We start from the raw sequence: 72,089 nt of genomic DNA on the forward strand, positions 1-72,089 counted from the left end.
TAGGTTCTCAGTACCGAGGTCATTCCAGCCAGATAAGACTACCCTTACCACGTTGCACTCATAATGTATGTATGAAAGATGTTAAGAAAAGGTAACATGCATGATATCCGCCTTCAGAGGCTAGCTATACAGGTAATCTCCATATCTCCTGTTTCCTTACTTCTTTATGATGTTATTATTCATGCCTTACATACTCAGTACATTTCTCATACTGACGTCCTTTCCTTTATGGAAGTTGTGTTCATGCCCGCAGGTAGACAGGGAGATGACATAGACGCCTAGGAGCTTTATCAGCAGCTATACAAGAGCACTCCACTACTCCGGAGTTGCTGTTTATTGGTATATTCTTTGGTGTACATATTGGGGCATGGCGGGGTCTTGTCCCGCCCTTATGATTTTAGTACTCCAGTTAGAGGCTCGTAGATACTCATGTATGGGTAGTAGATGTTGTGTGGCCTCTTCAGTGTATATTTTGCATATCATTTTGTAGCCTCGTGGGCTTTAATATATATATATATAAATATATATATATATACACGCATATTCTTGGGAGATGTGTAGTAATCATTTCATAGTAAGTTTTACTTTGAGAAGTTATATTTGGTCAGGTTGAGTATGATAATTAAGCATCGCAAGTGGTGCTCGATTTCCAGCTCCGGGTACCCGTCATGGCCCTCTAGTTGGGTCGTGACAATAACTCCTATCTCAGCCTTGCTACCCAAACTCTGACTAGCAAGCTATCTCCAAGACGTATACTCCTACTTTAAGTTATAATGTTTTGTATCTACTTTTTATGTGTCTAAATAAGCTGATAAAGATACACTTTGATAGCACAAATCGAAAAGACGATTTCTAGACTTGTGAACTGGAGAACATTAGACAGTAAAACATTTCATTCAATCCTTCTTCTTGCACTAGAGACGCAATTCCGGATTCTTGAATATAATTTCTTCGCTCAATATTCTGAATTCTCTCTTTGGGGTGCATAAACTACTTCTTGGAAAGACCTAGATATATATAACCCTTGATGCTCTACAAGTCGGTTAACTAAAAACCCTGTCCTAGTTGGTCAATGACATGTAATCGTGTTTGTGTGGTATTTGGATTCTTGCTTTGTTGAGTCTGCTTCTAATACGTATTGAAGGCTTACTAATCCCTAAATATATGGCAAGGAATATTTCATACTTGACCGCCAAGTTCTTTCCATAATTCTGTAAATCCTAGTTATAGGACTTGCCCTGGAATATGTTCACAAACCTGTTTCATCCACCAGGTTTGTTTGCCTCTGAATCTCTGCACCATGTGTGAGAGAACATGTTCTTGTTCCTGTTTCATCATCCCTTTCTCATTCATACTTCTGACTTCTTCTTGAGTCTGCTTTTTGTATGGATGATGGAACATGTTCACAGACCTGTTTCATTGATCTATGCTGCTCTGTGTCTGTCTTCTTCACACACATTTATTCATTGCTAGAATAAATCATGTGTTCAACCTTGACTCACTCTTTGACTTCTGATTTTGTTCTTGCCCTGTGATGGAACTTGTTTGTAGACCTGGTTCATTTGGTAATCAGATTCACGTGCTTTGTCCGCAAACTCTTCTATTGAACAATTTCTTTCATTGTCTTCAGAGTCTAAGGCACTTCACCTTTTCTTCTCATGATCTGCTCATGTCTAGGTCATTCATCCACTGCACTTGATGACCTGTGCTCATCCTTTTTCTGCATATGATGACTCTTTGGTATGGAACTTGTTTTGCATTCTTGTTCTATTTCTTCAATGAGGTGCTTCTTTCACCGAGTCATCTTCTCTCCCTTTGCTGCCTTGTTCAGTTATCTTATTAATATACCATTTATGCTATACATTGAACATCTCTGTGTTTATCTTCTTCTTTGCTCTACATATGCCTTTGTGATATAGCGTCTATGTGGACCATTCATTGTCTCTCTGATCTGCATTCCACCTGCCTTCGTACTGACACACATCTATATATATATATATATATATATATATATATATATATATAGCCTGTTTGTTTATGTGTGTGCATCTGTCCCTGCTACTTTGTTGTAATGGAACACGTCCTTGGACCTGTTCTTACCTTCATGCGCAGATTACTTCTTCAGGCAGTTTATATTGTCCGAACATTCTATTTCATTATGCCTTTAAGCTTGTTTACATAGTCATGTCCTTGCTTTGTCAACCATTACCATATATGGCTAAACCTGGTTTATTCACTGTGCTTTTTTACTTGTCTTAGTTCTTTAGTTTGTCAATCATCAAAACTTCACGTATGTGTTATATCCCGTGTTTTCACACGTTTGGAAAAACTTGGAAATATTGGATTTTTGGAGATATAATGTCAAATTTGATATTTTGTTGAACATAGGAGTTATGCATGAAAGAATAGAATCATGAAAGCGTGGGACAAGGCTAAGGGTAATTTTGGAATTTTGGAAATTAGTTTCGGGAATTACAAAATACGATCCACACCTTATTGGGCTTGCAAAATGTGAAACAAATTGAAGCCCAAAGAGACAAGGGTGGCCGGCCATAGTAGGCCTTGGCCCAAGCCCAAATTAATTATGTCATGTGCATGGCATGTGACAACTTTATATAAGAAGACAAAGTCTTCATGTGTATCCATTAGAAGCAAGCAAGAGCAAAAAAAAAATAGAAGAGGAGAGAAAGTGAGGTTCTCGGGTTTGAGGGGCAAAAATAGCCCTCAAAAATCTTGTCCCAAAAATTCAAATCTTGTTGATTTCCTACTAATTCAAGGTTTCTTTGCATCTTGGTATAGTTGGTTTGGAGTGGGGAGCTCTAGAATCTCCAAGTTGAACACAAGTCCAAGTGAAGAAAACTTGAAGAAAAGGTAAGAATTTCTACCTTTTATTTGTGTTATGAAGTTTTGATTGTGTTGTAGTTTATGAAAATGTGTTGATTGTATGAAGAAATAGAAGTTTGCAAAGTGGGTGTGTGTGTGAGTGTGTGGCCGTGGGTATATACTACATATATAGCCTCTATGTGTTGAATTTATGTTATAATCTAGTCATGATTGTAATGAAATGCATATGGGAATTGAAAGTTGGATGAATTTAGTTGATGTTGCAAAATGAGCATATGGCCGTGTGGTGTAATGGTCTTGGAATAAATATGAATCAAGTTGTGTAATGTGTTGGAGTGTTGGTATTGTGATGTTTGTAATGTGAATTAAGCTAGAATGATATAAGTTTGTGTTGAATTGGAATGTGAACACTTATGTCATTTTAGTATGATTTTCCGACATTAAGGAAATGAAGTGTTTGGTTGTGAATTATGATGTTCATTGATGAATTTGGAAGTTGGAAACTTGTTATGAAATTATATGCCAAAGATTTGATGTTTTGCATAAGTTATGCTTTTGGCGGAAAAGTGTATATCATGTATATCAAGTGTATATCCTAAGGGAAATGGTATGAGATGTCTTTAGATTTATATGGTGATGATCATGATGGTTGTTGAATATGAAATTATTGATCTTAGTTGAAAGTTGGGTTGAATTGAAGATTATGTCAACTTGTGAGAAAAATGACTAGTTGAAGGATATTTGTGTTTTTAATGTTCATTGTTGATATTGTTGTTGTCGTTTGGGTTGTTGTTGATGATTTATAGCCGAGTTGAATTCTCGGGGTGTCATATGTATAGGGGAAGTGCTGTCGAAATTTCGGTAGCCAAATATGCTTAAAGTTGAAATAATGACATTAATAATTCACAATTGGTAAACTTGACCAATTGCAGTTTTTCGACGAAACGGGAAGTGAGATTGGAAAGGCTTAAGGAGCGTGAAAGGTATGTAAAGCTACCCCGATCCTTCTTTTGGCATGTCTAAGTGTTTTAGGATCGGATTCGGGCCTCAAAAGACCTCTTGGCCCTCGGAATCCGCAAGACAAAATTTCAGTTTTTCCTTCAGTAGAATTGAACCATTTTGATACGCTTTTTCTGAAATTATGCAATTGTGCTCTAAATTACTCAGAAAGTCATAGGATGTTTGTATAACCTTCGTAGATGATATTATATGTTTAGAGGGCACACTTTGAGCCCGCCTCCTTATTTGTTCTGAGGCGGGCCCACTATTTACGTTTTTGCTCCTAATGTGTTAAAGCTTCCTTTTTAAGCGATTTTTGAAAGAAATGTTTTAATTACCCTACTAATCGCTTAACGAATATTATTTTAAATATTCTGTTAAATATTATAAATTATTTTGACACCCGGAATGACTTCGGGAAAGTTAGACTTCTGTAATTTATTATGATATCTGGAATACATTTATTATGATTCCGTCCGACTCCATTTGATTTGTTTGTCTTTGCTACGCCTCATCGAGTCTTTGAAAATACTTATGATATTTTTAAATTGCATTAGTCTCTCACTACTCCATTCGTGGATGTCCCAATGTTTCCCACACTGAGCCCGGGCCAGGATATGTTGTCAAGCGTAATTCTCTGCATTGTTCGCCGCGCCCCGATGTGAGGGGGCAGGTATACGCGTACATGGGTCTGTGGAGTATGATGTGCCATGTCCGCCTATTCTGATCTGATCTGTTATGGCCATTCTCATATGGCATTTTATGATACGGGGCCACGCCCCCTTTTCTGATTCCTCTGTATTGTGGCACCAGTGTCGGGAGGGTGACCACGTTCTGTCTGCTGAGTCCCGTGGCAGGGATCGGATATGATATGACATATGTTTCTGTACACATTCTGTCTGACTTGGAAATATGCATTTGACACTCTGGATTTTGTACCCATTTTCTGTAATCATTATGATTTGACTTCTGTGATTCCGCTTTACATATTCAGTACATATTTCGTACTGACCCCCTTTCTTCGGGGGCTGCGTTTTCATGCCGCGCAGGTACGGACGACAGGTTTGCTGATCCGCACGTTTAGGATCCCATTTCTGCTATTTTGGGGCGCTCTCTTCTACAGAGCCCATCTTTTGGTACAGTCTGTCACTGCTATCTGGATATGTACTTTGTTCAGGGTATGACGGGGCCCTGTCCCGTCTTATGATTATGATATGTTCTGTAGAGGTCTGTGGATACATCTGTGTGGGTTCTGTACATATGTTTGGGATACTTTGTTCAATGATGGCCTTATCGGCCTATGTGTGCCAAGTCTGCTTTTTCTGATAAATTCTGTGGCATCCACTAATATTATTATAATATTATTCTGATAATATGCTAATTTGGGTATCGGGTACGTATAGGTGCCCAGCTAGGGCACTGGTCGCGGCCCACGGGGTTGGGTCCTGACAATATGGCTTTATGCTAATAAATTTCCCCTTTTTGATGATGACAAACACCAACTGTGTAACTTGTTTTGTTCTACCTCTTCTATTCTATCCATCTTATATTCTGCATTTTGTCAAGTAAACCAGGTTAGCAATTTAGTCAAAAAGCATCACACACAGAGTTAAGTATTTCCCCCTTTATGGCATCATCAAAAACATAGTCTCAAAAACAGTTTAAGCAATTTTCAATATTAAACTCAATGCCACTGAGGCAGTCACAGATGCACAAAATAACAGAATTGGATATTCAAAATTGCAAGCATTCGTATCGCAGAATTGACGCACAAATTTGAAATAAAAAATTTCATTAAATTTCACAAGTACATTTTCATTCCCTTGGTTGCGACCATACACAATAGATCATTTTACTAGACTTGAAACCTAGATACAAAGGCTATTACATGGATAAAATTAGAGAGAACCTGGTCATTTTCCTAGTGAATGTGACCAATATGAGTGTTCTACTCTAAACTAAATTTTATAGACTTCTATCTAGGAGGTGTAGATGGGAATCTTTTGCTATAAGGGAAGTAATTTTTTTTTTGTGTCTTCCCTTAATCACAGTCTAAACCAACCCCCGTCTCTTGGATAGATCTCCGTCTTCATCTACCTTTTTCCCCCCAGGAAGACCCACCATCTTTTTCTATTATTTTTCCCATGAGGGTAACAATCCGGATCGCTCTTCTTTCCTAGATAGTTAAGGCTTCTCCTTTCTTATATCAAGACCCCTTATGCCTTCATTGTTCATATTTTCAACTAGACACAGAGCATTACTTTGAGATGAACTTGCAATGTCAAGAAACTCATTTTCTTGAGTAGATGTTGCTTCACTGATTTCCCTATTACTCACCTCTGTTTTGAGAATTTTTAAGTATTCCCCCTCTCTATATGCACTATTTCTTTTCCTTTTTCCCTCTCCCCTTTCAGTTGGTGTATACATTCAAATCACTGGGAACATAGGATTTATGAGAGTATAGTAGAGAGTATAGTCGGAGTTATTTGAATCAAGAGAGTGTATAGTAGAGACTGAATTATACGAACCAAAAGAAGAATCAACCATTTTTTTTTTGAAATGGTTCTGTGGTAAAGGAGGGTAATGTGGATGATTTTGAGGGCTTGGTGGTGAGCATAAGTAGCTGGAAATAAAGATTCAAGTGGACTAAATGGGGAAAGGCAAGAGTTTTTTTGAGAAGAGAGTAATTTATATTAGAGGCTATTTTAAAAAATGGTCTTCATGACCTTACTTTTCCTCTTCTCAACACTCTTAATGGCGGCTAGGATTTGACTAAAGCTATACAACAGGGTTGTTTAAAATGTTCTATGATCTGCATGTGTAGTTATTTCTTAAGGAAATAATACATACCTGAAGTGTCAATGACTGACCCTATGCCGTGCAAACCAATTTCTGTGATTGTCATAATAGTTTTTCCTTTTAAGGGATCATGAAACTGTTATGGCATAGGACATACAATTAAATGCACGCGACTAAGTAAAATATTTTAATTGCTTTTCGAGTCGCACAGTCTGAGTTAGCCTTTTTAGCCAATTTTAAGAGATTTTGTGTGCCACTTTTATCATCCTCTCTACTAGCATTCGTACTTAGCATAATGTAGATGTCTAACCAATTCTGTTTTCTCTTTCCAAAGGACATACTTGTCGAAATCCATTGATTTCCTTCTTCATTGGATCATTCAGCAATAATCAAATCATTTTTATGCTCTGCTGGACCATATTGAACTACTTGTTTTGGTCGACTGTCTTCATTAATCCTGAAGAACACGTTTCTCAACCTGTTTCAGGTCACATGGATATTACCCTTTTGATGATTTTTCCAATTTCACGTGCCAAACCCTGAGCTTGACCTTGTACTGGTTGCATTTTATGTTCCCTCTATTTCTGTACAGAATATTTATTTTAGTCACAAACCAAGTTCGTCTACCCGTTTCACCTAGATTCCCCCTATCTAACAGCCTTTTTATCTAAATCAACTGAATGATCTTACTTTTCCAGCATTCTACTTTTTCTTTGTTATGAGAGTGAGCAGAACTATCGTGGTACATCTTTTTTATGTATTGAGCAAGTACAATTCATCTATCATTCTAGCTTGCTCTTCTGCGTCTCTGACTTTTATGTGGTCCTCAGTGTCTGAACCTGATTGATCAACAATCATGAGAGCGGTGTGGTCTGCTTTATCTTCGGAGTCTTCATTAGATCCCCAGGTTGCTACCATAGTCTTGGTGGTTTCCTTGCTTCTGTTTGTCTTTTTTTTTCCCACTCTATTTCTCATAGTGGACATTCCTTTTAAAAGTCTTGCAGTCGGTATCATCATACTTGACTCTTTCTTCCTTACCTTTGTTCCATCCTCTCCTATCATTGTGAGATATTTAGGTCCCTTAATGATCCTGCTCTATAATTCGTTGTCTTCTGCCTGTAGGTGGTCCTTTATGCGAGCATTCCACCATTAATAGTATTGCCCACTCAATAATGGAGACCGTCTAGTTGATTGTCCCTTACCATGTCTAGTAGTTGGTGCATCATTTGTCATGATCTTTTCTCAAGGTGTTAACCTTCACGAGGAGAACCTGTTCTGATACCACTTGTTAGCTTTGCACGGCCTACTTCCTATTCTATGTTGTATCTAATTACTCTACCCCTTCTATACTAACGTTTGGCGAAATTTAATCAACAGGTAAGTAAACGACAAACGATATTTACGTGGAAACCACCTAGATCAAAAGGTGATAAAAACCATGACCTACAGACTTGTAGGACTTTCCCAACTTCACTACAACAATGAGCCAACTACAAGTTACAATTACAACCTCTGTAATATAACTCCTATCCCAACCTTGCTATCCAAACTCTGACTAGCAAGCTATCTCTAAGTTAAACTGCTACTTGAAGTTACAATGTTTTATATCTACTTTTTATGCATCTAAATAAGCTGATAAAGATAAACTTTATGGCACAAACTTAAAACAAGATTTCTAGACTTGTGAACTGGAGAACATTATACAGTGAAACATTTCCTTTAATCCTTCTTCTTGCACTAGGGACGCAACCCCGGATTCTTGAATATAACTTATTCTCTCAATATTCTGAATTCTCTCTTTGTGGTGTATAAACCTCTTCTTGGAAAGACCTAGATATATATATCCCTTGATGCTCTACAGGTCGGTTAGCCCAAAACCCTGTCCTAGTTGGTCAATGACATGTAATAGTGTTTGTGTAGTAGTTGGATTCTTGCCTTGTTGAGTTTGCTTCTAATACGTGTTGAATGCTTACTAGTCCCTAAATATATGGCAAGGAATCTTTCATACTTGACCGCCAAGTTCTTTCCATAGTTCTACAAATCCTAGTCGTAGGACTTGCCCTGGAATATGTTCATGAACCTGTTTCATCAACCAGGTTCGTCTGCCTCTGAATCTCTGCACCGTGTGAGATAGAACATGTTCTTGTACCTATTTCATCATCCCTTTCTCATTCATATTTCTAACTTCTTCTTGAGTCTGCTTTTGGTATGGATGATTCATTGATCTATGCTGCTCTGTGTCTGTCTTCCTCACACACATTTATTCATTTCTAGAATAAATCATGTGTTCAACCTGACACACTCTTTGACTTCTGATTTTGTTCTTGCTCTGTGATAGAACTTATTTGCAGACCTGGTTCATCTAGTAATCTGATTAACGTGCTTTGTCTGCAAACTCTTCTATTGTACAATTTCTTTCATTATCTTCAGAGTCTATGTCACTTCACCTTTTCTTCTCATGATCTCCTCATGTCTAGGCCATTCATCCACTACACCTAATGACCTGTGCTCATCCTTTTTCTTCATATGATGACTCTTTGGTATAGAACTTGTTTTGCATTCTTGTTCTATTTCTTCAGAGCTGCTTCTTTCACCGAGTCATCCTCTCTCCCTTGGTTGCCTTGTTCAGTTGTTTTATTAATATACAATTTATGCTATACAATGAACATCTCCTTCTTTGCTCTTCATGCGCCTTTATGATAGAGCCTCTATGTTGACCATTCATTGTCTCTCTGATCTGCATTCCACCTGCCTTCGTACTGACACACATCTATATATATCTGTAGCCTGTTTGTTTATGTGTGTGCATCTGTATGTACTGCTTTTTTATAATGGAACAAGTCCTTGGACATGTTCTTCCCATCATGTGCTGATTGCTTCTTCAGACATTTTATATTATCTGAACCTTCTATTTCACTATACCTTTATGTTAGTTTACATGTTTATGTCCTTGCTTTGCCAACCATTAGCACATGTGGCTAGACCTGGTTTATTCACTGTGCTTTCTTACTTGTCGTAGGTCATTACTTTGTCAATTATTAAAACTTCACATATGGCTTTATGCTAACAAGAAGGAGAGGAAGCAAGTACAGAAATGCACCTACATGATACCAATAAAAAACAACAAATGAATAGTAATAATGAAGTTGGCTTCGCTGCTGAGGACAAACAAGAATGAAGGGATCAAAGCCAGGAGATGGAAAGAGGAAAGGGAGGATCATGATAAACAAAATCAAGAATACACAAAAGACAACATTCTCCACCTTCTAGAATGAGACCCCCTATACCAAGAATAAGAAGAAAAAATAAAAAAAAGGTTCAGTTCAACATTCCAACTGAACAAGAGGCATTGAAACAAACTCAGGAGGATCTAGAACACATTAAGGAAATTGAAAAAACTTCTGAGATACAAGGGAGAAAGAATAAGGAGAAAGGAATACAAACTGCTAACAAATATGATGTTTTAGTTAATATTCTTCCTTTAGATGCAGGAGATGAAAATAACATAGATGACCCTAATGGGGATAACCACATGGAGGACAACATCAATGACATCTCAGAGTTTAGAATAGCCTCAGATAGCATGGATATCATAGCTGTTGATCAGGACAACTCCACTCATAGTGACAATGAGATTGCCTCTGATAAAGAGGGCAATCTGACTGTGCGGAGAAAGTTAAATTTTGACAATGACCCTGTAAGGATCACAGAGTTAACTAACTCTAACAACATGTCACCTAGAGGAAGACAAATCCTCCAAAGGCATAAAACTGGGACCCCTAGGGGAACCAAAATCACACCCACTAAAATCAATTAATGTTTAGCTTCCTCTCTTAGAATACAAGGAGCATTAAAACTATAGGTGCTTGGGAGAGGCTAGGAAGCCTCACAATCCAACACCAGCTCCCCTTTGTTTGCAATCAAGAACCAAAAGGAAAGCCAAACAGGTGACCAAGTACATGATGAAGCGTGGTTCAACCAACCTCATAACAACCTTAATAACAAAATTTGGCTCTTCTAGGAGTCAAACCTCTCTAATCAACAAAATACTGTGCATATTATCTATCCAAATAGCTATACAAACATTTACTTAACCTGTGTTTATACTGAGTGCACCATTCAACTTAGAAAACCCTTATGGGAAGAACTTCAAAGTTTGTCCAACAAATTAAAGGGACCATGGGGGGGGGGGGGGGGGGGGGATAGGAGATTTTAATTTAATCTCATGTCCAGAGGAGAAATATGGTGGCACTCCTTATAACATGCACAGGAGTCTAGATTTTCTAGAGTGCCTCACTGATTGTGGTTTGATTGATGCAGGCTTGTCCGATGCTCAGTACATATGCTGCAATAATCGGGGTCATCCAGGAACTATTTGGAAAAGGCTAGATAGACTTCTGTATAATGAACAAAGGATGGAAAATTACAATGACACAAGAGTGACTCACCTCTCTAGGACTATTTCAGACCAGGCCTCCTTGCTAGTGACTGTAGAAAAAGAAAAGATTAAAACTAAGAAATATTTCAAGTTTTTGAATGTGTGGTGTGGTCATAAGGACTTCTTAAAAACAGTGAAGGAAATGTGAAAATGAAAGCAGTTGCTACAAAACTTAGCTCCTGGTCCAGAGAAGTTTATGGTGATATCTTTAAAGATGTAAAGGAGGCACAGAAAAACATTAATGAATTGGAAAGAAAATACATAGAGGATAACAATGAGGAAAATAGGAGTGTTGTGAATAAAGCAAGGGATGAGCATACAAAATTGTTAAAGAATCAGGATGAAATTTATAGATAAAGGGCTAAAGCAAGGTGGCTTCAAGATCCGGAAAAAACACAGCATATTTCCACAAAGTTATCAAGGATAGGAAAAGAAAGATGAACATCCACAACATCCAAGACCAAGATGGCCATAGAATACAAGGGCATTAGAACATTGTCAGAGCAGTAATCCAACATTTTGAAGATTTGTTCAGTTACCAAGAATGCAAAGGAAGTTACAGAATACTAGACCAGATCCCACAATTGATCACAGATGACATTACCAGGATGCTCACAGCCAAACCTACTAAGCATGAGGTGAGAATTGCAGTAAAAACCATTGATCCAGATAGTGCTCCAGGTCCAAATGTATTTGGAGCAAAATTCTACCAGGTTTGCATAGATTTAATCAAACCAGAACTTCATAATGCAATTATAGAGGTCTTTGAAGGTGCTCATATTCCAAGGTATGTCACTCACACCTGCTTAGTAATTCTGCATGAATGCCCCAACCCTCAAACATTTTATGAGATTAGACCTATAAGCTTGTGTAACATTTTCAGTAAGATAATTGCTAAAATCCGATCCAACAGAATTAGTCAAGTCCTTCCCCGCATTATTTCCCCCAACCAGAGTGTCTTTATTCAGGGAAGATCAATTACTGATAACATCTTACTTGCTCAGGAATTAGTTCAAGATATATCAAAACTAATATATGTGATAATATTGTGCTTAAATTAGACATGGCTAATTCATATGATAGAATTTCTTGGCCCTATCTATGTAGAATTATGAGGAAACTGGGTTCAATGGGATCAGAAATGGTTTCTTTAAATCTAATAGGGGCCACAGGCAAGGAGACCATTTGTCCCCAGTTATGTTTGTTATTATTGCTGAACTGCTTTCTATAATGCTTAACAACCTTTCTTTAGATGAGAATTACTCAGGTTACTACAGTCCAACCAGAGGACCAAGCATCACTCATCTTGCATTTGAAGATGATGTGATACTTTTCCCTTCTGGTAAGCCATCTGATATTTGAAAAGTCTTGAAAGTTTTAACTGTTTATGAGAATGTTACAGGACAGCTAATAAACAAACACAAGAGTTGTGTGGCACAACCACATAGAGCTCAAACACAGAGTGGTTCAACTAACTGGAATGCACATACAGGACTGGCCAATAAAGTACCTTGGTTGCCCTTTATTTGTTAGGCGAATGAAAATTGTATACTTCCCAGAAATGGTGCACTCAATAACCAAAAGAATTCACACATGGCATGCAAATTTTCTTTCAATAGGAGGCTGGATTATTCTCATAAAACATATACTTCTAGCAATGCCTGTACATCTCCTAGCAGCCATGAAACCACCTAAAGGGACTTTTGAACAGCTTGAGGGTGCCATAGCAAGATTTTTGTGGAATCGCAATGAATCAATGAAGAAATATAACTGGTGCAAATGGGTAACAATGTGCCTCCCCTTTGATGAAGGTGGAGTAGGATTGAGATGCTTGAGGGACATTAGCAAGGACTTTATAGCAAAGCAATGGTGGAACCTAAGAACTAAGGAATCTATGTGGAAAAATTATATTCCTGCAAAATATTGCTCAAGAACCAATCCAGTTGTTAGAAAAGCAACAGGTGTGGTGTCACAAACATGGAGAGCGATCTATAGTATCAAACAACCAGTTGAGGAAAACATCTTATGGCAAGTTGGTGAAGGAATTATATCCTTCCAATATGATAATTGGTCAGGAGAAGGAGCCTTATTCAAAATGTTACTAGAAGATTATGTGCCCAACATATGCAGGCTAAATGAGGTGTATACAGATGGCAACTAGAATTGGAACAAAGCTAGATACAGAGTTCCTTGGGTAGTCAGAAATACAGTTAATCACATAGAGATCAACTTCACTGAATACAACAGGGACAAATCATTTGGACCCCCAATTCAGAAGGCAAATTCACAATTTCCTACTAAGGAAGAGAGCAAATGGAGACTGGCATGATAAAAGAACATGGAACCAAAAATGTTCTACGAAGATCAATTTTTATTTTTGGAGAGTAATAAAAGATAAACTCTCCACAGATGATAATACAGGAAGATTCAAGATACATGGACCATCTATTTGTAGTTGTTGCTCATCACACAGAATAGAAATAGTGGAACACCTCTGCGGGCAAAGTGACATAGCTAAGGAAATATGGACAAAGATGTGACAACCTCTAGGCATAAAAGTCCAGAATACCCCTTTAAGACAGATATTTGTCAACTGTTGGAATCTAAGAGAAAGAAATCATGTTCTCAATATGGTTAAAGGAATTCTAACTCAAATAATCTGTTGGGAAATTTTGAAAGTAAGATGCAATATTAGATTTAGCTTCATCAAGTTCAATTGCCCTACTCACTGAAGAATATCAAGACATATATCCTCCAAGTTATCAAAGTTCATTTCCCACAAGTGAAGGAGGAGCCAGACTGGATCAAATTGTGCAGCACTATGAATAGAAACTGCACAAGGAGAAACTTCAAGTTAATAAAATGGATACCTCCTCCTCCAGATATAATTAAGCTAAATAGTAATGAAATTTGCAGAGGAGAGGACTGTGGAGGTGGAGGTGTTTTTTATAAATGACAAAAGAAAAGTGATTATTGCTTAAAGCATCAACCTGCGCAAGGGTACAAGTAATTGGGCAGAAGCTAAAACATTACAACATGGGATGGAAATTTGCCTTAGCATGGGCTGGAGGAAAATGATCATTGAAAATGACTCTTTGCTGCTAGTATAGGACATCCATGACAGTATCAAAGCACCATGGATTATCAAACAGAATATTGAATGGATTCAAACACAAATGCTACAGAACCAAATCTAAATTAAACACTGCCTTAGAGAAGCAAACCAGGTAGCAGACAAACTTGCACAAATCAGTCACTCTCATGATGACATAGTATCCTAAAACAACTTCCAAGAAGTTCCCCTCTCTGTGAAAGGAATCATTAATATGGACAGATGGGGCTTGCTAAGTTTTAGAATCAGAAATCAAAACAATGCACATTTCTACTTTGATCCTCCATAAATCTCTGATGTTTGTGTCGTACAGGATTGCATTAGAACTGCTGTAATAACATTTGACATCTAACACTAACTAAAAATAAGTGTTGGATGTTAACTGTACATAGGAGTCATGCATCATTTAGATTGTATCCCATAGGTTATAGTGTCCCAAACACCTTAAGTCATGCATCATATAGACATTATAGGACTTATGTATATACAAATCATGCATCAAAATTGGATATGTCCAGTTTCATATTGCATTGGAGTAAGGTTTATGTACCCACCTGTTATGTAGCTTTTTTTACTAAATTAATAAAATACCACGCAGGATCTGATTTTGGATCTGGGTTGCTCCCCAAAAAGATAAATAATAATAACCGACTTTCTTGGCTTATGTTGTTCTCTGTAAGTCCATTTATAAATTTTAAAAAATATTGACTAGTAAGATAGTTTTTTTTTTTTGTGAAAAATGTTTCTCAGAAAATAATTTCCTTAACCTTGAACACATACAATTTGAGTTAAAAGTTTCTATCTAAATTGAATTTGAAAACCACACGCAAAAAAAGTGTTGCATAGTTTGTAATATGGAATATTATCAACAGTAAGGTACGCGAGAAGATTTAGCAAAAGGGACACTTTAAAATCTCAATTGGAAAAATGCCCACCAAATTTATTTTTTAATTTATTTTTGAGCTTTAGGGTTTAGAAAAGGCTCCAGGGGTTCCTTTATAATTTTGAAGAGTTTAGTTCAAGATTTCGAGTTTACTAAAATATACTTAAGTCCCTTTCTTTGCTCCTTAAAATATACTTAAGTCCCTTTCTTTTCTCCTTTCCTTATCCTTTCTCTCACCAGTCGATTATCATTTTTCTCTCCAGTCGATCACCATTTTTCTCTACAGTCGATCACCATTTCTACCCTCGACTCTCCAATCGTTGCTCGATCTCAAGTTTCTCTGCAGTCGTTGCTCGATAATGACTTCGCCTTTTTTAGGTATTCTATCTATAAACTTATAGTTTTCTTGCAGTTATTGCCTTTAGAAGCCCCATATTCTCTTGAATTGAGAAATACTCTTATTTTTTCAAAGCTCCATTCCTGAAAAATTCATCTTGAATAATATGATTTTCTGCTTCTTACGAATGGGTTTGTCGGCTTTGTTATGTTTGTTATTTCCTGTTGCCTCAACACATTTGGTCTATTTCTAGACTTGTCATCAATTATTATTATAATTTTTGTATCTTTGTTGGTCAACAACACTCTATTGTTTGTATGTAGATCACAAGAAATGGTAAGAGGTAGAGGAGGAAAGTCTTAAAGATAATGACCCACAATGACACTGTAGAAGAAAATGACAAGACAGATTCAGACTTGACCACCTTGCCATCACAATCACCGCCGTCAATGCCCTTCACCCATTGTACTCCTCATGAGAAATGACATGGAATGTCTCTTCAGGGGGCTTGGACAGTAAATGTGGCATATAGAAACGTGCATCCACAAATATCACATTTTCCGCATGTAAACCTTGAAAGACCGAGGAAGAGCCTGATGGTCTGATCACCCTCCTCCTACCCCCTAATAGACTAGTTTTCTTATGTAATTTTTACAAAAAATTTATTTATGAAATAAATGAAAGCATTTGGGATTTCATAGATGAAAGTTTTTTTTATGTTTTGCTATATATGAATGAAGAGGTTTTGTTGCTATTACTTTCATTTGTGTTTACTTTCTGTTAAAAACGCCATGCAGATACGACTCTGTAAAATATAAACTCAAATAGTTTAAAATATACCATAGATAATTATAAATTATGTACCAAACCTAATGATCAATAATAAATCAAAGCAAACAAAGACGACTCATTGGAATAGAAGCCTAATGAACTATTGAAAACCCCAAACCTCAAAGCACAAACCCCAAACCCCAAACCTCAAATCCCAATCTACACAAGTCTAATGAACTTTTGATAAGTATATCATGAAATAGCCCATTTCAATTGTCAACGGATATGGTTTCTGCTCAACTACACTATTTATCAATAATCGGCCACTTGTCATATATAAGCTAGGCTACTCTTTGGCTAAATAAGCAATAAACTAATTAATTATATTTAAATAAAGAACATAACACTATTTAAACATGATAACAATACTTTGTTATATTATATGAGAGTCACCATTAATTGGTGAAATGATCCAGTAAGTTTGAGAACAAGTAATTATTGTACAAAGCACTTCCTTAGAACAACGTTATGCTTTGATAACCATTACTTGTTCTTAAACTCATTGGATCATTTCACCAATTGATGAGTCCTCACATAATAACATGTGACCAATTTCTTGTTATTTCCATATAAGCAAGGTTCTCAGAACACCACCTTAGAACAAGGATGTGATTTGAGTGTCATTCCATGTTCTCAAACTCATTGGATCATGTGCTATGCAAATCATTACTTGTTCTCAAACTCCTTGGATCATGTGACCAATTTATGGGGCTATCATATGATATAATAAAGTTTATTTTCATGTATAAATTGTTTTAAGTCCCTTATGATAATTTTATTTATTTATTTATTGCTTTTTTGCCAAATAGTAGTGTGAGGATCATGGCTTGTTCTCAAACTCATTAGATCATATGTTCAATTGATGGAGGCTCTCATATGATAAAATAGAGGATTAGTTTCATGTTTAAATAGTCTTAAGTCCCTTATTATAAATTTATTTAATTTATTATTGCTTTTTAGCCAAATAGTAGTGCTTTGAAGACCATTACTTGTTCTCAAACTCATTAGATCAGGTGTCAAATTGATAGATCCTCATACAGATATAATAAAGGATCAATTTCATGTTTAAATAGTGTTAACTCCCTTAGAACAATTTAATTAATTAAATAATTGATGAATTGCTTTTTAGTCAAATAGTAGCCTACCTATATATACCAAATGGTCGGTTATTGACAAATGTTTTAGTTAAGTAGAAAACATAGCTATTGACAATTAAAACAAGACGATTTATGATATACTTATCCAAAGTCCATCATCCACATAGAGGGTAGTCGATGATCGTTGGTGAAGTGGTTGAGCTTTCTGTCACGACCCAGCTAGGGGCCGCGACGGGTACTTGGGGCTAGCCACCGAGCACTGCTCGTTCTACTACCCATCATGCTCATTCACTACTCTTTGTCGATTTTATGCTCAAATTATAGGAAAATCATGTTTCATTGGTAAACATAAATAGTTTCATATACATAATCCCCTTTAGGCTATCAAAATAATGTATATACAATTATACCATAGTGACTTTATCCGACCACATAACCTACATTGAGTATCTACGAGCCTCTAAGGAAGTACAAACGCATAGACGTGACAGGACCCCGTCGAGCCCAACATATACAAATGTACACAAAAGGATAATCAAGCACCTCCGAAACAAAGGAGTGCTTTCAATCGGCTGACAGCTCCTACGACTCTGCCTCAAGCTCTCCTTCCTATCTACCTGCGGGCATGAACACAGCATCCAAAGAAAACGGACGTCAGTACGAATATTGTACTGAGTATGTAAGGAAAGAATGAAATAGATATAATAGGAGGGTCATGAGCCATAAGAGAAAGATATAACCTGCAAGAGTGTCACAAGTAATTACATTTTGTACATATATCACATTTTATATAATCATTGTACGTAAGTCATCAAATCACATATCTCATCACATCACATGTCTCGTCATATCGCATATCTCATCACATCACATAACATATCTCATCGTTATCCCGCGTTCGGGTAACCATTGTATGCCGCCCACTAGTGGTGATCATGCCCGGCCCTCTAGGCTCGGTGTAACATCGCAGCCCGCGTTAGCGGTGACATGCCCGACCATCTAGGAACGGTGGAATCATACGCATCCCGCCTTAGCGGTGACATGCCCGGCCATTATGGAGCGGTGGAACCTCATCGTCACATAATCAATCATTACCCATCACTATTACACATTCCATGAACGTATCACAAACTTATCATAGCTTGGCATATTCACACATAACATAGGCATATTATAAGCTAGGATCATTAATCATCTTATATACATATCATGACTTAGCATTATTTCATATTTAGCATTAGGAGTATACATTAGACTTTGAAAACAACCATAGCTATGTCGGGGTGACGTAAGGTCGTAAACCCCCGAATATATTATGAACATTTCTAAGTACTTTGCCTCACCTTGAAGGAAATAGTGCATAAGGTGAGTATTAACAACAATGACATCACTAGCATTATGGGATCATCATATCATGAACTATCGAATCTCTATACTTTAACTCATTATCATCATCATCTTGCTCGTATGTAATTTAGTATATTTAAGAACTCATAAGTTCCATCATATAGGCGGGTCATGGAAAGCTTGAAAGATTCATGCCTTTGAAGGAAGGGATAAACCTTACATACCTTTGACGTTTACTAAGCTATCACTTGCGTGTTCTTCTTTAATGCACACGTTCTACCTTCAAGAGAATTTATATCGTCATTAGCTAAGAAATTATAAGAACGGGCTTTCTAAAGCTAGGGAAAATTGGACAACACTTACTTTATTTATACTAATCTCCCCATATTCTATATCAACTCCCAACACTCACAACAACAATCACAATATAGCAATCAACAATCATCATTCACATACAATGACCATAATCCACCATTTCTCTTCATTTCTCCACATTCATGGTTTTAGCTTACTATTGCGTTTTCTCGTATATAATATGTATTTCATGGTCTACATGTCATTTATGACGTAACCATAATCATAACACACCAACATTTATGATTCAATCCAACTACCATCCAAACATGGCACTATTCACTCATTAATGACCCATTTCCTATGTCTTGATACAATTCAAGTATCTTAATCTTCCATTACCTTAAACAACGTGATTTAGTCATGGAACTTACCTTAGATGATGTTTGAACAAGTCTTGAGTGGATTTTCCCCTCTAGCACCAAAACCCTACTTCACCTCTTTTGGTTTTCTTTGAGGAAGATGAACTTTACTTGGGTTTCATACACTTTGATTCATGGATTTGGTGTTGTTGATCATTGATTTCCTTTGATTTTCTTGTGGATGGATGTTGGAGAATATTCTAGAGTGTTCTTGTCTTGTGGAGTGGAGGATGGAATGAAAATGAAATGCGAAGGGTCCCTTATATTAGAATACAAAAGCTGGCCGAACCACTTTATACGGACCAACATACGGTCCGTATAATTTTTACTGACCGTATGTTGGGACCGTATATTTGGTCCAGTGAGCCATGTTGTTCTGGAATGGATCTACGGACTGGACATACGGCCCGTGAATATTATACGGCCAGTATGTCTGGCCGTATGTTGTCTAGTTCTCCGGAACTTGTTTTCGTCGACTCGTTTGATCTCCAATCCTTATGGAACCTTCTTGGCACTTGTTTAACATATCAATACCAATCTAAGGGATGTTATTACTTGTCTCCAAGACATCATTATTCCATCATAGATTCGTTGCTCGAAATTCTTATCCGATACACAACATATGGTTCGCTTTCCTTGGCAACTTTCTTTCCTTGCATTATATGCCTTTGAAATCTCGTTGAGGGTCATCAAATACTATTTCTTACTCATCAAAACATCGCATACGCTACGTCCTCTATTAGCCTATTCACTGTACATATACAAGGGATTTTCCAAGGTGTAACATTCTTCCCCTCTTTTGGAACATTCGTCCTCGAATGTTAAACGCTCAGGATTCTACGGAAATTTCGCAAGAGTTTCCCCTGTAACTTGGCACTACCAACCTGTCACAACAACCCATAATATCATCGCCTCACAGGGCTACATCACAGTATCAACATATCTATGGCCACACACGACCAAAAGCATAAAGATAAAGCATACATACCTTATATCGTTGGCGTCTCATCTTGGATCTCCTCTGGGGGTCGAAATAAGTGCGGGTACTCGGACTTCATCTTCTCTTCCGCTTCCCAAGTCATTTCTTCCCGATTGTTGTTTCGCCATACGACTTTGACTGAAGCTACCTCTTTATTTCGAAGTCTTCGCACTTGCCTGTCTAGAATAGCAATAGGCACCTCTCCATAGGTTAGCCTTTCTGTCACTTGCACATCCTCCACCGGGACAATCCTTGTGGGGTCTCCAACACACTTGAGGAGTATTGAAATGTGAAAGACTGGATGGACTGATTCAAGCTCCGAAGGCAAGTCTAATTCATAGGCTACATGACCCACCTTGTGGATAATTCTATAGGGTCCAATGTATCTATGTTTTAGCTTTCCTCTCTTTCCAAATCTCATCACCCCTTTCATTGGCGATACTTTCAAAAATTCCCAATCATCAACCTGGAATTCCAAGTCTCGTCGGCGATTGTCTGCATAAGACTTTTGGCGACTTTGGGCTGTTAACAATCGATCTCGGATCACCTTGACTTTTTCTACTGCCTGTTGAACCAATTCGGGGCCTATTAATTTTGCTTCTCCTGTTTCAAACCATCTGATTGGGGATCTACACCTCCTTCCATATAAATCTTTATAAGGAGCCATTTGAATGCTGGAATGGTAACTATTGTTGTATGCAAATTTGATTAGCAGTAAATGATCATCCCAACTACCACCGAAATCTAGCACATATGCTCGTAGCATATCTTCCAAGGTCTGAATAGTACGCTCGGCTTGTCCGTCATTCTGCGGATGAAATGTCATGCTAAGCTTCACTTGAGTGCCTAGACCTTCTTAAAAGGACTTCCAAAACTTGGCTGTAAACTGTGCTCCTCTATCTGTAATAATAGATAATAGTATACATGGAGTCGCACAATTTTCTTGAGATATAATCTCGCATAATCTTCTGCTGAGTAGGTAGTTCTAACCGGAAGAAAATGAGTTGCTTTTGTCAATCTGTCAACGATCACCCATATAGAGTCATAATTACCTCGAGAACGAGGTAACCCCACGATGAAATCCATGTTGATCACTTCCCATTTCCAAGTAGGGATTTCTATCGCTTGCAATAAGCCTCCTGGCTTCTGATGTTCGGCTTTTACTTGTTGGCAATTTGGACACTGCGCTACAAATTCTGCTGTGTCTCTCTTCATGCCATCCCACCAATATATCAATTTGAGATCATGATACATTTTGGTTGCGCCTGGATGAATGGAATACTGAGAATAATGTGCTTCCTCTAGAATTTGCCAGCGCAATTCTGCCACATTCGGCACACATAGCCTGCCTCGGTACCTAAGAATTCCATCCATAGAAACTTCAAATGAAGATTTCTCTTTTCCATAAGATGTGTTTCTATAACGACATAATTGAGGATCTTTATATTTCCGTTCTTTCACCTCCATATCCAAGGACGAAATTGTGGGATCATTGATGCTAATCCCTACATTACCCGAATCGATTACACGTACTCCAAGATTGGCTAGTTGGCGGAGCTCATGAACCATCTCTTTTTTTTTCGGAGGGACTTCACATAAACTGCCCATCGATCGGCGGCTAAGCGCATCAGCTACTACATTTGCCTTTCCGGGGTGGTACAAAATGTTCACATCATAATCTTTTAACAATTCTACCCATCGCCTCTGCCGCAGGTTCAACTCCTTTTGCTTGAAAATGTATTGAAGACTTTTGTGGTCTGTATAAATATCGACATGCACACTATACAAGTAATGCCTCCATATTTTTAAGGCGTGAATAACCGCAGCCAATTCGATATCATGAGTTGGATAATTCTTTTCATGTTTCCATAATTGTCTCGAAGTATATGCAATCACTTTTCCATGCTGGATCAGTACACATCCTAGTCAAACACCGGAAGCGTCACAATACACAACATAGCCATCTGGCTCTTCTGGAAGTGTTAAGACCAGGGCTGAGGTCAATTTTCCTTTCAACTCTTGGAAACTGCACTCACAAGCATCATTCCATTGAAATTTGGCTAACTTCTGGGTTAGCTTCGTCAATGGGGCTGAAATAGATGAGAAGCCCTCTACGAATCATCTATAATAACTTGCCAAACCCAGAAAACTTTGAACTTCTGTAGGCGTCGTAGGCCTTGGCCAAGTCTTCACAGCCTCAATTTTCTGAGTGTCGACTCGAATGCCATCGTTTGAAATGACATGGCCCAGAAATGTCACAGAATTTAACCAAAACTCGCACTTTGAAAATTTTGCATACAATTCTCGGGCTCGAAGAATGCCAAGAACAATTCGTAAATGATCTGCATGTTCGGATTCCGTGCGAGAATACACCAGAATATCATCAATGAATACTATCACAAATAAATCCAAAAGAGGCCTGAATACATTGTTCATCAAATTCATAAACACGGCCGGAGCATTAGTCAACCCAAACGACATCACTCGAAATTCATAGTGGCCATATCTCGTTCTGAAGGCTGTCTTGGGAATATCCGCTTCTCTAACTCTCACTTGATGGTAACCCAATCTCAAATCTATTTTAGAAAATCACTTGGCACCTTGCAATTGATCGAATAAGTCATCAATCCTTGGATGAGGATATTTGTTCTTTATCGTCACCTTGTTCAATTGCCTATAATCGATACACATTCATAGAGAACCGTATTTCTTTCTCACAAACAAAATCGGTGCTCCCCACGGTGATGAACTGGGTCTAATAAACCCCTTTTCAAGCAAATCTTTGAACTGTGCCTTTAACTCTTTCAACTCTGCCGGAGCCATTTGATACGGAGGAATAGAAATAGGCTTGGGGTCCGGCAACACGTCAATGAAGAAGTCAATCTCTCTTTCTGGAGGAAGTCCTGGGAGTTCATCTGGGAATCCATCTGGGAATTCATTCACTACCGGAATGGATTCGAAAGTTGGTGACTTTGCCTCGGTGTCATGAACCCGAACTAAGTGATAAATATAGCCCTTGGCTATCATCTTTCTTGCCTTAAGATAGGAAATAAACCTACCTTTTGGTGATGTTGCATTACCCTTCCATTCAAACACGGGCTCTCCCGGAAATTGAAATCGGACCACTTTGAATCGGCAATTAACATTAGCAAAGCACGAGGCCAACCAATCCATGCCCATAATCACATCGAAATCTAACATTTTCAACTCAATCAAATCTGTCGTGGTCTGGCGATCGCATATCACAACTACACAATTTTTGTACACTTGCTTTGCTATCACGGGATCACCAACCGGAGTAGACACCCTAAAAGGTTTGATTGGCTCAGGTTTCACCCCAATACAACTAGTAACATATGCAGTAATATAAGAGAATGTAGAACCCGGATCTATCAATGCATACACATAATGGGAGAATATAGACAATATACTTATAACCACATTCGGAGAAGACTCGAGATCCTGTCGTCCCGCTAAAGCATAAACACGGGGCTGAGTGGCACCTGAAGTAGATGCTGCCCCTCTACCTCTACCTCGACCTGCTGACATCTGGGGAGTCTGCCCTACCGGGCGTACTGATGAGGAACCAGCTGCTGAGCCTATGGGCTGAACCCCACCTCTACCATACCACAAGGGACAATCTCGCATCAAATGCCCAGTCTGTCCACAAATATAACAAGCATCAGTGTCCTGATGACATGGCCCTGAGTGTAACTTCCGGCACCGGCTACATCGTGGAATTGGTGGTCTCCTCTGACTGTAATCACCCCCAAACTGAGAACCCGAAGCTCTCGAACTCTCACCTTGCCCTGAAGGAAAAGAGCGATCAAATCCCCTACCGCGAATCGTGAAGGCGCACTAGTCGCGGACTGACCTGAATATCGGGAATAGGTCTGCCTCGATCCCCCTCTATAATCACTGCCTGTGCCCATAGATCTAGCCCTTTTGCTTTGTCTTCTATCACTGTCACGATCACCCCTTTGTGGTTGTTGTCGTCCCTCTAAGTTCTGGGCATGGGCTTGTATTCGAGAAATATCCATCCCTTCTTACAAAGAGGCCGTCAAGCAGTCCTTAAACAAATGTGGCCCCAAGCCACTCACAAATCGGTGTACACGATCTCCCATGTCGGCCACCATAGTCGGGGCATATCTCGCCAAGAAATTAAATTGCATGCTATACTCCCGGGCACTCATATTTCCTTGCCTCAAATGTAGAAATCTATCCGCTCTAGCTAGGCGGACCTCGGGTGGAAAATAGTGACGAATAAATGCATCCACGAATTCTTGCCAAACCGGAGGAGGCACATTCTCTCCTCTTGATAATACCCAGTTGTTGTACCATAAAACTGCCACATCCCGGAGTCTATAAGATGCCAACTCCATGGATTCAGTTTCGGAGGCATGGACAATCTTCAACGTCCTCAACATCTCATCTATGAAACTTTGCGGGTCTTCATCCGGCTTTGACCCGAAGAATTTCGGAGGATTTAGACTCATAAAATCACGGGCCTTGGTACTTGCTGCCCGATCGCTTGAACCCACATTTTGTCGTTGTGCCTGAGCGGCAACTAATTGTGTCAATAACTGGATGGCCTCGGTCATTTGTTGACCCGAAGAAACCGGTGGAGGAATTGGAGCTGGGGCTTCTCCTTGCTCTTCCACATTAGGCGGGGTAGATGAAGTGTTCGACAAGGCCTCATTATGTGACTCGCCTTCTTCTACATTCATCAGGGGCTCTCTTTCTACCCGCCTCTTTGCCGTAGCCTTGCCCTTCTGGGCGGCTGTAGCCTTTCCCTTTGGCGGCATTATGAATTCACAACACACTATTAGGGAGGATAAAATCTTATACACGGCTCTATCGCATGATCTCACGAAAAGAAGGATGGTCATTTTTCCTAAATGCCCTGTAGCCTCTTGTTTATTGATGTGGCGCGCAACACACCATAAACAAGACTCTACTAGACACGGCTCGTAGACACTTCCTAGGACAGAACTGCTCTGATACTACTTTTGTCACGACTCAGCTAGGGGCCGCGACGGGTACCCGGGGCTAGCCACCGAGCACCGCTCATTCTACTACCCATCATGCTCATTCACTACTCTTTTGTCGATTTTATGCTCAAATTATAGGAAAATCATGTTTCATTTGTAAACATAAATAGTTTCATATACATAAGCCCCTTTAGGCTATCAAAATAATATATATACAATTATACCATAGTGACTTTATCCGACCACATAACCCATATTGAGTATCTACGAGCCTCTAAGGAAGTACAAAACACATAGACGGGACAGGACCCCGTCGAGCCCAACATATACAAATGTCCACAAAAGGATAATCAAGCACCTCCGGAACAAAGGAGTGCTTTCAATCGGCTGACAGCTCCTACGACTCTGGCTCAAGCTCTCCTCCCTATCTACCTGCGGGCATGAACACAGCGTCCAAAGAAAACGGACGTCAGTACGAATATTGTACTAAGTATGTAAGGCAAGAATGAAATAGATATAATAGGAGGGTCATGAGCCATAAGAGAAAGATATAACCTGCAAGAGTGTCACAAGTAATTACATTTTGTACATATATCACATTTTACATAATCATGGTACGTAAGTCATCACATCACATATCTCATCACATCACATGTCTCGTCATATCGCATATCTCATCACATCACATGTCTCGTCATATCGCATATCTCATCACATCACATAACATATCTCATCGTTATCCCGCATCCGGGTAACCATCGTATGCCGCCCACTAGTGGTGATCATGCCCGGACCTCTAGGCTCGGTGTAACATCGCAGCCCGCCTTAGCGGTGACATGCTCGTCCATCTAGGCACGGTGGAATCATACGTAGTCCGCCTTAGCGGTGACATGCCCGGCCATTATGGCGCGGTGGAACCTCATCGTCACATAATTAATCATTACCCATCACTATTACACATTCCATGAATGTATCACAATCTTATCATAGCTTGGCATATTCACACATACATAGGAATATTATAAGCTAGGATCATTAATCATCTTATTGACATATTATGACTTAGCATTATTTCACATTTAGCATTAGGAGTATACATTAGACTTTGAAAACAACCATAGCTATGTCGGGGTGACGTAAGGTCGTAAACCTCCGAATATATTATGAACATTTCTAAGTACTTTGCCTCACCTTGAAGGAAATAGTTCATAAGGTGAGTATTAACAACAATGACATCACTAGCGTTATGGGATCATCATATCATGAACTATCGAATCTCTATACTTTAACTCATTATCATCATCATCTTGCTCGTATGTAATTTAGTATATTTAACAAGTCATAAGTTCCATCATATAGGAGGATCATGGAAAGCTTGAAAGATTCATGCCTTTGAAGGAAGGGATAAACCTTACATACCTTTGACGTTTACTGAGCTATCACTTGCGTGTTCTTCTTTAATGCACACGTTCTACCTTCAAGAGAATTTATATCATCATTAGCTAAGCAATTATAAGAACGGGCTTTCTAAAGCTAGGGATAATTGGACAACACTTCCTTTGTTTATACTACTCTCCCCATATTCTATATCAACTCCCAACACTCACAACAACAATCACAATATAGCAATCAACAATCATCATTCATATACAATGACCATAATCCACCATTTCTCCACATTCATGGTTTTAGCTTCCTATCGTGTTTTCTCGTATATAATATGTATTTCATGGTCTACATGTCATTTATGATGTATCCATAATCATAACACACCAAAATTTGTGTAATAAATAATTATAAGCAACCATTTATCCCTTAGGAAAACTATTATGGATGCTTACAATAAATTTGGGCAATTTGACTTTGTGATTGCCATTGTTTGTGATCAATCATGCAGTTAAGTTTCCTTTAATTCCTAGTACACCTATATTTATTAAGTCAAATTATTCCAGAATCAAAATTAAATTGTGATTGGAGATAAGATGTATTAAATCAAAAGTTGGTTCAACGCTATTTTTCAAGAGTAATCTCTAATAAATCAATTCAAAAGGAAAAAGTTTAATATGTTGCTCACAGTGTGTGGATACAAATAATGGATACGATCTTTGAAATACAGGGTATATTGCATGAAATAACTAGATTCATTTACATTTTGAAGCCTAGTGTTGTTTCAGAAAATATTCCCGATTTCTTGAAAGGGATTTATTGCATGTAAGACAGAGATTTAAGCATTTAAAATAGTTTAACAACCTAAATATAGATAACATAAAGTCAACAGCGCGAAAAAATACAAGTAAACCCCCAAGAACAGGGGATCTGAGTCAAAAGCATCTAACCGAATAAAATACATGTCTCAAACTGAATACACTGTTCGAATGGAAATAGAACAGTAGTAACAGAGATCAAAGAGAGTCTGAGGCGCTGCGAAATATCAAGCATCTCACCCTGAATATCCTCAAGTCACGCTCTACACACGATCACGTACACGGCTACCACAATTATCAGTATCTGCACAAAAAGTACAGAAAGTGTAGCATGCGTATATAGACAACGCGTACCCAGTAAATATCATCGACTGACCCAAACAAGGTAGCGAGTGTTGATTTCTAAATATGACAATTCCTCGAGAAATTAAAATACATATAGGTAATTCCACATAAAACGTGGGTAATAATGGAGCTTGCCTAAGCCTCATTGTCATCCTGAAATACATCCAGACCTGAACTTGGAGTTCTTGGACTTGTTTCATACGCCGTTCATAAAAAACGCTAATCAAATCTAGAAGATTTTAAATAAGTACAGGTCTTTCAGTAATAGGGATTTGAACCCTAATTGGCAGAATGAAATCATATGGTACTAGATTTAAGCTGTAAAGCTTGAAAGAATGATCCCTGATCTTGTTTACCTGCTAGGCTGCTAGCATAGACACACTTGCCACTGTAATTTATTTAGTTTCTCATTTTCATTATTCCATCTTTCCTTCACTTTTGCTACTGGTTCTTGTCATCTACTAAGTAGATTGTTAGGAAATTAAGATTTATCTAGAAACTCCAAGATCTATAGATATTTTTGAGTTTTGTTGTACACAAGTCTTTTGGGTTAAAATGAGTGGTGGTTAGTGAGCCACATATGTACATAGTTTAGTGTGAGATATTTTGCTTATTATGTGGTTGTAATTCTCACACTTTATATATGGATAAGCTTCTGAAATGAAAAGTAGGAGACAAAATAGAATTAAGAAATTTCTGGCTTTCTCCTTTTTCGTCTCAAAATTGTTATAGCAATTTACAGCTACAATTTCTTTACTGTTCCTCCTTGAACCTGTAAAATTATTCTTTATTTTCTTTCTAACATGGGATCAGAGCTAATTTCCTAAGGGGTCTGAATCAAATCTTGTTAGTTGGCTCATCTAATTTATGGGTTTTCTTGGATTTATTTGCTGGGTAAAGTCATGGCACCTGAAAATCAACCAACGATGGGTCCTCCAATTTTTACTGATGAGAATTATCATATTTGGGCCATTAAGACGAAGGCTTATCTTAAGGATCTCAACTTATGGAAAGTTGTGGAGAGAGGAGAGCCTGCTGTCCAACCTTTGAGAGTTAATGCAACTCTCAATGAAATTGAAAAGTATGATGAGTTGGTAACTAGATCTCTAAGAGCTCTCACTAGCATACATTCAAGTCTTACAGAGGTGATGTTTACAAGAATTATGCCTTGTGAAACAGCTAAAGAGGCCTGGGATAAGTTAAAGGAGGAGTTTGAAGGCATCAATGAGTAAAGTTTGTTAGGGTTTTAACTTTGAAGAGGGAGTTTTAGCTTTTGAAGATGAAGGACTCAGATAGTGTGAAAGAATACTCTTCCAAGCTAATGGAGATTGTGAACCAGATAAGAATACTTGGTGAAGACTTCCCAGATCAGAAATGTCAGGACCCAGCTAGGGGCCGCAACGGGTACCCGGGGCTAACCACCGAGCACCGCTCGCTCTGTCGCTCATTTTACTCATTTAATGCTCTTTTTATCATCTTTATACTCATAGCGGAGGAAAATCATATTTCGTATGAAAACATAAAATACTTTCGTGTACATGTGCCCTTAGGCTATCAAAATAATATAGATATGTATACAGTAGTGATCTCGTGAGACCATCTAACCCGTACTGCGTATCTACGAGCCTCTACTGGAGTGCTGAATATCGGGACGGGACAAGACCCCGTCGTGCCCAAAAAAATACATATACATGGCGATATATACACAAAATAATAATCATAAGCACCTCCGGGACAATGGAGGGCTTCCACTCAGCTGACAGCTACTACGGATCTGGATCGAGCTCTCCTCCCTGTCTACTTGTGGGCATGAACACATCGTCTAAAGAAAATGGACGTCAGTACTAATACTGTACTGAGTATGAGAGGCATAAACAATGAAGTAAGATAATGATATAAGGAAGATACTCATATCGAACATCATAATCTAACTGCCAAGTATAAGAAAACAAATCATGTTGTCTTACTCATGCTCATCGCCATATCATATCATATATGCATCATGTATAAACTGCCCGCCCATATCGGATCGGTGTGATAATCACAACATGAGCCTGCGTCCAGGCCTCCCGCGTCCGGGGTAACATCTCATGCCGCCCACTAGTGGTGTCTGCCCATGCCATTTGGCCATGGTGTATCATATAGCTGCCCGCCTTGGCGGTGACTATCCGACCAATTAGGCGTGGTGTAATAGTAGTATCATCATATGCTCATCACAATATGCTTAGCTTATCATCATACATACATAAGGCTCAAGATCAACCACGCTCTATCGGGGTGACGTAAGGTCGTGATCCCCCAATTGCATTATGGAACAATCATTGACATCCTGCCTCACCTTAAAGGAATTAGCATATGAGGTGAGTGTAAGCGATAAATAACGTCATTAGACTTTCTATACTTTAACTCGTTACCTTGTGTAGCCAACTATAGACATAGGCTCGTGGATAAGAAAGTAGTTACACTATAGGATTCATGCCATTAGAAAGAAAGGACTAGCCTCACATACCTTTCTCGTTTAAGAAATCTAGCGTTCGTTTATTCTCCTTCAATGTCACGCCTCTACCTTCAAAAGAGGATTCGTACTAACGTTAGTTAATAAACTATAAGAACGCACTACTATTTCTAGAGATAATTGGGCAACACTTCCTTTGTTTATACTACTTTTCCCATATTTCATATCAACTTCCAACACCCATAACAACAATTACAATATAGCAATCAACAATCATCATTCATATACAACGACCACGATCTACCATTTCTCTTCATTTTTCCCACAATTATGGTTGTGGGTTCGCTATCGTATTTTCTCATGTATCACACTTATATCATGGTCTACATGTCATTTATAACGTATTCATACTCACAACACACTAACATTCATGATTCAATTCAACTACCATTCACTCATGGCACTATTCACTCATTTATGACCCATTTGCTATGCTTTTCTACAATTCGGGTATCTTAACCTTTCAATACCTTAAACAACATGAAATGGTCATGAAACTTACCTTAGATGATGGTTGAACAAGCTTTGAATGGATTTACTCCTCTAGCACCAAAACCCTACTTTACTCCTTTTGGGTTTTCTTGAGAAGGATGAACTTTAGTATGATTCTCACACTTGATTTCGCGGGTCTCATGTAATTGATCACCAATCTCCCTTGAGTTCTTGTAATTGAAGAGTAGAGAGTATTCTAGGAGTTTCTAGAGAGAAATATCATGAATATGAAATGATTTGAATGAGCTTGGGTCTCTTTTTAATGACTTAAAATCTATTCCGGAATGAACAGTGACTGAGGTGTACAGTGGTCGTAAACCCACTTTACGGGCCGTATTCTGGTTTACGGTCTGTCCTTCGTGACCGTATTTAAGCATATCAAAACCAGAAAGGCATGCTGGAGATCATGGCAATTTACGACTCAGTTTACGGGCCGTATTTCGATTTACGGTCCGTATTCAAAGTCGTTTTTAACCATTTGAAGCATTTGACAGAAAGTTGAAATTTTTCAAAGGTTGGAGGACGATAGCAGTTTACGGTCCGTAAATCACTTTACGGGCCGTATTCCACTTTTCGACCAACTGGGTCAAAGTGCAAACCTGCAACTTTTCATTGTACGTTCGCAGGGAAATTTCCGAGGTGTAACAAGAAAGTTGTAGAAAAAATCTTGGTCAGCCTTCCAGACAAGTTTGAATAAGAAATTTCAGCTATTAAAGAGTCTTGTGACTTGACTACTCTTACAATAGCTGAACTGCTCTCCAAATTGTTAGCAGAAGACAAAAAAGCCTCTAATTTGATGTACATATTATAAAAAGTATGGGCACATTGAGAGGAATCGCAGGCAAAAGAAAAATCAAAGTGATCATTCTTCCCAACGAGCAAATTTCACGGATGATCATCAAGTTGAAAAATCAGAGAAGGAGGTTTTCATTGCCTCACACATATCACATGTTGATGGATGTAACTTGTATGTTGACAGCGTGTGCACAAGGCATATGGAGATTGATGAAAATCTGTTTGTTACCTTGGATAGAACTGACAGAACTAAAGTGAAGCTTGGAAACGGTGCATTGGTGCATGCTAAATGTAGAGGGTCAGTAAAATTTCCTACTGACGAAGGTATGAAAATCATTAGTGATGTTCTTTATTGTAACACTCCGTAAATTCGGATTAGGTGTGGATGTGTTAAATGAATATTAATATGACATTTTAGACAAGTAAAGTCCTATCGGGAGGAGTATAGGTGGAAATAGTTATTTTGGAATCAAGACGGATAGTGGGGTGCATAAGATTCAATAGAATCGACTAAGTTTATGAAAGGTTTGCCTTCCAGCCTAATTTTGTGAAACTCCATTGAGAATTTGAGAAAACTTAAAACATGAAGTTGTAGATCTTTGAAATACCTTTCCAACGATATATGGTGGAGGCCCAACGGAGCTCTGTACAAAAAGGAGTCCGGAACCAAAATGACTCAATAAAAAACCAAGTGAACCAAAATACCCCAACAAAAAAAAAGTTACAAAACTACCTTTAGCGCAGAAAAATACTGCGATATAGCGAGCACTAAAAAAAAATTTGGTAAACTTTTTTTTTTTTTTGCAACACTTAGTGTGTTTTTTCATACTTTGACCAACGATTAGTCGTGTGTCAAGATTCTGAAACGTTAATATTTTATATAGAACCTGATATTTTCTTCTGCGTACAATAATGTAGGCTCAATACATCAAGGATACGTAGATGTTCGGATCGTCATTTTAGGGGTTGAAACGGTGCCCGAAGTAAGTTTTGTTAGAAAAAACTTAGTGTTTGACTGTAAGGTTATTTTAGTCAACTTTATATGTCAAGAAAATTAGTCAGCTTTATTTTCAAAAATTGAAACCACAGAAGTGAAATTGACATTCATAGCTACATTACTCCGTGATTTTTACGTTGAAATCTATTGCGTATCATCATATTATAAGTAAATAAAACTGAAAATTTCACGCCAATTTGGGGGAAAATTGAAATTGAACAGGATAAAAGGTTTTGTATTAAAAATCGGCTTGGCCAAACCGCCTTTGTCCGCATAGATCTCGAAAAAATACACAAGTTAAAAAAAACGCGTAAATCGGACATCCGAGTGCAAAGTTATGACCATCTAAAGTTTGACCACTTTACAACTAGCTTTTCTCCCTATATTTTTTAAATACTTTTTTATCAAATTGAATTAGATTTATATTCAAAATAAAGTTATGTCTTGATTAAAAAATAACACGCTTAAATCAAAATCTTAAAAAAATAAAACACCCTAAAGTTTGCAAACAAAACTTACTTCGGGTACCTTTTCAACCCCTAAAATGACTATCTGAACGTCTACGTATCCTTGATGTATTGAGCCTACATTATTGTACGCAGAAAAAATATCAGGTTCTATATAAAATATTGACGTTTCGGAGTCTTGACACACGACTAATCGTTGGTCAAAGTATGAAAAAAAAATTTCAAACAAAACTTACTTCGGGCACCTTTTCAATCCCTAAAAAGACTATCCGAACGTCTACGTATCCTTGATGTACTGGGCCTACATTATTGTACGCAGAAAAAAATATCAGGTTCTATATATAATATTGACGTTTCGGAGTCTTGACACACGACTAATCGTTGGTCAAAGTATGGAAAAAACACTAAGTTTTTTCAAACAAAACTTACCTCGGGAACCTTTTCAACCCCTAAAATGACTATTTGAACGTCTACGTATCCTTGATGTATTGAACCTACATAATTGTACGCAGAAAAAAATATCAGGTTCTATATAAAATATTGATGTTTCGGAGTCTTGACACACGACTAATCATTTAGTGCTAGCTATAGCGCAGTAAAATAATGCGCTATGCAAAAAAAAAAAAAAAACTTTAGCGCTGTAAAATACTGCGCTAAAGCAGTTAACGACTCCATCTCCGTGAACTGCTTTAGCGCAGTATTTTACTGCGCTAAAGGTATTTTTGTAACATTTTTTTTTGTTGGGATATTTTGGTGCAAAATGATTTTTTTAGGGGCATTTTGGTTCCGGACTCTACAAGAAGTTATGCCCATTTTATCGAACACTGCGTAGAAGCCAACACGGGCCACACACAATGGCCACGAGTCGTGAGTGGGGGCGCGTACGATATCCCCGCATCGTGGGCCCAGCACGAGAAATCATGATCTCTGAACGTTTGACCTACAGGGGGTCCCGCGATGGCCTGGCGTCGCGGGCCCAACGCGAATGGGCTGGGTTTCGGGTCAAAACTTCAGATTTTTGAGTATTTCTTATATTTAACTTGGTGTTTATTTCCCTAACACCCCTAATAACGAAAAATCATCCTAAGGAAAGAGAGAACAGGTCTCAAGCCTCAAGAACCCTCCAAAGTACGTTCTATGATGATTCTAGATTGAATTCAAGTCTCCAATACCCTTTTAATCTGATTGAAACCCTTCTAATCCATAGAACCTTGATTGAGACGTTATCGTTGGACATAGAAACCCTAGCATTCGAATTCAAGGAAATTGAACTTAAAAGAGGTAATTCTTTCCTTTTCTAATCATTTGTAGTTGTGAATTGGTGAGTTATTGGGAGATTAGTATATGAGTTTGATAAAGAGAATGATATGAACTATGGTAGCGTTTTGGATTGTTGACTTAGGATTGTTGTAATCATATGGGTGATGAAGAATTGCGTTAATTACATGTAATTGAGATTGTAGAATCACCTAGAAATAATAAAATGAGAATTGGGTGAAGAAAACTGTCACGACCCAACCCCGTAGGCCGTGACTAGTGCCCGATCTGGGCACCCAAACACATTTATCAAATGCTATCTCTAAACTTTTTTTTCAAACTCATTCAAGTATATAGCAGAAGCCGACAAGGCTATATTCCAAATTTAGGTGATTTCCAGAAAAATTCGGCAGAGTTTCCTTTGTTTTACAGACTATCCAAAATAACCCTGCACACAGAAAATACCAACAAAGGCCACACCGGCCAACAAGGCAACATGTAAACATATGCGGACCGTATTTAAGCATATCAAAACCAGAAAGGCATGCTGGAGATCATGGCAATTTACGACTCAGTTTACGGGCCGTATTTCGATTTACGGTCCGTATTCAAAGTCGGTTTTAACCATTTGAAGCATTTGACAGAAAGTTGAAATTTTTCAAAGGTTGGAGGACGATAGCAGTTTACGGTCCGTAAATCACTTTACGGGCCGTATTCCACTTTTCGACCAACTGGGTCAAAGTGCAAACCTGCAACTTTTCATTGTACGTTCGCAGGGAAATTTCCGAGGTGTAACAAGAAAGTTGTAGAAAAAATCTTGGTCAGCCTTCCAGACAAGTTTGAATAAGAAATTTCAGCTATTAAAGCGTCTTGTGACTTGACTACTCTTACAATAGCTGAACTGCTCTCCAAATTGTTAGCAGAAGACAAAAAAGCCTCTAATTTGATGTACATATTATAAAAAGTATGGGCACATTGAGAGGAATCGCAGGCAAAAGAAAAATCAAAGTGATCATTCTTCCCAACGAGCAAATTTCACGGATGATCATCAAGTTGAAAAATCAGAGAAGGAGGTTTTCATTGCCTCACACATATCACATGTTGATGGATGTAACTTGTATGTTGACAGCGCGTGCACAAGGCATATGGAGATTGATGAAAATCTGTTTGTTACCTTGGATAGAACTGACAGAACTAAAGTGAAGCTTGGAAACGGTGCATTGGTGCATGCTAAAGGTAGAGGGTCAGTAAAATTTCCTACTGACGAAGGTATGAAAATCATTAGTGATGTTCTTTATTGTAACACTCTGTAAATTCGGATTAGGTGTGGATGTGTTAAATGAATATTAATATGACATTTTAGACAAGTAAAGTCCTATCGGGAGGAGTATAGGTGGAAATAGTTATTTTGGAATCAAGACGGATAGTGAGGTGCATAAGATTCAATAGAATCGACTAAGTTTATGAAAGGTTTGCCTTCCAGCCTAATTTTGTGAAAATCCATTGAGAATTTGAGAAAACTTAAAACATGAAGTTGTAGATCTTTGAAATACCTTTCCAACGATATATGGTGGAGGCCCAACGGAGCTCTGTACAAAAAGGAGTCCGGAACCAAAATGACTCAATAAAAAACCAAGTGAACCAAAATACCCCAACAAAAAAAAAGTTACAAAACTACCTTTAGCGCAGTAAAATACTGCGATATAGCGAGCACTAAAAAAAAATTGGTAAACGTTTTTTTTTTTTTGCAACACTTAGTGTGTTGTTTCATACTTTGACCAACGATTAGTCGTGTGTCAAGATTCTGAAACGTTAATATTTTATATAGAACCTGATATTTTCTTCTGCGTACAATAATGTAGGCTCAATACATCAAGGATACGTAGATGTTCGGATCGTCATTTTAGGGGTTGAAACGGTGCCCGAAGTAAGTTTTGTTAGAAAAAACTTAGTGTTTGACTGTAAGGTTATTTTAGTCAACTTTATATGTCGAGAAAATTAGTCAGCTTTATTTTCAAAAATTGAAACCACAGAAGTGAAATTGACATTCATAGCTACATTACTCCGTGATTTTTACGTTGAAATCTATTGCGTATCATCATATTATAAGTAAATAAAACTGAAAATTTCACGCCAATTTGGGGGAAAATTGAAATTGAACAGGATAAAAGGTGTTTTATTAAAAATCGGCTTGGCCAAACCGCCTTTGTCCGCATAGATCTCGAAAAAATACACAAGTTAAAAAAAACGCATAAATCGGACATCCGAGTGCAAAGTTATGACCATCTAAAGTTTGACCACTTTACAACTAGCTTTTCTCCCTATATTTTTTAAATACTTTTTTATCAAATTGAATTAGATTTATATTCAAAATAAAGTTATGTCTTGATTAAAAAATAACACGCTTAAATCAAAATCTTAAAAAAATAAAACACCCTAAAGTTTGCAAACAAAACTTACTTCGGGTACCTTTTCAACCCCTAAAATGACTATCTGAACGTCTACGTATCCTTGATGTATTGAGCCTACATTATTGTACGCAGAAAAAATATCAGGTTCTCTATAAAATATTGACGTTTCGGAGTCTTGACACACGACTAATCGTTGGTCAAAGTATGAAAAAAAAAATTCAAACAAAACTTACTTCGGGCACCTTTTCAATCCCTAAAAAGACTATCCGAACGTCTACGTATCCTTGATGTACTGGGCCTACATTATTGTACGCAGAAAAAAATATCAGGTTCTATATATAATATTGACGTTTCGGAGTCTTGACACACGACTAATCGTTGGTCAAAGTATGGAAAAAACACTAAGTTTTTTCAAACAAAACTTACTTCGGGCACCTTTTCAACCCCTAAAATGACTATTTGAACGTCTACGTATCCTTGATGTATTGAACCTACATAATTGTACGCAGAAAAAAATATCAGGTTCTATATAAAATATTGATGTTTCGGAGTCTTGACACACGACTAATCATTTAGTGCTAGCTATAGCGCAGTAAAATAATGCGCTATGCAAAAAAAAAAAAAACTTTAGCGCTGTAAAATACTGCGCTAAAGCAGTTAACGACTCCATCTCCGTGAACTGCTTTAGCGCAGTATTTTACTGCGCTAAAGGTATTTTTGTAACATTTTTTTTTGTTGGGGTATTTTGGTGCAAAATGATTTTTTTAGGGGCATTTTGGTTCCGGACTCTACAAGAAGTTATGCCCATTTTATCGAACACTGCGTAGAAGCCAACACGGGCCACACACAATGGCCACGAGTCGTGAGTGGGGGCGCGTACGATATCCCCGCATCGTGGGCCCAGCACGAGAAATCATGATCTCTGAACGTTTGACCTACAGGGGGTCCCGCGATGGCCTGGCGTCGCGGGCCCAACGCGAATGGGCTGGGTTTCGGGTCAAAACTTCAGATTTTTGAGTTTTTCTTATATTTAACTTGGTGTTTATTTCCCTAACACCCCTAATCACGAAAAATCATCCTAAGGAAAGAGAGAACAGGTCTCAAGCCTCAAGAACCCTCCAAAGTACGTTCTATGATGATTCTAGATTGAATTCAAGTCTCCAATACCCTTTTAATCTGATTGAAACCCTTCTAATCCATAGAACCTTGATTGAGACGTTATCGTTGGACATAGAAACCCTAGCATTCGAATTCAAGGAAATTGAACTTAAAAGAGGTAATTCTTTCCTTTTCTAATCATTTGTAGTTGTGAATTGGTGAGTTATTGGGAGATTAGTATATGAGTTTGATAAAGAGAATGATATGAACTATGGTAGCGTTTTGGATTGTTGACTTAGGATTGTTGTAATCATATGGGTGATGAAGAATTGCGTTAATTACATGTAATTGAGATTGTAGAATCACCTAGAAATAATAAAATGAGAATTGGGTGAAGAAAACTGTCACGACCCAACCCCGTAGGCCGTGACTAGTGCTCGATCTGGGCACCCAAACACATTTATCAAATGCTATCTCTAAATTTTTTTTTCAAACTCATTCAAGTATATAGCAGAAGCCGACAAGGCTATATTCCAAATTTAGGTGATTTCCAGAAAAATTCGGCAGAGTTTCCTTTGTTTTACAGACTATCCAAAATAACCCTGCACACAGAAAATACCAACAAAGGCCACACCGGCCAACAAGGCAACATGTAAACATATGCGGACCGGCCGCCGCGGCGAATGGGATCGCCCAAACACACATACACACATCCGTACAGAAAGACCCCAACCCACAAACATGTCTACAGGCCTCTAATACAGACAACAGAATCATATGGCGAGACAGGGCCCCGCCGTACCCCAGAATAGTCATAAACACAACAATATGTACAACTGAAGGATCTGTACCAAAAGGTGGGCTCCGGAACAAAGGAGCACTCCCAAAAGCCGACTGTGTGCCTAGGCTGGCGGACCACCACAATAAGCGTCTGTACCTGCGTGGCATGAAGCGCAGCCCCCGAAGAAAGGGGGTCAGTACGGAATATGTACTGAGTAAGTAAAGCATGGAATACAAAAAATAGAAACATGACCCGAACAACGGTACCAAAACAAGTACGCTATCCAAAATACCAGAGCGCTTACCTTCCACACACAAGTCATCTATATACTCATATGTCGATGTCGGAGGCCAGAAGAAATACAATAAATACGTGAATCATCCTGTGTACCAAAATCTTACCTACCAAACTTAGGGTGTGCATGACAGGATCGTATATTTTATATGTATATGTCAAATAGCATGCCCCGACCCTTTGTGAGGGACGCGGTATATGGAATCATATATATTAACATCATATCTCAAATATTCATGTATCGTGCCCCGGCCCTTGATAAGGGACGCGGTGAAACATATATCAAATATGCCAATGTCATGTAACACATATGCAAGTAACGTACCCCGGCCCTCAGCGACGGGCGCGGTGAATCATATTTCATGTATGTCAATGTCATGTATCATGCATGCATGTAAAGTGCCCCGACCCTCTTTTGCGGGACGCGGTGAATGTGCCATCCTGGCCACCACCCCGTCATCATATCATAATGTCATCATATCATACGTAACATGCCCCGACCCGCAAGTGAGAGGGACGCGGTGAATAATGCAGAGAAATACGCACGAGAACATGTCCTGGCCCGGGCTCAGTGAAATCCAAATCAACGCTTGCACGAACAGAGTAGTGTGAAACCACGTGCACACAATCAAGACCCGGGATACAAACATAATTATATGCAAACACAATATCGATGTCTGGAGGTCCAGAAACAAGTTTCGGGTCGATCGGAACTAGTATACAAAAGATACGAGCGTTCGAAGTACGGAACGCTCCATAAATGTTTCGGAAGTCAATTTTCACAAAACCGAAGTATTAGTCATATCAGCTATCTTTCGGATGACGTATATAGCAAATTAAGTACAACTTAGATTCATACGCACACACACCACTACATATCAAGGTATTAATTATATCACTTGTTTTCTTTATTAACAACTAAGGAATATATCAAATAAGTCTTTAGGTATCGTGCCAACTTCATGTGTATGAAATCAAATAAACTTTCGAAATCATGTGTACGTATCGTAATATGTCAAGCTTCGGTGAAACCATCATTCGTGTTATCATTCTTCCAAAATTTTCTTTAAAACATGCTTCACGAAAGTTGGGGACAATATGACTCATAACATTCTTTCCGACACAAATTATTTATACTTATTTCGTTACTCGATCATGTCGTGAAATGGGTCATGTCAGGTATACTTCTATCATTTAGTAATCGGAACGATAGCCAAGAGTTTCCCTTAATTATAGTACGGAATTCAGCCAAATACAACAATAGGGGAAGATTCGGGAGTAGTGGGTCCACCTCGGATCAAGTCGAGGCGACGGACATGAATCATGGACATTAAGGGCTATAGAGTCATCCAAGGAAGTTTCGAGTCGACTTGATCACATTTACAAAAGTTTCGGACGTTTGATTTCCTTCCGACCAAAACGTGAGATTTATAGTTCAATTAGATTGAATGAATAGTGCTCAAATTCAATTTCGGATTTCTATGAACAGAATTGCCCCCGAGGCTCAAGTATCGACCTAGACTTCCTAGGACATGCCAAAAGAAGAAATAGGGTAGCCTTACATACCTTTCTCGCGGCTTATGCTCGCGCAAAATCAAATCCCGTTTCGCTCAAAATCTACAAATGGTCAAAGTTACCAATTAGGAATTGCAAGACTTTTAAGAATTCATTTAACTTCATATTTGTCTACCGAAATTTCGGTAGCACTTCCCCTATATATATAACACCCCCGAGGCTTAGCTCGGCTCACAACATCAACAACAACAAGCCAACAATACCAAACGACGTCGAGTTCACAACGAAATAGGTTCTAACATCAATGATCTTCTTTCTACATAAGATGACAACTTTCATACAAACTTTACAATGTCAAACTAACATCAACATTATCATATTCATTTACCCATTTAAGATTAATCAAACACATCCCAACAATGTTCCAAACAATATAAATGAGTTCGAATGATTTGTCGCTTTCCATATTCCATCCGAAGCGTCTACGACCACGACGAACATACTAACTCACATCGTTTCCTTCCAAATTCACTAACAACAACATCAATTTACATCCTATGATCTTACTTTCACAATTATATAAAAACTATATAAAATCGCATAATTTCCCATAATGAGATACAACCAATTTCAATGCCAATTCAACTCGTTAAATTTTCATTTACGTCATACATACCACAACGACGCAACTACTCAACTAAATGAACTTCATTTCGCCTCCCCTTCACTATCCATGGCTCACGGCCAAACACTACTTCACACACCTACACGGCTACATCCAAACACAACAAAATTCCGAAATCTTCATGCAACTCTAATCACTAACACATACATATCCATTTCATAACATAAAAACATGAAAATCTCACCTTTTTCTTAAAGTTCCGACTTGCCGCAAACGTCGCTCTTACGCCGAACTAATTGTATCACATCGGAGAGCGTCTTGTATACATCATGAATACAAGAAGAACAGGATTTTTAAGTTGGAAACAAAGCTTGGAAAATTATTTTTCTCCTCCCCTTGATGCTCGGCCGAGAGCTCCTTCAATGGGGGTTTTTCAATTTTGTGCTTTAATTGATTTTTCTTGAACCTTCTAAAGATAAGCTTGCATATATATAATATTTCCCCCTTTAATATTTTGTCACATGTAAATCACATGACTTCTTAATTCAAGATTTGGGCCATTAAATTGGGCCATGGCCGACCACCTTAGTGAGTTGGGCCTCAATTTCCTTTTATTTTTGTTGAGCCCAATTCGTTAAAAATCTCGTTTAGTAATTCCCAAAACAAATTTCCAAAATCCCAAATTGACCCTTGGCCATCCTCCATACTCCCGCACCAATATTTTCCATGAGTTGCACACACATATTGGCTAGAACCAAGATATGGCCTCATTTCTCACAAGTCAAGTTTATTTCAAATCTTTACGACTACGCAAACTTACGGGATATAACAAAAACACCATTAAGGAAGGTTGTGGAGCTTTATGCCCACAAGGTGTTTGATGAAATGCCTAGATGGACAAAACTTGAGTATTGTTACTAATGTTGATTCCATTGACTTATAATGCTATAGATTAAGGTTGAAAGGGTTAACGAGCATTGTATGACGCTCAAAGGCCGGAATTAGGGTATGTGAGGCTAACTCTCTATGTTTGGGAATGTTAATGATTCTCCATACGCAGCATTTCTTTTACAACGTTACGAATTACCTCAGAAACATAGTTAAGCTCAGTTCCTTGAATAGTTGCAGAACTTCTATTCTCTAGTTTCGTAATTCGTTCATGACTTTCACTCCGAACGTTGTGAGCTCAGTACGTAATCAATATAGACTTGTGTTTGATACCCACGAGTCTCAGTCTAGAATACTCAGTCTGTTTATAAATAGTTGATATGATCCTACATGGCACACTTCATCTAAAGGCTTACATCCAAAGCCAAGTTATGAAACTTCAAGCTCTATAAGCGGCATGGATGATAAGGATGGCATTGAAGGCCTTTGGAGGCTCCTACAAGCCACACAAGATGGCTTATGATGTGTGGAAGGTGGCTTGGGAGTTTATTGAAGAAGAAGCTACTAGAATACTAGAAAGGGGGGCCAAATGCGCAAGTGGCTAGAAGTGCAAGAAGGGTATAAACGCAAAGTGGCCAAACGTGCAAACAGGGGAATTTCTGCAAATTGGCTACACTTTCAAACTTGGAGAAGATTGGGAGTTGGCTATTTGTGCAAGGAAGAAACATTTCGAATTACACGTCAACATCCCAACTAGCCAAACAAGGTCCTTGCCTCATTAAGGGCAAATATGTAATAACCAGTTGTCTTTTAATTTCCTAGTAGTATAAGTAGGAGGATCTACCTCATTTACACTTAGTTTATGAATTATGATGATATGAGATACACTTTGAGTGATAGATTGTTTAGCTAGGATTAGCTTAATTTTAGTGTTAGAATGATGGTGGATTACATTGTTGGTTGGAGAACCTGTTATTTCCAATGAATTCATGAAGATTGTTCATTTGTGGATTTCAAGTGAACTTCTTTCCTTGATTCATATTGCTTTGGTTCTTTTGGGTGTTTGAATTCCAATTGGAAGGGTTTAGATTTAATATACCTAGATTTGTCTATAGGATTTCCCTAATTCGGGTCAAGTATCTGTCCCTCTATTTCTCATCCCTTTTCTTCGTATCCTTTAATTTTTCGTGTTTGAATATATTTGGCTTCATCCCCAAATCGATTCATTATGATTTGGTATCAGAGCTTAGGCTAAGAGATTGTTCTTACAATTTCTAATCCTAGGTTCGTATTTTGAAAATCACAAAAAAATAAAAAATTTGAAAATTTTAGAAAAAATTCGAAATTGGTGTTTTGATGTCTGATTGTTTGGATTTGAGGTTGAATCTTTGTTTATTGCTATCTAAAATCTCTAAATCCGAAGTTTGGAGTGGTTTGGTGAAGATTGGAGCATTTCACCGTTGTTAGGGTTTTGAAGCTCTTGAAGAACATGGGAAAAATGGGTATTCTTCGATTTTAAGTTGGAATTGAGTGTTGTTGAGGCTAGATTTGAACTTATTGTCATCAAATCTAGTAGGATACAAAGTTTGGAGGCATTTGGAGAAGTTTGGAAAGGGGTTTGTAGTTTTCACCATTGAAGACTTACAAAGAACTTGATGAACTTCAAATGAGTCTTCAAATTTAGGGTTAAATTGAAGTTAATTGGGTGTTGAATCTTATTTTCTAGGTGAACGGGATCCTAGATCTAAAAGTTGGTGGAAAACAAGAAGATTTGAAAGGGTTTTGAATTTGGGTGTTCTTGGTGTTCTTGAGGGTATTCAAATCTTCATAAGGGAGAAGAAGACCAAGAGAGGGGTTTGATCCAAGTGTCCAAATGAAAAGTCATCAAAAGTTATTTTTCTACCCCAATATAGTAAATACAAGGTTGTTAGAGGGTCAAGATGTCATTGGATCCAAGAAAATTGGCTCAAAATTAAAAAAAAAAAAAAAAAAGGTCATGAAAAACGAATTCACTGAAGTAAAGTACGCCCAGAAGGTACTGGACGTACTTTAAAGTATTGGACGTACATTGCCCAAAAATTCCAGTAAGTTGCTGAAAATTCTCTCAAAGTACGTGATACAAGTTTAGCCTGTACTTTAAAGTATGGGACGTACATTCCCAAAGCCCAGGGCGTACATCCAAAGTACGAGACGTACTTTCCCAAGCTCCAAATGTACCTTGAAGTACGGGACCTACCTCCAAAGCATAAAATGCATTCCTCAAATGCATTTTATGCTTCTGCTTGTGGGCCCACAACGATCCTTTGCAGAATCATATAACATGCCACAAACAACCTGTATGCAAAGCCACAACCTCTAGATTTACCTGAATTTACCTGAAATTGCATTGCAATTTTGTTCTTCAACCCGGTTTCACTTCATTTTCAGTTTTAAGTTTCGTAGGTACTTGTTCGTCCTTTCTTTTTATCTTCCAAGCTAATTAACACTAGTAATTAACCTTACTTAGTCGTTGATTAGTTCTTGTGTCCCAATTCTTTTTGTGCTAATTCTTTTTCAAGTTTTTCTCATTTAAACCTCGTTGAATTTTCTTGGCTCAAGTCCTTTTGCTTTATCGAGTCGTCCATCTTTCGATTAACAAGAATCTATTCCTCCACAAAGGTTAGCGATCTTGTGAATTAAGTTGGATTAAAAGGTTCTTGACTAACCATGGAAGAAGCTTTAGGCTTAGAGGTAAGTTTGAGTGCAAATACGAGTGACGTGAGGAGCTTTTGCTACTAACATTGTTTTCTCGTTTTGTAAGTACACGAAGAGGAGACATAAGGAGAAGAAGATATAAGGATGTCTTCCGTAGCCTGGAGATCTTGTGGTGACGATTACGAATATTATGCCTCTAGCAATGGAGGGTATGACTATGATGAATCTGGGGGATATGAAGGGGATGACATGGGATATGAGCATCACTATTCTTACAATGAATATGATGGTGATGGTGCTCATGAGTTGTATGAGGAACATGGTCAATATGATCATAACTCGTACGAGGGTGAAGAATACTACTCCGAGGGAAATTGCGAGGCAACACCTCATGAAGCTTATGAAGGAGAAGAAAGAGTAGATGAGTATGAAGAAGATTCCTATGGAGGATACGAACATAAAGAGTCTCACCCTACACACCATGGACATAGGGTTGAATTGAGGTATGCTCCTTCCTCACATTTTCGATATGAACCACTTGGTGAGAACTTGCAAGAATGGGAAGAATGTAGTGATGATAAGCCTAGTGGCTATACACTTCATGGTGAATATGCTTGTGGAGATAATTGGATTGCATATAATTCTTATGAGGGGTCATCTAGTAGATATTCACATACATCGCCTTGTAATACTTCCTATTCCAAGCAAAATGGTATAAGTGTGTGGATTGGTCCGAGTAGGAGTAGTCTGAGGAGAAGAAGAGATTATACATTTCCTAATCCAAGAAACACAATAAACTATGATTCTTATTCTTATCCTACTCTGGAGGTGCCATGTTCTCATGGTTATGGTGTGGAAGTTAGGAGGGAAGTGTTGATAGGTGAGGGAAGTGGAGGAAATGCAAGGTCTCAAGTAAGAAGTGACCCCAAAAGGCGAATTCTTGAGAAAAAAAAACACTTTTCTTGGTAGTGTGGGGTATGTTCTTGTGTTGGATGATTGGAGCTATGGCAACTAGCTTGCACCTGAAGCGGTTGCACAATTGGGTATAGAGTGTGTGGTGAAACAAGACCCTTACTATGATCAATGCAGGTTCTCGGTTGATAGGAGCACGAAGGTGTCCTTTATCCATGGCAACTACCATGAAAAAGAGGTTTGGTGTGATGTACTCCCACTAGACAATTGTCATTTGTGTTTGGGGAATCCATGGTTCCAAGAACATAAGGTTTTATTTGGACAAAGATGGCACGAGTATGTAGTGGACAAGGAAGGGACATCTCTCTTTTCACCCGTACTTCCTAAAGATGGTGGGACCGAACCTTCACCATGGCTCGAGAAGAATTTAGAAGAGATAGAAAAGATCCGTCTAATAGTGGAGCGCTGGCACAAGGAGTAATTACTCAAGGAGCAACAAATGAAGGAAAGGAAATCCAACCCTTGTGAAGAAAAAGAGAAGAGTGAAGTGAAGGGTTCCCTTAACCCCACCAAAGATGTACTTGACACTTGTCCCAACTCCAATGAAATTGAGAGAGAAAATATTGAGAGAAGTCAGGGAGTGAAATGTGACAACTCTAGATAGGAAAAAGGAGAGGATGTGAGGAGTGATGTGAGGGAGTTGTCACACCCTTTATCTAACCCTTGTGACTTTTCTTTCTTCTCTAGTGCTCTTAATGATAGTGCAGGTATTCTTGGAAGCAAGCCTAATGATGAACCTCAACCTTTGAAGGTTCTTGAGGTGGTTGAGAGCTTCCCGAAGGAGCAAACGAGCTCCAAAGTTGAAAACTAAGGCAAAGAAGATGAATGCGAACTTCAAGGTAAAATAGCTAATCTTAACTCTCTAAGTGATGTGAATGACCATGTTGTTGAAATGAGTGTGAATGTTAGCTTTCCCTTAATTGAGCTTAATGAATCTTTGCCTTGTGATGAGCTTAGTGCTATTTTGACAATTGACAATGTATTTGGTATGGGTGATCCAACACTAGTTGATCCTATTAATGACTATCTTGACTCTTATTTTGAGTTCAAGTTGTGTCCACCTAGTGTGGATCCTCTTGATATGCATGTTAGTACATTGTCATGTGGGTTGTTAGGACATCCACTAGTTGATCCTAGCGATGACTGAATTGAATCTTCTAGTAAGGTCGATTTGTGTCCAACTAGTGTGGATGACGATTATTTGGGTCAACTTGCTTGTATCAATAGTCCACTAATTGAGAAATGTCGTGACGTGCTTAATGAATCTCAATTTAGTGATGAAGTTAGCCAAGTTGATATTGAATGTGAATATGACACACCACCCGTGTTTGACACTTATGGAGATAAGTCTTACGACCTTGATTTGTTGTCATTTGTTGAGACTCAAGATTCTAAAGGTGTTATGTGTCAAGTAGATAGTCATGAGATTAAAAAAATCTTTGAAGAATGACCTTTGTCTTTTTTAGTGTGAGATTGTATGCTTTGATCCTTCATTGTTCATTGATTCTTCTCTCTTTATAGATAATGCGTTATTTGATATTGACATGACTATTGGGAATGATGAACCTAGTGGGGTGTTTGGTAATGTTGAGTATTTGGTTTCTTTTGGACACTACAGTGTGATATGTAACCCACTATGGAATGATGACCCTCTTTCCCATGATGGAGATCTTCCTTTGAGGAATTGTGATTCATTTGTGGGGAAAGAAAGTATACAAAACAAAGGTGGACCTTGTTTAGAAATTGCTAATTCTTCCTTTCATGCTCAACTTCATAGTAACCTATTGGATGATCTTGTTCTAGATTCTAGTAGTGATGTTACACTTGAAGATGACATAGAAGAGGAAGTTGTTTTACGCAATAGCTTTCTTTACTACTTGTTTGCATTTGATGACGCTCATGTGTATGTTTTGGGTGCATCTTATGTCAAGGGAGACTCTTATAGGTAAATGATTGTGTGCTTGACCATACTAGTTGGGTAATGTACCCATTTGATCTGGGTGATACCTTGTGTGATTTAGGGACACTATCTTGGAAGAGTCCTTGCCTGAAAAATTGAATTTTCATGGTACTTCATGTCAAATAGAACCAATGTAGTATTACATGCTTCATATTTTGCATCCATTGGTTTTATTACTTTACCCTTATGTCATGAACCTTGGAGGGATCAACTTCTTGATACCTCATGTGTGCAAATGTTAATAATGATTTTTATTGATGTGTGGTTGTACCACAAATTTTTTCATCCTTGGCATGAACATGTGATTATGGTTTAGTATTCTAACCCTCAATCCTTGAGGAGTATCTTTTCGTGTGTCTTCCCTTGGGTTTTGCTAGGTTCGGATTCGAGGACGAATCCTTTTGAAGAAGGGGAGGATGATATGATCCTACATGGTATGGCATTGAAGGCCTTTGGAGGCTCCTACAATCCACACAAGATGGCTTATGATGTGTGGAAGGTGGCTTGGGATTTGATTGAAGCAGAAGCTACTAGAATACTAGAAAGGGGGACCAAATGCGCAAGTGGTTAGAAGTGCAAGAAGGGCATAAACGCAAAGTGGCCAAACATGCAAACAGGGGCATTTATGCAAACTGTCTACACTTGCAAACTTGGACAAGATCGGGAGTTGGATATTTATGCAAAGAAGAAACATTTCAAATTCCAAGTCAACATCCCAACTAGCCAAACAAGGCCCTTGCCTCATTTTGGGCAAATATGTAATAGCTAGTTGTCTTTTAATTTCCTAGTAGTATAAGTAGCAGGATCTACCTCATTCACACTTAGTTTATGAATTATGATGATAAGAGATACTCTTTGAGTGATAGAATTTTTAGCTAGGATTAGCTTAATTTTAGTGTTAGAATGATGGTGAATTCCATTGTTGGTTGTAGAACCTGTTATTTCCAATGAATTCATAAAGATTGTTCATTTGTGGATTTCAAGTGAACTGCTTGCCTTGATTCATATTGATTTGGTTCTTTTGGGTGTTTGAATTCAAATTAAAAGAGTTTAGGTTTAATATACCAAGATTTGTCTATAGGATTTCCCCCATTCGGGTCAAGTATCTATCCCTCTATTTCTCATCCCTTTTCTTCGTATCCTTTAATTTTTCGCGTTTGAATTGATTTGGCTTCATCCCTAAATTGATTCGTTAGCAATAGTTAAAGCTTCAGTTCTAATAATCAGTTCATGAATACATGTCTTAGTGAATCATTGCTCAGTATGTCAGTGTTGTACCTTTCAGCATGATTCTCAGTTCTTTTATGTAAATTGTTTAATGTTGAACACTTGTACTTGGGCCTGAGGCCACAATTTATGTATATGTATACTTGGGCCCGAGGCCACAGATTTGTGCATATATATTAGGCCTGAGGCCACAGATTATTGGGCCTGAGTCCACATATTATGTTTTCAGTTAAATAGGTGATTCTCCATTCAGATCAGGAAGTATTCATATCCTTACTTCCTTTGTTCACTTTAGTTATCAGATATAAGTTATCAGTTCAGTTTGAGTTTCAGTACTTACAGTTCTTTCTTTCATTTGCTTTACATACCAGTGTAATTAAAATGTACTAATGTCCTTTTTGCCCGGGGCCTGCATCTCGCAATGCAGGTAACGATTTACAAGATGACGAATCTGATCGCTAGGATTTCTAGTATCAGCTGATTGTTGAGCCTCAGATTTTTGGGGCATTATTATTTTTTTCAGTCTTTCAGTATTTACAGACAGTCAGGTATGCCGGGAGCCTTGTCCCGACAACAGTCAGTGTTTTCAGTACTTCATTAGAGGCTTCACAAATTTGAGTTACAGTTAGACAGAGTCGCAAGCTTTTCATGTAAGCCATGTTGCCTATAGTTTATATTTCAGACTTATATTAGCATTTCCGCATTTTGGTTTATATCATTCAGACTTTCAATATATCAGCATGTGTTAGTTTATTTGCCGCATTCACTATGTTATCATATCACATGTTGATTTAGCCAACTAGTTGGTTAGCGCAGTCACATGCAGTCAGGCACCAGGTACTGTGTTACATTCCGGCCCAAGTTCGGGGCGTGTCAAAGCATGGTATCAGAGCACAAGGTTCAAGTGTCCTAGGAAGTTTATAAAGCCGTGTCCAGTGGGGTCACTTTTATATGTGTGTGCGCGCCACACATGTAAATAGTTGACCACTAAGACAATTAGGATTGTCTCATTTCTTTCTATTCTAGATCGTGCCATGAAGCTTAGAGCAATAAGTAACTTTCTCTTCCTATTGAATACCAGATGTATTGAATGCCCAAGCGACGAGCAGGAAAAACTCAAGGTCCTAGAGAGGATGATTGCCCATTGGGTGATAGTTATGAAGTATAGGTTGGTAACAAATGAGACCTGAGAGGATGTTGAAAGTGGGATGCAATGCATAGTAGTACAGATTAGAGCATAACTTTCTTAGGAAGTACAAAAGCAGTTACCATGTTTTACAGCCATCAGTTTATCTCAGTTATCAGTTATGCACCCCTTCAGTTAGCAGGGTTATGGTTAGTCAGTATGTCAGTATTCAGTTATTTAGTTACCAGATCTCCAATTTTCAATGTATCCAAATTTTGGTTACTTGTGAGTATACAGTGATGCCTATGGGTGCTAAAAGAAAATGTAAGTAACAGTGATTATAGCAAAATCTTTGCATGTTTTAGGTCAAGGTTAAGACACAAGACTTGTCAGATGAAGCAGGAAGTGATTTATTCGATGATGGTATACTCTGAAGGACAAGTTTGTGCATGGTAGTGTATCCGTATGCGCTTTACCTCACAGAACAATTTTATTTTAATTTTTGGAAATGGAGCCACAGGTTGGATGATGATAGCTCAGCTGTTAGACCCCACGATGTAACAAGTTAAGAATTTAACCGTAGCGAGCATAGAATTGATCACTATAGTTTTGGATAGAAAAGAGCCTAAAGGCAAAATACCTAGGAGTTAGAAATGTTTAATATTACCAAAGATGTGTTTTTCGTATGACTCATGTATATGACTAAGATATGATGTACGAAATGAGAACCAAGAGTAGCCGATATTGAACTTGAGGGAATGATTTTAAGTTGTCCAGATATATTCAAATTAGAACTAGAAAGTACTACGTTAGTAAGTTACTATAAGAAGCAGCTATTATTGTGAGATAAAAGATATGACAGTTCCCTATTAGGTTATGTGACTAACTGTTTACCCCGGATGTTTATAGTCTGATATAATTTTGAAGTGTATAGAAAGTTTGGGGTTAGTTGTTCCAAATTTGTTTCTTTGTTTGAGACAATTGAAATTTTGCTAAGTGTGGTTCATGTCTATAGTTCAGAAAATATAGTATACAATCGTAGAATAGCGTCAGATGATGAGTGTTACGGTTCGCATTTTGCGGGTGGGGTTAGCGCTCAGAAAGCTACTAAGAACTTGTTGGTGCTCTTTCGGACTTGTTTGGAAACAGAGTCGCCACCTAATTTTTAGGAAATTAGGAAAACCAGTTTTGAAGGGTTTATTCAAATACTGTGAAAAAGGCCTTCGTAATCCAAAGTTCTAGGTAAGGATTCTGGTGATCCCCTAGGGAAGGTATTAGGCACTCTATTATTAAGGATACGTACTATACGGTTGACCTTCGAATTCCAGTGTGTGATTATTTGTATGAACTGCTTATTTTGTGTTTTATTCCCGCATTTATAAAAGGTTTATCATTTGTTTGCATATCATTTGAAAAGAATTGAATGTATCCCCTTTATATATAGGGTAGGGTAGGTTCGGATTTGTAAGATACGGATAATAATAACCTCCTTTTATATATAAGGATAATGTATTATTTGCAAGATTCGTCAAGTAGTTTTAAAAGAAGAAGATATATATAAGTATTTTTTTTTCTTTTACGTTCATACTTAATCAGCACACTTTGTCTCAGGTCAATTCATACATTAAGTCTGAATGCCTCATCCTAAAACCTCGCACTACGAACGTATTTTGCTTATTTGATCAAGTCTTATTTATAACAATGGTTTACTTTTATTATTATGAACCCGCGTATGTGCGAGTATAAACCGTTTCTTTGTCTTGAAGTGGGCTTAAAGCCAAAATGCATATATATTTTAAAGAAAGCATTTTTTTTAATGGGCTTAGCCCAATTCCATCAGTTTCTCTTTTCACAAATAAAGTGTGTCGTGGACCCAAAAATGTATTTGTTCATTTATACTAATTTTAGCCCAGAAAATTTATGTCGAATTTGTGTACAAAATCTCATTCTTAACTTATTGCAAGCACACTCGTAAAAATGCCATGTTGCTTGGTGATTTAAACAAAATGTTTTATGTTTCCATTTAACTTGTATTAAAGGAGTTGTTTTGTTATTACTTAAATATGGAAATTGTTGTATTTAATCCAGGGTTTTTCAAATCGTTTGGGGACTTAAAGTCTTCTAAACGAGATATGTACCGCTGCCCTAAGACGGCTAGTTCATAATCAAAAGGATTCCAATATAATATGATGGTCTTACAAGTTATACAAATGCAAAGTAAGAATGAAATAATAATAAATAAAAGAGAGGGATAGGCTAGGGGGTACCAAACCCCTAGTTAACCATTTTCACCCATGGTTGGGTCTTCAACGTGTTGACATGCATATTTGCTTCCCTTTCACGCCTCATCGGACTGTTTTGCTGAAAGAAAGGCCTGTTGGGCTGTAGCCCAACAGGAAGGCTTGACCCGGCCCAAATGGCCATGCAGTGGAGGAGAGAGGAGGAAAAGGAGAAACTGGTTAGAAGAATATTATTGTACTTATCACGAGTATATACATACATAACATACACATGTAAAACAAAAGCATTCATCTATATATATACGCGACTATTGCTAAGAGAGTGGGCCTGGCAGCCCACCAGAGAATCCCATTTGTTCCCTTTTTTGGACTATTGTAGACATGGGCTCCCCACATCAATTCTGGATTGGGCCAGGCCCAGACTCCTACTATTCCGTAATCAACTATGTATTGAAGCTTAATCATGGGCTTTTTATCCTCTCGATGTTGATATACTCCTATATGCGGCCAATGCATTTATACATACACATAGTGTATGTCACGACCCATTTTGACTAAGTCGCGCAGGAACTTACCTTTCCCACCTCGGTAAGCGAACCCTCAACCCAACAAAAATAAAAACATAAATAATAAATCAATCAAACGGAAGAGAATAATCACACAAGTCTTATAATAATATATAATAGAATAGTGCGGAAATAACGAAATACCCCTAAGGTCTGTTCTAAGCCATACAAGAGTATCTAAGTGAAAATATATAAGTCTGGAATATAATAATACATCAAATCTGTCTATGTCTCAGAATAGAAAAAGTAAGACATAATAGGAAGAGTCTTCAAGGCAGTGAACGTCTAGTGCTCACCCTGTAAACTCGAAGGTGTCCGGATGGCGACTATCAGCCACGGGAGACGGAAGAAGACCCAACCTGGAACTCTTCATTCATAAAAGAATGCAGCAAGTGTAGATCACTACAAAACTGCAGTACTGGTAGGTATCATAGGCCGACTAAGTATAGCTAACATAATTCAGACAATAAAGCAAGATAGGCAAATAAATCAACAAGTATAAGCCAAACATAATCAGAACCAAGTACATGTCATCGCCTAAGTAGAGCATCTAAACCCAAATGTGCCAAGTCTCAATATGTCCAATCCCAAACCAACATCACAAGTAAAACACCAAATCTTCACAGTATAAGCCATAATGCAATGTAATGCAATAATGTATGAATGCAAATGCAATGCAATCCTGTGTACACATGTACTCTAAATGAAAGTATCGACGTCTCGGTAGCACAACCCAAGGTGACTCGCGATGTCTAAGTGCCACTCGTCCCGGATCTTTGCCCAACAGACAGATGAGATCCTGGATCTTTGCTCATGGGGGGTTCTCACCGGCACCACCCTAGGGGACCCGCAGAGTCCATGCACTCACTCAATCCACGATTTCGGGACTAACATCGGATATCGGACTCTCACATCACTCTCATTTAAAAATAGAGCCCAACTCATCACAGTGTTTCATCAAGTACCAACAATGTATCAACAGTATATCATGAGAGTGCGTGCAATGCATGTATCAATATCAATAATCAGATCAATATCACAAGTACCAACATGGGTATGCCAACAACATATCAATGTCACAAGTACCAACATGGGTATGCCAACAATATATCAGTGTCACACCTACCAACATGGGTACGCCACCAATATCATGAGACTACACAAGTCATATAGAACTTTATCCTCATATCAACGTCGTAAGATTCTACAATATCACAATCAAGATGGACCAACAGATCCCAATATCTACTAATAATATGTGGCATCAAGCCAACATAATAGAACAATCAAGTCACAACACAACGGAGTGGCTAGCCCCAATCACCCAAAAGGGCCCAACTTAAGACAATATCCAATCCAACTTCATACCCGAAGGTCTACATGCTTTCACCGACAATATCATCTAAATATATGCTTCGCTACATGAAGTTTCACCAAAGTTAAGCCATAACCTACTTGGATGGCCGAACAGCAAACACCAATCAAATACTCTTTTGCCTTGCCCTTCCGCTGAGCCTCAAGATTAAAGAAGTCTAGGTATATTCGAAATCTAGATTAGAAACCATGAAGATTGATACCTATATTGCTATCATCCAAATTAGGTCAAAACCAACCCTAGAATTTGGGGAAATGGGCCCAACAAGGGCAAAATGGGAAACTCAGGGGTAAAATATCAAATTAAACACTAGTGATCAAAACCCTTCAACCAATTGCTAAATTAACTCAGGGATTCACCCAATTTCGAAATTCAAGTAAAACCCCCAATTTTGGGTATGAACCCTAACTCTTAGATTCAAGGATTCAACACTAATAATGGAAGATATATGATTAATAACCTTAGATACATCATAATCTAGCATAAACTCAATCAATTTCACCATTTAAAAGCCTAAGTAGAATATCCATTAAATCCGTTTTTTATCTTCCATTACTAGGGAACTAATAAGGAAAGATGAATTCTGAGATGATTAGGAACAAGGAATTAGTAAAGAGGTTAGCAGGACTTACCAACAAGAGTTTTCCCCAAAAATCTTCTAGAACAGTCCCTAAGAGCTCAATTTCGGAATAGTGATAAATGATAGACTAAGGAATTTTTAATACACACTTAATGAAATAACAGGCCCGATACCGCCACGGTCTGGGCAGAATCGGCTTGAGCGGCCATCCCACCGCCACGGCGGTGCCGCTGGGACGACACTGGTGCCGCATTGGCGGACAGCAGGTACCAGAAACCAAATATTTTCCCAAGTCTCAACCGAAATCCTGAATCACTGCCCAGGCCATCTGCTCACAAACCACACACAGAGACCCACATAAAAATACGCTACGAATGCACTCGTGGCCTCGGAATTTCCAATGGAGATCACGTTAACCGAGTCAAGCCCCGATACCTCATTTCCAACTTCCCAACCCAAGTCCCAAAATGCATCCGAGTGCATTGGGAACTGAACTAGATATACACACAAGTTCTAAACGACCATCTGGACCTCTCGGAATCGACGAATTTTCGAAAAAGGTCCGTTTATCCAAAAGTCAACTTTGAGTCAACTCTTTTTTGCTTTAAACCCAAAATTCACAAAAAGTCGCCCGAATCAAATTTAGACACCTCAGGAAGCATATCAATGGTCCTTCCGGGTCAAAAATGAGCTAACCAAGCTCAGAAAGGGGCGGAAGTGTCGAAAAGACTATAACGACCAAACGGGTCGTTACAGTATACCAGCCGACATACCACATATATATGTATACATCTTGCTAATACTATCTCTTTTACTAGAACCCATATATATATGTCTACCCTTAAACTTAGACTAACTCTTAAACTTGTTTTAGTCATCTTTCAATTTTTAGCAATATAATCAGACCTAAGCTAAGGCAAAACCCGCACTTTAATTCAGAAATTCAACATTGGGGAGGGGCAACTAACCATAACCAAGTATCTGTCACGACCCAACTGGAGGGCCATGAAGGGCACCCGGTGCTAACCCACCCGGGCACCTCTTTCGTACATTCATATTCACATCTAGGTAAGCCATATAGCCTACGCATGATTTCTAGACATCAATAATGCTAGTCTCATTGGGCAACGACACATTTATATCATCACCAACAACTATGCCCATATAAATATACACAAGCCGACGAGGCTAACAAAATGATATACAAAATATAAGCCGACAAGGCTAAAAGACATCTAACAACACACAACTGTCTACGAGCCTCTAAAGAGTGTATGTAACATCATATAGACGGAACAGGACCCCGCCATGCCCATATGTATGTATACAAAAGAATAATACCGACAGCTGCAGCTCCGGATCAAATGGAGCTCCTCTATGCAGTCCCTGAACAAGCAGTCTATGAGTCAAGTCTATCTCCTTGTCCACCTGCGAGCATGACGCAGCGTCCACAAACAAAAGGACGTCAGTACGAATAATGTACTGAGTATGTAAAATATAATTAACATCATAATAGAAGCATAATAAATAACATGTGATAGAGAGGTTATAAGATAATGAAGCCATTTATACCTCTAGTGTTGTTCATCGTATTTACTTACCTTTTTTTCTATTGGGGATCTTCCATTTCATACATTTATACTTGCAGTATTATCGTACCATTCCATAGAGATTCGGTGTCTTGCATACCCGACCATAATAAGGTTCGGTGTTATACATACCTGGCCCTACCAAGGCTCAGTGCTATCCGTACCCAACTGCAGTGGTGTGCGCGCGATAAGTATCATACCCGGCCATATAACCTCGGTGTTACATAATAGTCATACATAATTAGACACATATAAGTATCATCAACATCATTACCATCATCGTTTTTATTACATTTATCCTTAGAGGATCAACTATCATATGAGGGAGGTAATAGCATCGTGAAAGTATCGAGGATCATGAGCTTCAGTAACTTTAGATATAGAGTCATTTGGAAGACATTATGGAACTCATGAGAGGGTATATAGCAAAGGAATCATGCCTTAATGAAAGAAGGGTTAGCCTTACATACCTCTTTGTCTTCTTAACTACTTAACGTTCACCGTCGAAGCTTGGACAATCTACATTTAGAAAGATGCGTACCATGGTTAAGCCTTAATGATACTCTTAAATACAAGCTAGAATAATTCACGATCTAATGAAAATTGGGCAGCATTTCCCCTATTTCGGCAACTAACATCATATTACAAAACAACTCCCAAACAACCACAATAACATCCACAATATCATAATCAAGTAATCACATTCCATTAAGCCTTCAAAATTCATTCTCATGCTCAACTTATACTAACAACTTCACCCCCATTCTTAGCACATTTTCATACAATGCTTCCTCATCACTATTACTACCTTCTATAACAAGATTATACCCATATCATACTAAGAATCATGATTCAAGTTAGCTTACTACTCAAAAACATCATAAAAGTTACATTTAGACCTCATTTTGTACTTTCTTCTTCTACCCAAGTTGTTCAACAACCAAGCATTCATCATAACATGAAATAAGCATGAAAACTAACCTTTTATCTCAAGGGAATGAGATTTGGAGTAGCTATCAACTTATGTGAAAACCCTAGCTTCAATACCCAAGAATCTCTTGTAGTAAGACTTCTAACACATGGGTACCTTGATTCTTGCCTCTTGATCTTTGTTTTCTCTTGGGTTTGAGTGGAATATTCTTGGAGAATGGTTTGGAGCTCTCAAGACTTGTGGAAATATGAAAATGAAATAAAAGAACAAGGGCCATCTATTTATACCAAAAAAAAAAACATTTACCCGATGGACTTATACGGACCACTTATACGGTCCGTATAAGTGGACCGTATAACACCACCATGGAAAAGTCCCCTTCTGTAAAGTTCATGTTATACGGACCGTATAAGTGGTTGTATAACTCACAGTTTTTCGAAACTTTCTCCCGTTGATTCGTTTGACTTCCAATCCTTGCGGGACCTTCTTGGCACTTATATAACACTTCATTAACCATACAATAGGCCCTATAGCAGCTCCTCAATACAATACCAAATAATTAATAGCTCAATCATAACGAAAACCTTTCTGAACACGACTTACATTTCACTTCCTTCAACATACTTAGGCTCATATATTCATATAACTTCAAAATCTTATAATATGCACTTTAAACTATCTAATACCTTACTTAATCTCGTAGGGATTTCATGTTCATCTTAAGCTCACTTTAGCCTACTCACAAGGCAACAAATCCGAAATTTTCCGAGGTGTAACAGTATCACACAGATTAAATCAGGCCACCAACAAACTTCAAACACATCTTTACAATAATACTTAGCATAAACATAGAATCAATGTGCAGGGTCATAGATGTTTGATCATGAGAATTAACATCTTTAGGCAATGTATACAAGAATCCAATAGTTATAAGATTTAGCAAAGTTTGGACAGATAATGGTAGTCCACAGATGGTCATTTGTCCTCCAGCAACTCAATTAAATAGGATAGGGGTATGTGAAGAGAGTACAGAAACACATGACATGGTTCCTTAACAGGTTAAATGCATTCTTTGATTATTAGATTCAGAGAAGGGACATATAATGTAAGGTTCAAAGAATCAACCATTTCAGGACTTATTGTCCTGTTTAGATTTGAATAGGCTCACTTCTATCACCTCTTACCAGTATTCTTTTAAGACTCCATAAGATAGGCACTAACTGAACTAGTTTTAGAAGAGAAGAATGCTAGGCTTAGTTAAACAATCCTTTTTACACAAGTCAAGTTCAGTTTTATCTCTTGCCCTTCGATTCAATGATAGGATTGTAGAGTTAGTATGTATTCTTGTAGTAGACACACACCCCATAGACTTATAGAGTATGCCATGACACCTCCTATTTTGAGCAAGGTATCAAGTTGGACTTGGTTCTCCCAATCCTCTCTTTAAGATGCCGTTAAAAGGCTCCTCTATTGTCAAGTGGTTCATAACTTGCCCATGAACATTTATGACCCCACAAACATCATCATTGAATCAATTCCCAACCAAACACTTGATCTGAACTCAGAGGAGTATTTTCAATTATTTAGCCTAGAGTTCTAATAATAAAACAACCAAAAATCTCTTTACACATAGCAGGCCCTCCTCAGGCCAAACATATGCTTGCTTCAAACTAATTTACACTCATCAGAGTAAGGCAAGGTCAGGGATAACACTTCAAGTCTCAAGAGAGGCCAAACATCTCTGCTATTCTTATTTAAACCATGGCATTTTATATTCCACACTGAGCCACAATTACATAAACAGCTTACTAGACAGATTCAAACCTAAGCTTCTCATCCCGTCCCCCCTTTTTCCTCTTTTATTCTTAAAGCTAACAGATTAAGTTTCATGCAGCAGTTAGAGCTATGTAAGAAGCTCCAGTTTCAAACTAATAAGAAGAATGCTAGCTGGCACATGTCTTTTCCTACTACAGCTAAGTGAGGGCATTTAAAGTCAAAGCATACTCCAAACATACCCAATCTCAACATCTAGATGACCTAATTTAAGACAAGACATTTATATGTTATGGTAAAACCAACTTATACGCAGGGGCCAAAGCATTTTCCACTCCCCAAAATCTACTTAGTTTTACACAAAAGACGATATTAAACCAATTAGCTTTAGCATTGTGTGGCTAATCTATATGCCTGTATTTTAAACTGAGAGCAGTTAATACAACATAAGACCTCTCTATTTTCCCTTTTTACATCTTCTGATCCTTTTAAGATTAAGTTATTAGTATCAATAGACATCATTAGCACAATGTCAGGTCAATATCTTACCATAGTCTATCTTAGCCTTTAACTACATTACTTAAAGCCATTAAGGGACCTTGACATCATAGAAGTTTCACAAGACTTCTGCAGTTTGCCTCATTAATTAATCAAAATCATTTAGACCCATTTTAGCAGTCAGAGATTAGATTTGAATCCTAAGGTTCCCCTTTTTAGTTTCAAACTAAATGAACTTCTTTAGGACTTCAATCATGGATAAATTTCAAAGACAAAAGGTTGTGAGATAACCCACACCAAAGCAGGTTCATCAAGAAGCAATACTCAAGTTAACGGTTCTTAAAGAAAGGATGTAAGTGCCATTATGCAGTCAGACCAACTCCCTATTTCAAACTAACAAGTATCACAATTTTTGAACTTATTAAACTATATAGTTAAGATAGTGGAAGTAATGCTATTATTTCACTTTTCCTAGTTAATAGGCTAGCATGACCATTTAACAGATAGATAGCAAATATAGTCATTTTACCACTTCCAATTTTAAGCTTGTATTGAACCTTTGATTGTTCCAAGCCTCATTTAAACCAAAACACAACAAATCCCTAATTATATTAGACCACGAAGATCATTGAGATTCAAAACAAAGTGCACAAGTACATCAGTGATCTAGATGGCTAAACAACAAACAGGGAATTATTAACAACAGCGTAGTTTGAGCAGAATCATAAAGCTAATGATCTAATATTTAAGCTAAAAATATGACACGAAAACCTCCATCTAAACATAATATCACACAACTAACATTAATATCTAAACTCATTAAAAGAAAGCAATAAAATGATAAGTAATTACCTTTTTGTTGCACAGACGAGACAAGAATGGATTTGTAGCCTTTGTGCTTCCAATCTCGAACTCAACCACCAAAAATTAAAAAAATAAGGAATTAAACATTTGAAGCTAGAGACTCGACTTTAAAAGTCAAGTCCAAAATTTTAACTGAAACCCTGATCTTGAGTCCTAATTCTCAAAGTCTCGCTTTTTTTTCTCCTCCATTTCCTTTGAAATTGAGGGTTCTATTTATAGAACCTCAAAAGATCGAAACCCTAATCCCCAATCGATGTAGGAAAAGTCCTTTTTTTCTGAAAATTATGCTTGAGTTTAAAGTGAACGACTCAGATTAATGCAAAATAGCGATGAAGGGCTAGATTTTAGCCCGTTCATCCTCGATCCGATCGGTTCTTGAAGAACCAATGAGATTCAAGAATTTGTCCAGGTCGAAACAAAGCTAATTAATGCGATTCGTACTTGTATCAACGTAAACTATGGAAAAAAATAGAGAGAGGAGTAGATTCTACCTTCTAAGGCAGCGTTTGGCAAAAATAGGTGGAGAGAGACGAGGTTGCATTTAATGCTACTCGTTTTGGCCATGCTAGGACTGATAAGCGACGGACACGCCTGGAATGTTGCTATTTTTGACAATCGTGACGTGTGAGGAGAGAAGGGGCAGGGGTGGTGGCGTTAGGGTTTTGTCTGAAACCCTTGAAAAGGGAAATGACCCCTTTAGGGGTCTCGTTTGGCCAAGACTTATGTTCTTATACTTGCTTCTGTTGGGCCGAGTCGCAGTCCTCATTGGACTTGGCTCGACTGTTTTTTTAAAAATAAAAGGGGCGGCCCAAATGCTATATACACATATATATACGATATACGCGGATATACCTCTATATTCACGTATATTTATGTATATATGCATATCAGGAGAAATACACAATTTTATAAAATAGCCAAAAATAAAATCTTAGTAGTTAAATCGTTTCAAATATAGCCATAATTTAATAAATTAATCAATTAGTTTAGAATATGGCTGATTGCATAGATAGGCTCGATTTTGCGAATATAGCCTTAATTTGAATAAATCCATGAAATTGGCTATTTCAATTAGAGCCTTAATTGACTAATCAATTGATTATTTTGATTGTAGCCATACCTAAACCCATAATAAGTAATTTTAAAATATAACCACAATTAAACTTCTGATTAATCATGATTATATTTTTAAAAAAATCACAAAAATGATTATTGTTAAAATGATTATTGATTTAATTATTCAGATTTCTTGAATTAAACAGAGTAAAAATGCCTATTAATTGATTTTAACAACCAAATAAATAATTGATTTAAATCATTCTCTTGATTGAACTTAGCAAATGTCTCATAATTATTGCAAAAATATGTAAATTAATTTCCATATGATTTATGGCATTATAGAAATTATTTTGCCAATTGAAATGGCGAAATATTATCCGAATAATTTTATAAAATAATTTCGACTTGTAGAAAATATATATTTTACTCCATTTAATATCCAAGGACCCTGAGAAATTAAATAATAAATTGCGGGAGGTCAAAAATTAGGTGTCAACAACTGCCCCTTCGGTGTTCGGGGATGGGAAGACCATCCCTTAGCAACGAAATTTGACTAACCCTAATTTTTTACTATTCCAATACATATTACCCCTCATTTTTTATGCGGTTTTCAGATGTGTGGCCAGATCCTGGCTTCTGGGTTTCCTACATATCTCGGGTTGTACGAGAATTCAAGCCACTTGTAATTCGACTCAAACTAAAGACTTTGACTGATTTGAAGGAAAGTCCTGAGATCTTCAGTGTTGTGACTGTATCATCTTTGGACGGCTGTTAGAGTGTAATCGATTCTCTAGTCTTGGGCCCGCCTACATCTCCCCGGTTTTTGGGAATCAGGTCACATGTAGTTCGACTTGATGGGGAAGAGTATGTCCCTCATACGGGAATTTCTTCAGATTTTTTGGTGTGTATTCGACCGGTTGCGGTTTTTAGTAAAGAAAGTAAATAATGAGCAAAATTGTGGCTGAGACTGAGATCAGACGGCTTCCATATCCAGGCCGGAGAGCTTGACTCTCGTGGGCACCCTATCTTGACCGACTGCATAAGAAAAAGTTTCATGTTTGCTCCGCAAGCGTCTGAATCCTGTTTAGTGAGCCTGCTCCTTTCTGGCGGCCGTGTACCTGCTTCCGTATGTGGACAGCATTGCAGATGTTTTTGGTATATTGTCTTTTTGGTGACGCTTCGTTTGAATGAAATAGCCCTTGTGGCAATGCTTGTTTGAATGAATGCCCCTTTCGGCATGCACATGCTTTTTATTTGTATGAATGTCCCTTTCAGCATGCTTATTTTTTGTTTGTATGAAATGGCCCTTTTCGCAATGCTTGTTTGAATGACTGGCCCTTTCGGCATGCACATGTTTTTTTTTTTTTTTGCATGAATAACCCTTTCAGCATGCTTGTTTTTTGTTTGTATGAAATGGACCTTTTGGCAATGCTTGTTTGAATGAATGGCCCTTTCGGCATGCATGTTTTTTGTTTGTATGAATGGCCCTTTTGGCATGCATATGTTTTTTTTAATGAAGGGCCCTCTCGGCATGCTTGTTTTTTGTTTGTATGAAATGGCCCTTTTGGCAATGCTTATTTGAATGAATGGCCCTTTCGGCATGCTTGTTTTTTTGCTTGTATGAATGACCCTTTTGGCATGCATATGATTTTTTGAATGAATGTCCATTGTGGCAATGCTTTCGTTTGTATGAATGGCCTTCGCGGCATGCATATGACAGATATGCCCTTTGCGGCTGGATGATCTTTCTTTCGTCCGTAGTATTGGTTGTGACCGTTGTGGTTGGATATGCCCTTTTATCCTTAGTGCAACTCTTGGGGTCGAATATATCTTAATGCCCGTTGTCATGACCCTCTTTGTCGAATATGTCTTTGTGGCTCATTCTTTGTGACCCTTTTGGTCAGATATGTCTTTGTCGTTCACTCTTTGTGACCTTTTTGGTCAGATGCGTCTTTACGTCCTTTGTTCCGACCCTCGTGGTCAAATATGTCTTTTCTTTTGTTCATTTTGTAATCCTTTTGGTTTGAGGTCTTGTTGAGTTCGCTTCTCCCTTTCATTGCGAGCAAACCGATTGGTGACGTGGTTGTCTTCCTGTTCGTCATTTGAAAAACCTGCATTCACAGAAACAAGTTAGTTTCCTAAGAGGCCGATTAGTGTTGTCGTCTTTCCGTTTGGTGTCTTCTCTTGGCTGCATCCTTGAATCTGTTCCCTTTTGGACTCCGTATTTCCAGAGATGGTTTTTTAGAACGAAATTATGTTAATCATTGCTTGAAAAATCGAAAGATAAAAGTTATAAAATATGTGTTGTTTTCTTTAAAAATCTTATTTATTTTAAATGTCATGACATGTATTTTCGAACGAGGCCCTCTGGTCTTCTGGAGAAGTCCTGTTGCCGTATTCATGAATTGGTGGAATTTTTGAGATCCTTCTCAAACATTCTACCCCAGTTTCAAGTCTTGTGTTACTTGACTCTTATGTTGACTTGATGCGCAGGAATTTTTGAGGTCCCCTCAAAAATTCTGCCCGAGTGTTTGGTCTGGGTCTATCGTCTTTTTTTGCTGACTATCTTGAAGGGAATTTTTTGGGTCTCCTAAAAAAACTCTTCCCCAGTTTAGGGTTGACGTTGGCTGATTCTTGTGTCACTTCTCGTACTCCGACCTTTGCCGCTTCCGTCCGACTTCTATGGCTCTGGGGTTCCTTAAGGGTTTCTTGGATTTTTCTTTTCTGACGACCGAGCTCGAAAGCGCCTACGATCCTGTCACAGTAGGAATCAGGTCGAACGTAGTTCAGAATAAAATTAAGTTTTGGTTTTTACTAATAATGCAACCAGGTCTGATGTGGATTGCCTACGTATCCCACTGTGGGGGATGTCAGGTCACTGCGTAGTTCATATCACATAGATCATTGTTTTTTCCTATTTTATTACAAAAGTATGATTACAAGCAAAAGGTGCGATAATAATACGATCACAAGCAAAATGATGATTCCTAAATGTAGTATCTCTTGAGAGTGTCGGCATTGACAGCTTTGAGCCATTCTTGTCCTACAATCTCGGCAAGGACCACGGATCCTCCTGAAAGTACTTTGCGGACCATGTACGGTCCTTGCCAGTTTGGCGTGAATTTTCCCTTGTATTAATCTTGGTGAGGGAAGACTCTCTTGAGTATAAGCTTTCCAATTTGAAAGAGTCGGGCTCTGACCCATTTGTTGAAAGCACGAGACATTCTCTGATGGTACAGTTGTCCGTGGCACACTGTGATCATTCTCTTTTCGTGTATCATGGCTAGTTGCTAGTAGCGGTTTCTAACCCATTCTGTATCATTTAGTACTACTTCTTGAATGATCCTTAGTGAGGGAATTTATACTTCCGTGGGTATGACCACTTCAGCACCATAGGCTAGCAAGTATGGGGCTGCTCTGGTAGATGTCCGAGTTGTAGTTTTGTACCCCAACAAAGCATATGGAAGCTGCTCCTGCCGATTCTTCTAATTGTCAATCATCTTTCACGGGATTATCTTAATGTTCTTGTTGGCAATCTCTACGGCTCCGTTCATCTGTAGCCGGTAGGCAGTAGAGTTCCTGTGGGTTATCTTGAACTGTTTGCAGATGTCTTTCATCACGTGACTATTCAGGTTAGCTCCATTGTCCGTAATGATGGACTCTGGCATGCCGAAGCGATATATGAGATTGTTTTTTACAAAGCCAGACATAAGCTTTTTGGTTACTAACTTTTCAGAAGTGGCTTCTATCCACTTGGTAAAATAGTCTATAGTGGCTAAGATGAACTGATGTCCATTAGATGTCGGTGGTTCGATGGGTCCAATGACATCCATCCCCCACGCCACAAACGACCATGGTGAACTCATTGCATGTAGCTCTATGAGAGGAACCTTGATCAGGTCTGCATGAATCTAACACTGATGGCATTTTTGCAAGAATTTGCAGCAGTCATGTTCTATGGTCATCCAGTAATATCCTGACCTCAAGATCCTCTTGGACAAGAGGCATCCATTCATGTGAGATCCGCACGTTCCTGCATGTATCTATTTTAGTAATATTGTGGCCTCTTCGGCATCCACACATCTGAGTAGCCTGAGGTCGGTTGTCCTCTTGTACAATATTTCTTTGCTCAGGAAAAATCCGTTGGCCAACCTTCTGATGGTTTTCTTTTGATTTCCTGGACTATCTTGTGGCTACCCCCTTTCTCAAGGTATTCCTTGATGTCGGCGTACTATGGCTTGCCATCTGGCTCTGCCTCGATGTGAGAGCAGTGAGCCTATTCTTCTTGCAGGGCGATCTCCAACGGATCAATGTGGCTACTTTCGGGGTGCTGAATCATGGAAGCTATGGTCGCCAATGCATCAACGAACTCGTTTTGAGCCCTCAGAGTATGCTTGAAGTCAATGCTTTTGAATCTTCCACACAATCTTTGTATCAGATTTACGTACGGACAAATCTTGTCATTCTTGGTGGCCCAATTTCCTTTCACTTGATTAATGAGTAAATCAGAGTCCCGGATTACCAACAACTCTCGTATGTTTATATTACACCTAGCACTTTCAGAGCATGCCACGCACTTCACCGTACTCATGGAGTATCGGAGACGTCCCATGAAGTTTTGGAAGGTACAAGCAATGGGAAGTACGTAACAATAAAGTAAAGGATGAATTACGATCTCATAAGTCGTAACAAGGAAGGACAACCTTGGAACCAAAGGACAAGACCATTATCAAGTATGATTAATGATAAATATCATGTATGGAGAGTTTCGGAAGATTCCGGGACCAAGCAAATCGAAGAAAATAAGTTTGTCAAAAATTTGGAAAAAGTTGGCAGAATTTTGGGCCAACTTTGGAGGGGTATATCTCCGGGTATATCAGGAGTTTTAAGGTGTTTAAAAATCCTAAAATGAAATTCGTCGAGTCTAGTTTCCAACGCAATAAACCGTTCATTAATATGACATCAGAGTAGGGACTTATGAGCATTTTAAAACGGACTGCCAGAAGCCGCGAATCTATACGAAAATTCTAGAAACCTCTTAAAAGGTCCATTAAATTCGGCCCACTAGCCAAACCCGAATTGGCCTACTATATATATCCCTTCAAGTCATCTAAATCAACTAATTTCTCACCATTTCTTATCTCCACCCTTCTCTAGATCCTTCCACACTTATCTCCCCATTATAAGAGAGTTATTGAGGATTCTTGAAGGTTCTACAGCATTCCACAACCTTCCATACCATTGAAAGGAAAGATCAAACATCAAAACCTTAAGATAATCTATGGAAGATGATTATTCTTGTTTTTCTTCAATGTTGTGATGAACCTGAGCTTGGGAGAAGTTGAGTGAGGTGACATTATTCTATTATAAGGTATATTCCTTATCTTATCTATATGATGGAGTATATTGGTGTTGATGATGATGTTGTTGATATTAGTATTGCTACTTGTTGTTTTGTTGGTATTATGATTTCGGGCTAGGGATATAAACGGGGGATATGTTGTCCGAATTTCGGTAGATTTTAAAAGGAATTAATTTGAGGGCTTAAGACAAGCATATGATGATAAGCCTAACAATAGCATGAATGATTTTATATGTAGATTATGAGACCATGAGTGATCTTATGTAGATTGCAAGACGGGAGGTAAGTTGGAAAGTCGAGAAATAAGCTTCCAGGTATGTTAAGGTTGTTCTTTATTTTCTTTGGCATGATTTCTCCTATTGAGCCACCTTTGAATATTTGCACCAAAATGTGCTATTCATGAAGATTATACTCAGGTTACCATAACCCTAGTGTAATAATTCTCTCTAGTTAAGGGCGGGTATAAGAATAGTTGGGTTATATAAGATGATAGAATGACAAAAGGAATAACTAGTGTATATGTTGGTTACAGGCTATTATGTTGCCTTTAAGTTATCATTATATGTTTGTATATGCCTGGCCTATGAGCCATGGAGTTGTTTCCTGGCCTATGAGCCATAGAGTTGTTGCCTGACCGATGGGTCACGGAGTTGCGCATACCTGACCTACTGGTCATGGAGTTGATTATACCTGGCCTATGAGTCATGAAGTTTATTATACCTAGCCTATGAGTCATGGAGTTGATTACACCTAACCTACGGGTCATGGAATTGTTACCTGACCTACGGGTCATGGAGTTGTCTATGCCTGACCTTCGAGTCATAGTGTTATATCTATAGAATTATGTTATCTTCCCTCAAAAGAGAGGCAACCCAGGGAGAGTACCTCCAGACACTTTCTTGAGATATCCAGATTACAGTTTGTTATTTCACTTCAGTTGTTATCTTGCCTTACATACTCGATACATCGTTTCGTACTGACGTCCCTTTTGCTTAGGGACGCTGCGTTCATGCCCACAGGCTCAGGTAATCGAACAGACGATCTAGCTCTGTAGGATTTCCACTCAGCCACAGTCAGTGCGCTTCACTTGGTCTGGAGCTGCAATTCCTTTGTGGTGTGCTATTTAGACATGTATATACGGGTATGGCGGGGCCATGTGTTGTCCTTTCTGCAGCTCGTGTTCCCTAAAGGTCTGTAGACAGTTGTATGTAGTTGGGGGTGTTATGTAGCCTTATTGGCTCTCAGTCTTGTTGTTCAGCTTACATAGCAGCCTCGTCGGCTTACTCTGTTGTGTAATTATATTTTGGGTGTGTGTGCCCAGTTCAGACGAGATGGTCAGTATATATATATATGTCCAGATTACAGCCTCGTCGGCTTATTGGTATTGTCGATGTGCAGGTAGGCTTTATTGGTTTAAGTTGAGGGTTACTCCCAGAGTTTCAGATTTAGAGTGGTTTGCTCAGGCCTAGGTTGGCATCGAGTGCCGCTCACGCTACTCCAAATTCGGGCGTGACAAACTTGGTATCAGAGCAGTTCTGTCCTGAGGTTATCTACATACCGTGTCCAGTAGAGTCTTGTTTATGGGTGTGAAGCACGCCACACCTATAAACAAGAGGCTGCAGGGCATTTAGGAATGGTTGACTTTTCTTTCTCATCTTAGATCGTGCTGTAGAGCTAAATTATAGGATGTGATGCTTTTATTCTAATTCTAAATGTTTTGATTGTGGATGAGCAATTGATTATGCCGCTATGAAGTAATTAATGGGAATTGAAGTTGATACTCCGAAAGGTATGTTCCTGCCTTATTGATATTGATAGACTTTGATATAAGAACTTGAGCGAAATGTTACGGGTAATTGTGATTGCCCTGTGAGGCATTGGATGTGTTTTCTGGGCTGTGTGCAGGAATGAGTTAGTAAGAAGTATAGAGGAAACTCTGCCAAAATTTTTACAAATTGAATTTTTTGAATGTCTATGCTATAGAGAAAAAAAAAAGGGAAAATGTGACAATAGGATGTTTGGTAAGTCATGATTGAATGAACCATTATGAGACGCTTTCAAATAGAAGTTTTAGAATGATTTTAATTTAAGGAAAGAACCCTGGAGGTGAAAAACGATTAGTAATTAAAGGAGTTGGAATGAGTGCATTTGAGATTTCAGAGAATTGAGATTTATTGAAGATATAGGGAAAGTTGGCACTAAGAATTCAAATACAGTATTACGATTTATAAATTGGTGGGTAAGAGATAATGATGAGATATTGATAAGGGAAAGGAAGTTAACTAGTAGAGGAAAGTTTTACTTTAGAAATTTATATATATGTACATAAGATCAGGACGGGTTGATGACAGGCACTCAGACTCGTTTTATCGAACTTTCCTATATGATGTGAGTTTACATTGGGATTCAGAAGTCACCATTCATTAGACTTCAAGGGATTCCGAAGTATTTGATAGTTGGTACTATTCTGAGAATCATTAAGGCCAAGTTACTTCGGGTATTAATGACGACCTTGAACTCAAGAATGAGAAATGGTTAGGTAAGTTGGATTGCAATTATGATTGTCTTCTGGATTGTTTATATAACTTCTAAATGTGATGTTGCTTGGGTGACGAAGGAAGTAGAGATTGTATCAACCTTAGGAATGTGTGGTGTATTTCTAGATAATCCTTATAAGAAGGCTTTACCTCAAAAAAAAATTTGGATGGGTGTTGTGAAGGTTATTGACGATAGAGAAGTTAGGTGCGATGTCGGTTTATGTGTAAGGAGAGAAGAGAGTAGGTGTACAAGTGAAGATAAAATATCTCAAGGATCGATTCGGTTGCTACAGAAAAGTAAAGGATGTGAGGCTGATTATTTTAGACAAATGGACAAGATTGGGTTTTCTCGGGATTTAAAGTCGGATAGTGGTAACGCGACCAAATATGTAAGCACGAGCATTAGAAAAAATAAGGTTATGATATTATGAAGGGGAGAGAAACTTGGACAAGGAAAACATATACCCATTGAGGAATCAGGTAATATAATTGAGGAAAGGGTTAGGATGAAAAAAGGAAAGCATACGATAGGATCAAATTTAAATAAATCAACAGGAGATAGAGTAATGTTGTACGTGACAAAGGATGAACGTGAGGACCCCAGAGCCAACCTATACGTCTTCATAACCAGAACCAAGAAGGTTAAAAATAATGAAAAACGGTGCATCCTTGAGAAGAAATAAATAGATCTTATAAGAGCGACGAGGAAATTTTAAACTCCTGAGATTTAACCAGGAGAATGGATGTGAACCCATGATTGGTACACCTATTTAAGGGGAGAAAGTACCCCAAAAAGAGATTTTCAGCGTCAAAAGAGATTCGCACTCATAACAAAACACTCCAAAGTTTCCTAACCTTAGAGTAAAGGATGACTAATGGAAACAGGCGTTTTACGAGTAAAAGAAAACAAAAGGAACTATGAGGACTAAAGGAAGGAGGAGGTGTTAACGAAATGGTTAAAGGGAATTATGTGGCCACCGACAACAAGGAGAAGGTTAAGGAGTCAGTAGGCTTGCCCAAAGGAAGACAAATTGAAATTATAAAAGAATGGTTGTGTGAAAGATGCGATCATGAAGAAAACTGAGAAAATTAGATATATATATATATATATATGTGTGTGTGTGTGTGTGTGTGTGTGTGTGTGTGTACAAGTTGTAGTATCATAAAGGAAGATGAAGACTCGATGAAAGAAGAAAGGAAAGGGGTACTTTGTGAGGATTTCATGATAAAAATAAGAACCGACAGACCACTAGAAGGACTATGATGCATAGGTGTGATGCAAACAAGTAGTTAAGAAGAATTACGGGACAAAATGAGCTAAGCTAATAGAAGGACGAGTCCTGGGAATGGATGGTGTAGAAAATCAACTTTTAATGGTATAATATAGACATAAATCGGAATTGGGAATCCAGAGCAAGGAGAATTTCAAGGATATTAAGAAGATAGTCGTGGAGAAAGACTATGGGTAAAGGAGCGTGGTATAGTCGGACACTCTATAAGGGGCCTAATGAGTTTCGATATCCCCATTAATTCATTAGCCTACGTGACTACTAGTCATGAAATGTAAAAGTGAAAAGATAACAAAGAAGGCATCAGAATTGTTTCCGATATGTATAAGCATTTTGACTCGATACAAGAACTCAACTAGCAAAACGCAAATAAGTTAAATTATGCGATGAAAAGAACTTCGGCATTATAAGGAATAGAGGAGTTGAAGGATCGTTAAGGTCGACCAGATGACTATCAAAGACGGTTAACACTCAAAGGTTATAGGTATATGAGAATATTCTTTAAAAGGGGGGAAGAACAAATTCAGTTCTAAGATAAGCTACAATATTCCTAAGCTCAAAGGAGGGAAATATAATGGATTGAAGGAGTCAAATTTCGAGATGAACCGATATGTCAAGAATGTGCTAAAGAAAAGTGAGAATGGATTAAATGCAGGTATATCATGAGACAAATATGGGAAGGAGAATAAGTTTCGCCAATGCGATACGTTGTATTTGGGACTATGACTCGAATCACTTGCGCCGAAGAAATTTTAGGTACATCTAGATATGCAATGAAGAACTCCAAAGGGTACCGGAAGGAGTGAGAAAGGCCGCATGTAACCAGGGATAAGTATAAGGGACAATCAGGATTACCAAAAAGAACTTGTAGCACTAGAAGAGATGCAAGCTTTAAAAGAGAAATATTCATAGGAAGTTCAATAATCTTCAAAGGAAAGGAAGATAGTGTACCTATGGATAGCAAGACAGTAGTACTGCCTAAGATTAGGGAGTACCTTGTGAGTTGTGAAATTTCAAGCCGGTGGTTGTATCAATTGTGAGAGTGTATGACATAGAACCATATAAAACATCGCCATGATGAAATGGCTAACAGAATGGTGCAAGGATGACGATAAGGAGCCGAAGAAGAATGGAGGTTAGTTTAAGTCTCAATTAGTCACCGGTATAAGAGAGCCAAGGACTTAAGGAATGAAGCATACTCGTATTTGGAGGAAATTATGATTAAGTAGGATTTTATCTTAGTTCCATGTTCATGAGTTATTTTGTAATTATGCAAAAACTGAGGAGAGGAAATTAAAGGAAAAGTTCAAATATGAATATGATGATATTGTAAGGAGTTAAGGGGGATTCGACCAAGGAATTAAAAGGATATTATATGGTATGTATATAA

General features: G+C 38.2%; 2 protein-coding genes across 2 annotated transcripts; both read left to right on the forward strand.

The window, feature by feature from the left end:
- Positions 1–11,230: 11,230 nt before the first annotated feature.
- LOC132611271 (uncharacterized) lies at positions 11,231–12,613 on the forward strand. Its single transcript, XM_060325696.1, has 5 exons — positions 11,231–11,406; positions 11,616–11,867; positions 11,964–12,090; positions 12,188–12,422; positions 12,483–12,613. Exons 1-5 carry the CDS (start codon positions 11,231–11,233, stop codon positions 12,611–12,613), a joined length of 921 nt encoding a protein of 306 aa, XP_060181679.1.
- A 16,588-nt stretch (positions 12,614–29,201) lies between these two features.
- LOC132611280 (uncharacterized) lies at positions 29,202–35,758 on the forward strand. Its single transcript, XM_060325709.1, has 3 exons — positions 29,202–29,326; positions 31,771–32,002; positions 35,411–35,758. Exons 1-3 carry the CDS (start codon positions 29,202–29,204, stop codon positions 35,756–35,758), a joined length of 705 nt encoding a protein of 234 aa, XP_060181692.1.
- Positions 35,759–72,089: the final 36,331 nt, after the last annotated feature.

The sequence above is a fragment of the Lycium barbarum genome, chromosome 1, assembly GCF_019175385.1.
Source record: "Lycium barbarum isolate Lr01 chromosome 1, ASM1917538v2, whole genome shotgun sequence".
In the NCBI taxonomy this organism is placed as follows: domain Eukaryota; kingdom Viridiplantae; phylum Streptophyta; class Magnoliopsida; order Solanales; family Solanaceae; genus Lycium; species Lycium barbarum.

What these genes read in the sequence shown, in the direction of transcription:
- LOC132611271 (XM_060325696.1), top strand. Translation starts at nt 11,231, where the DNA reads ATGAAAGCAGTTGCTACAAAACTTAGCTCCTGGTCCAGAGAAGTTTAT. An exon ending in TCTTACTTGCTCAGGAATTA is followed by an intron (nt 12,091 to 12,187) that starts GTTCAAGATATA and finishes CTATCTATGTAG; the next exon opens with AATTATGAGGAAACTGGGTT. An exon ending in TGTGATACTTTTCCCTTCTG is followed by an intron (nt 12,423 to 12,482) that starts GTAAGCCATCTG and finishes AGAATGTTACAG; the next exon opens with GACAGCTAATAAACAAACAC.
- LOC132611280 (XM_060325709.1), top strand. Translation starts at nt 29,202, where the DNA reads ATGAAGGACTCAGATAGTGTGAAAGAATACTCTTCCAAGCTAATGGAG. An exon ending in CCAGCTAGGGGCCGCAACGG is followed by an intron (nt 29,327 to 31,770) that starts GTACCCGGGGCT and finishes GAGGAATCGCAG; the next exon opens with GCAAAAGAAAAATCAAAGTG. An exon ending in AGCTTGGAAACGGTGCATTG is followed by an intron (nt 32,003 to 35,410) that starts GTGCATGCTAAA and finishes TATTATAAAAAG; the next exon opens with TATGGGCACATTGAGAGGAA.